General features: G+C 47.9%; 1 protein-coding gene across 1 annotated transcript; it reads right to left on the reverse strand.

Moving 5' to 3' along the window:
- Positions 1-17,332: 17,332 nt before the first annotated feature.
- LOC129359840 (ras guanyl-releasing protein 3-like) lies at positions 17,333-29,628 on the reverse strand. The gene is made up of 5 exons (XM_055029761.1): positions 29,617-29,628; positions 26,702-26,849; positions 25,915-25,951; positions 25,579-25,728; positions 17,333-17,388 (listed from the first exon to the last, which is right to left on the reverse strand). The coding sequence occupies exons 2-5, from the start codon at positions 26,822-26,824 to the stop codon at positions 17,351-17,353; spliced, it is 348 nt and encodes a 115-aa protein (XP_054885736.1). The 5' UTR covers positions 26,825-26,849; positions 29,617-29,628; the 3' UTR covers positions 17,333-17,350.
- Between the last annotated feature and the right edge of the window lie 41,510 nt (positions 29,629-71,138).

The following is a 71,138-nucleotide window of genomic DNA, read 5'->3' on the forward strand; positions in this document are numbered from 1 at the left end:
GTCATATTCTATTTTTTAATTTTGTGTTTTGAAGAAAAATAAATAGTTCTTTCCTTAATATGCAAATATCCATTATATTTCCATCATTTCCTAGTATTCCTTTCAAACTCCATTCTTGATCTGGCCTTCCAACTATTCTCAATTTCTCCCTTTCACGTTCATGTTTTACAGTTCAATAATACATGCTCTACTTTTTCTTTCTCTCCACATTTTTCACATTTGTCATTATTTTTCTTCCCTATTAAATATAAAGTATCATTTAAATATGTATGTCCTACTCTTAATCTAATTATTATTTCTTCCCTTCTATTTCTCTCCTTAATATTTCTACTAAATATTGACTTCTGAATTTTATATAATTTCCTTCCTTTCTTATCTTCATTCCATCTTTTTTGCCATATTTCCATTTCTTTATTCTTAATAATTGATTTCCCTTCCCCTTTCCCAATAGGTATTTTAATCGTTATTGCCTGATCTAAAGCCCTTTTTGCTGATTTATCTGCCCTTTCATTGCCTTTTACACCTTCATGTGCTGGTACCCAACAGAACCAAATATCGATGCCACCTGTATAATCTAAATAAGCTGTGTTGAATTTCTAGTACTAGATCTTTCCTGTTGTTTCCTTCTCCCTGAATACTTTCTATTACTGCTTTGGAGTCAGTGGAAATGACTTCTCTGTCTGGACGAACCTCCTCTACCCAACTGTAAACTGATAATAACTGCCACCATTTCTGCCGTGAATACAGATAGTTGAGCAGATAATCTTTTAGAAATGTAAATTTTACACTCAGGTATATATATTCCTATTTCCACATGTCCTTTTAAATTCTTAGAACCATCTGAATATATTTTAATATAATTATAATATGAGTTTCTTAAATATATATCAGTCTTTACCCCTATTTCATTTAAATTCCAATCATTTTTCATTTTATGGAGTTTCATGTCTACATTTACTTCCGGAAAAATCCATGAAGGGCTAACGCTAATTGGGTTAAATTGAGCTATTTCTTTATCTTCTAATCCATATATTTTAATCCTTCTTTTTATGATCCATCCAAATCCATTACTCTGGAATTTTGAGTATTCCCAACAATATTTAAATATTTACATTTTCCTGCTTACTACTTTTTATTTTCATCCACTATGTCAGAGCTAATTTCATTCTTCTTATTTCCATTGGAATCTCTCCAGTCTCTATTAGAAGGGCATTAATAGGTGTCGTTTTCACTGCTCCTGTACATATACGTAAAGCCCTATTCTGTAAAGTATCTATTTTTTGTAATGTTGTTTTAGCTGCTACTCCATATATAAAACTACCATAATCTATTATTGATCTCATGAGAGCCCTATATATGTTTAGTAATGACTGTCTGTCTGCACCCCAGTTATTTCCAGCCACAGCCTTTTGTAGATTTATAACTGTCTTACATTTAGTTTCCAGATTTTCTATATGTTTTCCACGTATATGATTGATCCAACCATATTCCCAGATATTTAAATTCTGTTACCCTTTCCAATGGTTGTTCATATAATGTTATTGTCCCTATATCAATATTTTTCTTATTTGTAAAAACCATATAACAAGATTTACTTGTTGATCATTTAAAATCCCATTTATATGACCATTTTTCTACTTTATTAATTGCTTTCTTAATTTTACCTACAACATATCTTGTATTCTTTCCTCTCATCCATATAACCCCGTCATCAGCATATAATGCAGATTTTATACATTCTTCTGTTTCAGAAAAGATATAATTTATCATAATATTAAATAGTATTGGACTAATTGCACTACCTTGTGGAATTCCATTTTCAACATTAAATTCTTTTGAGTAATCATTTCCGATCTTAACTTTTATTTTTCTATCCGACAAAAAATTTGTTATCCAATTAAACAAATGTAGTGGATAAACAACAGAGGAAAGCCGTTGTGGTAGATGTAGCAATACCAAGTGATTGCAACATCAGGAAAAAGGAGCACGAGAAACTGGAGAAATACCAGGGCCTCAGGGAAGAACTGGAGAGGGCCTGGAAGGTGAAGACCACAGTGGTGCCTGTGGTCATCGGGCCCTCGGGGCAGTAACCCCCAAACTGGAGCAGTGGCTACAACAGATCCCAGGAACAACATCAGACATCTCAGTCCAGAAATGTGCAGTCCTTGGCACAGCCAGATACTGCGCAGGACCCTCAAGCTCCCAGGCCTCTGGTAGAGGACCTGAGCTCAGAGGATAAGACCACCCGCGGTGGGTGAGAAGGGAATTTTTATATATATATATATATATATATTTTTTATATATATATATTCTATATATATATATATATATATTTTTTATATATATATATTTTATATATTTTGCCATTTGCTTGTGGTATACCTAGGTACTTGTAACTGTCCTCTATGTCTGCTATTGTTCCTTGTGGGAGTGAGACTCCTTCTGTGCGGATCACCTTCCCCCTCTTTGTGATCAGCCGACCACACTTCTCTAGTCCGAATGACATCCCAATGTCAGTGCTGTAGATCCTTGTGGTGTGGATCAGTGAGTCGATGTCTCGCTCACTCTTGGCATACAGCTTGATGTCATCCATGTAGAGGAGGTGACTGATGTTGGCCCCATTTTTGAGTCGGTATCCGTAGCCAGTCTTGTTGATAATTTGGCTGAGGGGGTTCAGGCCTATGCAGAACAGTAGCGGGGACAGAGCATCTCCTTGGTATATGCCACATTTGATGGACACTTGTGCAAGTGGTTTGCAGTTGGCTTCAAGGGTGGTTTTCCACAGCTTCATCGAGTTTGCAATGAAGGCTCTCAGAATCCTGTTGATGTTATACATCTGTAGGCATTCAATGATCCAAGTATGCGGCATTGAGTCATAGGCTTTCTTGTAATCGATCCAAGCCATGCACAGGTTGGTGTGTCGGGTTTTGCAGTCTCGGGCAACTGTGCGGTCTACGAGGAGTTGGTGTTTGGCTCCTCTGGTATTTACACCGACACCCTTCTGTGCCGTGCTCATGTGTTTTTTCCATGTGTTTGCTTATCTTGGCCGCTATGATGCCTGACATGAGCTTCCAGGTTGTGGAGAGGCAGGTTATTGGTCGGTAGTTGGGTGGGACTGGACCCTTTGATGGATCCTTCTGGATATATATATATATATATATATATATATATATATATATATATATATATATATATATATATATATATATATATATAGCTGACTGGATAGCTCAATACATAAGGCATCAGTATATCACCCGAGAGGGCAGGGTTCGAATCCAGTCTGGGTCCTTAGGCAAGACCCTTCAAGTTACTGCCTACCTCATACCATGAGAGATACTAAGTTGCATAACATGCCGGCTCAGACGTCGCCCGGCCAAACAAGGTCTGCGTCAGGTGTTGGGGAACCAGAGCACCTTGATGACAAATGGGCTACTGGAACAAGACGGAAATGGGCGAGAGATGAAAATGTGGATCTGTTGGAATGCTACTACTCAAGTAACCCTAGTGAGAGAGGTTACATGCAAAGACTGGGGAAGGAATGGTTACTTCGACATCCCCAGTCAACACTAAGCGCTAAACAACTAGTAGCTCAGTGTTCCAACATCCGCAAACGGCAACTGCTATCACAACTTGAGATTGACGAGATACAACACAAATGCTACGGCAAAAGGGAGGAACCCGGATGTCAGGACTGTGGGGACTTAACTACAGTCCCCACCCAGTGAGGGGATACACGGCCCCAATGAGCGAAACAGAGCTGAACGAGACAGCTGCTGACCTGAGAGAGAGAATCATGACCCAATGACAACCAGGCCTCCCCGGCGCCAATTACAATGGCTGAGTGAAGTACCATCTGAAAGTCTCATTGAGAATGTGAATGCAGCATTGAGAACGATCCCTACCAACACCATAACAGAAACCAATGAGCTGATCTACAACTCAGCATCAGTGATCCTTGAGATACTTGGCTATAAGAGCAACCATGAGACCCAATACCCACCATGGAAAAGACGGTTAGAGGCTAAAATCAAGGTAACAAGGAGGGAAGTGAGCCAACTGTCAGAGCTCCACAAGGGTGCAATGAAAAGACCAGTACCCAGAAAGTACAGGCAGATGCCCATACCTGAAGCACTCGAGACTGCCAAACAGAGGCTCCAAGCCTTGTCCAGCCGCCTAAAGAGATACACAAGGGAGAATGAATCCAGAAGGATTAACCGGCTGTTCTCCACTCAACCAGCTAAGGTGTACTCTCAATGGCAGGGTAATAACAACAGAGCAGACCCACCAACGCTGGAGACTGAACAATACTGGAAAGGCATATGGGAAAGGGAGGCGTCCCACAACAGCAATGCACAGTGGCTGATCTCTCTACGAGAGGACCACAGCAACCTCCCTGAGCAAGCCCCGGTAACCATCACTGTGACAGATGTCCAAGAAAGAGTCTCAGGTATGAAAAACTGGACAGCACCAGGGCCTGACATGATCCATGCCTACTGGCTAAAGAAACTCACTGCTCTCCATGAGCGAATGGCAGCCCAAATGAACCAGCTGCTACAAAGTGGGACTCACCCTGAATGGTTAACTGAAGGGCGGACAATCCTAATCCAGAAGGATCCATCAAAGGGTCCAGTCCCCCCCAACTACCGACCAATAACCTGCCTCTCCACAACCTGGAAGCTCATGTCAGGCATCATAGCGGCCAAGATAAGCAAACACATGGATAAACACATGAGCACGGCACAGAAGGGTATCGGTGTAAATAGCAGAGGAGCCAAACACCAACTCCTCGTAGACCGCACAGTTGCCCGAGACTGCAAACCCGACACACCAACCTGTGCATGGCTTGGATTGATTACAAGAAGCCTATGACTCAATGCCGCATACTTGGATCATTGAATGCTTAGAGATGTATAACATCAACAGGACTCTGAGAGCCTTCATTGCAAACTCGATGAAGCTGTGGAAAACCACCCTTGAAGCCAACTGCAAACCACTTGCACAAGTGTCCATCAAATGTGGCATATACCAAGGAGATGCTCTGTCCCCGCTACTGTTTCTGCATAGGCCTGAACCCCCTCAGCCAAGTTATCAACAAGACTGGCTACGGATACAGACTCAAAAATGGGGCCAATATCAGTCACCTACTCTACATGGATGACATCAAGCTGTACGCCAAGTGTGAGCGAGACATCGACTCACTGATCCACACCACCAGGATCTACAGCACGGACATTGGGATGTCATTCGGACTAGAGAAATGTGGTCGGCTGGTCACAAAGAGGGGGAAGGTCATCCACACAGAAGGGGTCTCACTCCCAGAAGGAACAATAGCAGACATAGAGGACAGTTACAAGTACCTAGGTATACCACAAGCAAATGGCAACCTCGATGAGGTCACAAGGAAAGGAGCCACAGCTAAATACCTCCAACGAATAAGGCAAGTCCTGAGAAGCCAGCTCAATGGCAAGAACAAAATCCGTGCGATAAACAGCTATGCCTTGCCAGTAATCAGATACCCTGCTGGAATAATTAGCTGGCCAAAGGAGGAGATAAAAGCCACAGATATTAAGACCAGAAAGCTACTAACAATGCATGGAGGGTTCCATCCCAAATCCAGCACCTGAGACTGTACACGAGCCGCAAGGAAGGAGGCAGAGGACTAGTGAGTGTGAGAACCACTGTCCAGGACGAAACAACTAAGATCCATAAATACATCAGGGACAAAGCCTCAACAGACAATGTGCTCAGTGAATGTCTCAGACAACAGGGAACGGAGGTTGAGGTGCCAGAGATACCATCATGGGAGGACAAACCCCTACATGGGATGTACCACCAGCAAATAACCCAAGTGGCTGATATCAGTAAATCCTACCAATGGCTGGAAAAAGCTGGACTCAAGGACAGCACAGAGGCTCTCATCCTGGCCGCCCAGGAACAGGCCCTAAACACCAGAGCAATAGAGGCCCAGATCTACCACACCAGACAAGACCCAAGGTGTAGGTTGTGCAAGGAGGCCCCTGAGACAGTCCAGCACATCACAGCAGGGTGCAAGATACTGGCAGGGAAAGCGTACATGGAGCGACATAACCAAGTGGCAGGCATAGTGTACAGAAACATCTGTGCAGAATATGGACTGGAAACCCCAAGATCAAAGTGGGAAACACCCCCAAAGGTGGTGGAGAACACCAGAGCTAAGATCCTGTGGGACTTCCAGATCCAGACAGACAAAATGGTAATGGCGAACCAACCAGACATTGTCGTAGTGGATAAACATCAGAGGAAAGCCGTTGTGGTAGATGTAGCAATACCAAGTGATTGCAACATCAGGAAAAAGGAGCACGAGAAACTAGAGAAATACCAGGGCCTCAGGGAAGAACTGGAGAGGGCCTGGAAGGTGAAGACCACAGTGGTGCCTGTGGTCATCGGGGCCCTCGGGGCAGTAACCCCCAAACTGGAGCAGTGGCTACAACTGATCCCAGGAACAACATCAGACATCTCAGTCCAGAAATGTGCAGTCCTTGGCACAGCCAAGATACTGCGCAGAACCCTCAAGCTCCCAGGCCCTGGTAGAGGACCCGAGCTCAGAGGATAAGAACCACCCGCGGTGGGTGAGAAGGGAATTTTTTTTTTTTTTTATATATAAAGCACCGCTGTTTTGGGGGCTTGGTTTTTCTTCTGAATTTTGTCATGTTCCAACTTCTCCCCATGTATTTATAATTATGTCTGACAGCTTATCAGGATGCCTGATCTCAGAGGAAGGCTGTGCCTCTCTGGCCTAAGCTCTGACCTCCAACCCTCTCACCTGAAAGAGTTGGACCTGAGCTACAATCATCCTGGAGGCTCAGGACTGAAGCTGCTGTTAGCACAGAAGGATCCACACTGGAGACTGGAAGTTCTCAGGTATGGTGGAAGCTGGTGCTGGTGAAGAGAAGCTCTGATAGAGGAGAAATGCTTTCTCTGTCCTGTAGTCAGCCTGACAGAATCCAGTACTTCCTCCCACTGAGCTTCTTGATTGGATTTAGATAATGTTAATAATGATGGTGGCAGTTTATTCCAGTCAAATTGTTGGAGAAATTGTGATATTATTAATCAATTATTTGTTATTCTCATTGATCTTTATAATGTATCTTTATTTTATGCTTTCCTTTAAGTTAATCTCATTATAGAATTAAGAATGTTTCTTGTACTGTTCATTTACTCTGATTCCTTTCTCAGAAGGCCTCACTGACAGAGAGCAGAAACAAAATCTTCCTGCAGGTTTACCTCTTGGTGAAGAGCTCTGCTTCGGTTGAGTTGCTGGCCTCCAATAAAGCCATTTCTGCCCCACAGGATCAAATGTCTCCTGATGATTTGCATGTCACACTTTGGTTCAAAACAGTTCCTGGGCCTGATAGGAACTATGAAGCCAGACTCAACAAGGTCACCCCAGCCAAGATAACTGTGACCTATCTGTACACAGACACAAAACATGTGCCTGATCCACACACATTGTTGAATTCTCTTAGATCAGATGCAAAAGTATTCATGGTTGTTGACATCAGTAATGCCTTTTTCTCAATACCAATTGAAAAAGAGAGCGATTTTTGGTTTGCTTTTACTTTTGAAGGGAAAAGATACACATACACCAGACTACCTCAGGGCTACTGTGAAAGCCCTACAATTTTCTTTCAAGTAATGAGTGCAAGTATGTCAACTTTTCAACCCCCAGGAGGGAGCCAAGTTTTGTTGTACATAGTTGATGTTTATTGGCTTCTCCAAACAGGGAAACCTGTAAGCAAAACACTTTAGTGTTTCTGTAACATTTAGCTAAAGAAGGTCATAAGGTTAACAAAATAAACTTTAACTGTGTAAACCACAAGTGAAATTTTGGGTGATAACTTGAGTGAAGGAGGCCAAACCATAGTGGAGGATAGAAAAACAACAATTCTCCAAGCTCCCAAACCATAAAAAAAACAAAAAACAGATGATATCCTTTTTGAGGTTGACTAACTATTGTCGAAACTGGGTGCCTAATTATGCAGAAATTGTGGCAGCTCTGAATAAATTAATGTATAAAATTTTTTTTAAAATGTCTTCTTTGTTGTGGGCAGATGAAGCAGAAGAAGCACTTTGCAAACTAAAACAGACCCTCCTGTCAAGCGCTGCGTTAGCGTTACCAGATTATCAATACGAAACCTTTTGTTCAGATGGTGGATTGTAAAGATCATGTCATAACCTCGGTGCTAGTCCAACAGCATGGTTATAAAATGAGACCAATAGCATATTTTTCTTCAAAACTTGATAGTGTAGCATGTGCTTTACCACATTGTGTGAGAGCTGTAGTTGCTGCTTCTATGGCAGTAGAAGTTAGTGCTCCTATAGTTCTTTTTCACCCATTAACATTAAAAGTAACACATGCAATTATTAAAAGAATTATTATAAGTCATGCACCTACCAAAACAGCTAGCAATCTATAAATGTGCGGCACACACTGCAGGGACAGATAAGGTGTCCCTAGGGAATGCTTTCGAAGACAAAATAATTTTTAAAAAGCAGCTGAGGGAGAGATAAATGTATTACATGTGGATGAAAAATAACATTTATGAAAGAAACTTTAAGAGACATGCAACAATTAAGTCCTCAAAATGAAAAGGATTTATGGATAAAAAAATGGAGCAAAATTGGAAAATTATATGAAACTAAACCTATTTTACCAAGAAAAAAAATCTGTATAAATGGGCTGCAATATTGAGCCATGGCGTTTGCATGTCTCAACAGGGGGGATGGTAGGATACATCGACATTACACTACTTATGGATTTATTTCTTATTTTAAAAATTTCTGTAGGGCCTGTTTGATATGTGCTACACATAACTCTCAGGGCAATCTAAGATCACTTAGAGGAAAATTTCCTACTCTGCAATGTCCATTTCAAGTAATGCACATGGACTTCATAGAATTGAATAAAAGTGAAGGACAAAAGTATTGTTTAGTAATAATTGATGCTTTTCTAAATGGATTGAACTTTTCACTAAAAACCCAGATGCAGCGGAAAAGCCAACTTGGATACATTTAACACACTGCAAAAAGTAATTTAATTTCAAAAGTAATTGGGAAGCAAGCTCAGGACGCTCACCGACCTACAGGGGAAAGTCCAGGTTACAAAGGGGGTTAAACCAAATAGTTTTTCCGTCTCAAAACTGGTGAAGTTTGTCCACAACCCTGTAGTGTCTTTAGGAGCAGAAGGACTTGCACATTAATGAAAATAACAAGCGAATATATCTTTTTGTTTTTTTTTTGTGTTGTCATCTGGGAAATTCATGTCATAAATGAAAATGTATTCTTATAGCACTGTTTACAGAATGAGGATGGGTATTCAGGTGTGTTTTCCACCTAGTTCTATTATCATTTTTTTAGTCTCCTGGGCAAGTATGACATCAGTAAACTACAGAGATTAAAGTTTCCAATTGAAACAAAGAAATCCCTGTTCTTTATGTAGGATTCAAACCAGTCGAGCACCGAACCAGAGAGTCCAGCCCAACTTTCAAGTCGATTCAGTAATATGTCATGGTCGACAGTGTCAAAAGCTGCACTGAGATCCAACAGAACCAGCACCGTGGTTCTCCCACAGTCCGTATTTATATGGATATCGTTGAATACTTTTACGAGGGCAGTCTCCGTGCTGTGGTGAGCACGAAACCAGACTGGAAAGTGTCAAAGCAGTTGGTCATCATGAGGAAACTATTTAATTGTTTACACACAGTTTTTTCAATAACTTTGCTGATGAATGGGAGGTTTGAGATCGGCCTGTAATTCTGCAATAGTGATTTGTCCAGGTTCTTTTTTAACAGTGGTTTGATGACTGCTGTTTTCAAAGCCTGGGGGAAAACACCTGATGTAAGCGATGAGTTTACGATTTGGATCAGATCAGTAGCAATAACAGGCAGGACTTTCTTAAAGAAATGTGTGGGAAGGACATCCAGACAGCAGGAGCTTGAACTTAATTGACTTATAATTTCTTCTAGAGTTTTATAATTAAGTAGTTGAAAATGGGTAATTTTTTCTGTATTTGTTTTGTTTTGGTACAGCAATGGTTCTGGCTTTGAAGTTGATGTGCAGATTAATCCTCTGATTCTTTGAATTTTCTCTGAAAAGAAATCAGAAAACGTATTACAGGCAGCATTAGATTGGAATTCAGGTGGTAACGTCACAGGAGGGTTTGTGAGCCTGTCAACTGTTGCAAATAAAGTTCGAGCATTATTGATGTTTTTGTTTATGACATCTGCAAAGAAAGCCTCCCTTGCATGTTTTAGTGTTAAGTGATAGTTACGTAGTTTTTCTTTGTAGATGTCGTGATGAACGTGAAGTTGAGTTTTACGCCATTGTCGTTCTGCCCTGCGACAGACTTGTCTTGCAGATCGAACTATTTGTGCATTTCTCCATGGAGATTTCTTTCTACAGTCAAAACCTTTACTTTAATTGGGGCAATGGAATCAATGATATATGAAACTTTAGACTGAAAATCATCTAACAACTGATCTACATCATTACAGCTTAAGGGTGAGGAAGAAGAGTAGATTTGATTAAATGTTTCTGCTGTGTTTTCTGTGAAAGAACGTTTTGTGACAGCAGCTGTTTGTCCAAGTGGGTCAAAGAATAAAGAACCTTCAAAGATAACAGCAAAGTGATCCGACAGGGCGACATCAATTACAGAGACATTGGAAATAGTCACGCCCTTACTGATAACCAGGTCCAGTGTGTGTCCTTGAGTGTGTGTTGCCTGTTTAACTGTTGTGTTAAACCAAAATTTTCTAAAATATCAGAGAGCTTTTTTGCTCCTCTGTTTTCGAGTTTGTCCACATGAATGTTAAAATCACCAACAATTATTAAACAATCATAATCAATGCATATGAGAGAAAGAAGATCATTCAAGTCAGTAAAGAAATTTTCCACATATGCTGGAGTTTTGTATAAAGTTAGTGTCAAAGTTCGTTTGAAGCCTTTAACCTGAATTCCAAGATACTCAAAAGATGTGAAATGACCGAAAGAGATTTTACTACAGTTTATGGTATTTTTAAATATAGAAGCCACGCCTCCTCCTTTTTTATGTTTTCTATTCTCACTTAAAAAATTGTAGTCAGGAGGCGCTGATTCAATGAGTACAATTTGACAGCTACAGCGTCAAATGTTATTCACTAACTAACACACAATCATTCTGTACTAGATAATCTCCTTCCAGGCACAAAGATTAATAAAATATGTAGTGATCTTAGCAATGATGGTTTTATTCAACCGAAGCAGAGCTCTTCACCAAGAGGTAAACCTGCAGGAAGATTTTGGAATCAGAGTAAATGAACAATACAAGAAACATTCTTAATTCTATAATGAGATTAACTTAAAGGAAAGCATAAAATAAAGATACATTATAAAGATCAATGAGAATAACAAATAATTGATTAATAATATCACAATTTCTCCAACATTTCCCACCTGTTTATCAAATATTTGTTCTAATTCTCATATCCCTCCTAAACAGCCACTTCAAACAATTTTCAACTAGGAGTTCATTTTTAAGAAAGCAAACATGTTTACACTCAAGGTTTATACTCAGTCCAAAACTTAGAATCAGGATACACATCAAAAGAGTCCTCATCAGAGCTTTCTCTGTTAGACTCAGGTTCTCTCGCCAATAAGGGATACATCGGCATCATCTGGTTCCCCATGGGCTAAATTGTTGTAGTGATGAGACGATTAAACAAAGAATGCAGGCAAGGAATACAACAGCATCCACACAAGGTTAGAATGGCAGCAAAGACAGCCATCGACACTAAAGCAGAGGACACAAGGGTTCGGTTCTTTCCAAAAACATTCATCCAGTCGTCCCACCTGGAAGTATTCACTCCAGAGAACTCCTTCAGCTTACCATTAAGGGTACGGAGCCCCTCAATGGCCTTTGTCAGGCTGCCATCAGCCGCTGTGTTGTTGGGTAGAAAAGTGCAGCATCTTTCACCAAAGATTGCACACACTCCCCCTCGTTCAGCCAGCACCATGTCAAGTGCAATACGGTTCTGGAAAGCCATCAGTGATGTAGCGGCCAGCTGCTCGTGCACCGCCTCGAAGCCTGCTTGTGTCCAGTTGCCCAGTTTTTGTACATTGTAATGGATGTAATTGATTCTGTCAACGTTTTTGTTTAATGTGCACCACCAACAAATTGTGGACTCAAATTCTGCTGCAGTTTGGTCGGCCAATTTATACTCATCTGGTACACCACGGGGGACACCAATGGCATCGATGTATGTAGGATCATTATTCCACCAGGTCAGGTCTCGCTTCTGCAACTGACGCCACTGCTGAGGTACATTAGTTAAAGCATGAATTAAATGATCAGCAGTCACAGGATAAACGCAAACAGGCAATAACAAAGAAATTAATGCACACATCCCTGTTACCTTCCTAGGTAATCTATTAAAAGTTTTGTCACCACTGCACCACCACCAGACATCTGCACGAAAAGACAAGGTTAAATTCATTGTTCACAGAGAGAACAGTCCGATGTTAAAACATCATTTGTCATATATCAAGTTTAATCTCTGTAGTTTACTGATGTCATACTTGCCCAGGAGACTAAAAAAATGATAATAGAACTAGGTGGAAAACACACCTGAATACCCATCCTCATTCTGTAAACAGTGCTACAAGAAATACATTTTCATTTATGACATGAATTGTTCCCAGATGACAACACAAAATTAAAACAAAAAGATATTCGCTTGTTATTTTCATTAATGTGCAAGTCCGTCTGCTCCTAAAGACACTACAGGGTTGTGGACAAACTTCACCAGTTTTGAGACGGAAAAACTATTTGGTTTAACCCCCTTTGTAACCTGGACTTTCCCCTGTAGGTCGGTGAGCGTCCCAAGCTTCCCAATTACTTTTGAAATTAAATTACTTTTTGCAGTGTGTTAAATGTATCCAAGTTGGCTTTTCCGCTGCATCTGGGTTTTTAGTGAAAAGTTCAATCCATTTAGAAAAGCATCAATTATTACTAAACAATACTTTTGTCCTTCACTTTTATTCAATTCTATGAAGTCCATGTGCATTACTTGAAATGGATATTGCAGAGTAGGAAATTTTCCTCTACGTGGTCTTAGATTGCCCTGAGAGTTATGTGTAGCACATATCAAACAGGCCCTACATGTCTCTATAATAGTGTTGTATGATAACTTCTAAATGTACTGATTTCCTGAGCAATCTAGCTACCTTATCCTTTTGCAGTCGTTGTGACTTCCTCTGAAACATCCTGTGACTTTAAAAAGTCATATCTCATCCATCCTGTGACTATTACACCACAATAACTAATGAATAATGTCTAATAAAACATAACATTGCAAAAAATCTATTATGAACATGAGAATAGGTTGAATGATATTACTGAAAAACATTTCTCGATACAAGCATATTTTATTTGTATTTTATATCTGAAATACTGCCAAACTGGTGATGTGACCTTTCCCATTTTATCCACCGCTTTCACACCATAATGTTTTTTATAAACATTTATGAGGCACAGTGGTGAAACATTAAAGTTACTCAACAGCTTGTTGCTAGTTCACCAGTGAGTTAAATGGTGCCATCAACCTAGATGAGCCAGCCTGAAGAGGTTGAGAATAGGCCTGTCACGATAACAAATTTTGCTGGGCGATATATTGTCTCAAAAATTATTGCGATGAACAATATTGTTTGAAGACTTTTTTACAGTGATTTAATGGAAATGATGTAATAATGCATGTGACTCCCTGCCAAAGATAAATACTTTATTTTCAAAAGAACACTTAACACTGGAAATGGTTAACAAAATAAAACCATAAATAGAAATAAATGGACTTTCAGTCTCTGTTAACAAAAAAAGCACTTGAATAAAAACTAAAGAGAAGATAAAACCACAGTGGAAATAAAAACTACAAAAGAGTACAGATTATGAAGTCTGTGTATTATTAGATTTAAATAAAGATGGGCAAAACTGCCATTTTATAAACAAAAAGTGCAAAGGAACAAAAGCACATTCTTAAATAAGACCGATGCCTGAACAATCTTTAAGTAGATCTGTAGCTACTTTAGTCAGACAGATTCCGAGCAAGAAATACTAACATGTTGAGTTTGTGTGGCTTAAGGCAGGATCTCTCAGGAGTAGCAATGTTTCCAGCTGTGCTAAACATTTTCTCTGAACTGGTGCTTGTTGCACAAATACACATGTATTTCTTAGCCAAGTTTGCCATCAAAGGATATCTTCTTTGATTGTCACACCACCACATCAAAGGGATCACAAGAGGCATCAATAGCATCTTCTTGAAGGAACTTTGTCAGTTCTGCATCAGCCTGCTCTCTTTTTGAGTACATAGCCTGTGTCTGAACTGTGAGTTGAGCTCTTCTGTTTTGAAGAAGGTCACTTAGCCTCTTCTTTTTGGTGGGTGGGGCAGCTGTAGATTCATCTTTGTTTCCTCCAGCAGCTTGGCTGGAACCCTCACCACTTACACCTTTTTCACTTACTTCTGGTCCTTTTAAGTCCAGTAGCTCTTGCACCAGCTGATGTTTGATGTCAACCAATGACCCTGCCTGTTCCATGCTGCCACGGTACCTTGGATCCAAGATGGTGGCCTTTGTCAGGAGGTTTTGGATGGCAGGTGAGGTGTATTTTCCAGTCAGTATCGTGGATATGTTTTTTTTAATACTGGCAGTCAGTGTGCTGTCATCAGGGCCTGGAGAGAGAAGGTCGCCTTTAATCAGTTCTAGCACAGGCTTAACAGAGGACACTGTGACGTATCTTTCTCCTGAAAGGACATCTGTAAAGTCAGCCAGTGGTTTAATAGCTGCGTTGATGGACTCTAACACCGAAACATCCTGCCAGGTTGGGTTGAGATGGCAGTGCTTTCTGTCTTGAACCAGGACTCGTCTAATGGCTGGGAGTTGCTCCAACACCCTCTCCATCATCTTCTGTTTAGTGCCCCATCGTGTGACAACATCCTGTGGAATATTGAAAATGTTTTTAGTAGAAAAATACATATAATTATTATGTCACTCATTTAGGGCCAAACTTCACCAGTGACAAGTAAAATATTATTCCCCTTATGATGAAAAGTAGAAATAACACCAAAATGGCTCTAGCAAAAAATATTATTACTATATGAGAACTATTTTTTATTAGTTAATGAATTTCAACTTCTTTAAAGAAATGCTACCAATTCTCCTTAATAATTTGTGTTGCTGTATGTAAAATTATTGCCAGACAACTGTCTTAATTAGATTCTACAGGTCTACATGCTACAAAGAAAAATAAACATGGCTCTGAATATTTTGAGTTACAAATGAATAAATAAATGACTTTAAAAAACCACTCACCAGAATGAGATTGTGCTGATGGAGATTAGCTTCATTCTGTGCCTTCCTCAGGTCTCTCTTTTTAAGGAAGCTCAGGTTGAAAGTGTTGACCAAGCTTTTACAGAGTCCTATGGCACGTGCTGTCCGTTCTTTGTCACTGTCTAGACCATGGGAAACAGCAAGGTGGAGGTTGTGGCCAAAGCAGTTGAGCCATGGCCAGCCAAGATTTCTTATTGCAGTGACAATGTTAGCACCATTGTCTGTTGTAATGCAGACCAGTTTGTCTTCATCCAGTCCCCAGTCTGCTAAAGCAGATTTCAGGTTTTCTTCCAGGATGTCAACAGTATGGTTATCTGGGACATATCTGGTGTCTAAACATTTAGAGTGCAGGTCCAGTCAGCAGCTATATAGTGAATGGTCAAGCTCATATAAGGGGTCATATTTGAACTTGACCACATATCTGACGTAGCAGAGTAAAATGAAATGTCTTTTATCTCCTTCAGTACGTCGTCTTTAATACTGTTGTACAGTTGTGGAATTGCCGTTTGTGATATGTATGTTTTTCTGGGGATTTCGTAATGTCTATCAAATGTTTGCAACATTTTTCGAAATGTTGGCTTTTCAACTATATTAAATGGGAGCATCTCTTTAGCAATTAATCGAACTATGCTGTCTGTGAGCTCGTTCCACTTTGCGCCGTCCTTTTTGTACGCTATTTCTCGATTAATTGCTTCAAAGACGGTGGACTGTCGTGAACTTAAAGACGGACACGGGCCACCGGTTGTATTTTTTGTCCTGTTAAGAATTAAAAAGAGGAATAACTTGATTTAGCTCGTTAATTAATTCTTTGTCCCGAATTCCTGTGTCTGTGTAAGTGTGCAGAGAGAAAAGAGCAATCATACGACGTCAGACTTCAGATATTCAGAGTTTTATCCAGAGAAATTCAATGCAGTTCAGAATGTTACAACAAGCATCTCACCCTAGATTATCCAAAAGTCCAAGACATGACAAAACCGAGACAAAGAACTGAGTAAAAAGACAAAACAGAAGATGCATCCCCCGGGAAACTCTCACTCAGCACAAAGAGATTCCAACTTCTGCTGTGAAACAAACCATTTTTTATAGAATGCGTATTCTCCTCATTTAAATATATGCATTAGGAGGTGTGTTCTTTCCTTTGTGTGGGCTGTCTTAATGTTAATTTTATTACCTCCTGCTAAAGAGCCCCAAAAGCAGATATACGGAAAACCCTTCTCGTACCAGCCGCTGTCCAGTTTGATATATGATTGCAGCTGCAGTGTTATCTCTGCCTCAAAATGTTTCCACAAGAAAGTAGTTTGTATTTTTAACCAAGTTTGCACAAAATGTAATGCTAAATAATGACTATAAGTTTGGATCTAATAAGTAACTAATTAAAAACATGCTTAAAGAAATATAGTTAATTCTAATATAGATAAAATTATTTATAAAAAGTTTTAAGATCCTAGTGAACTTTTGAACCATGCTCAGGAATTTGTTAATTGCCTGGCAGACAGGCTCCCTATCTAAAGAGATCCAAGGTGTCTAGGCCTGTTTTCTGTCTACTCCTCTGCGTTCAGAGAGTCACCAGCTGTCCCAGTTTGGATCTGTATCTAAGTTTAACTTATGTACTATTGTGCTACTTTAAAATTCTTATTCCAACAGTCCCCAGCCTTAAAAACTTTGCTGGATGGTTGTGCTTTAGGTGCACGTGCAAGTTGGTTGTATTGTTGCTCTTAGCTCTAAATGGTAAAGTGTAGAGCTTAGGTCTGAAAGTTCTGATTAAATTTTTCCCCTAAAATATTTCAATGGTTGAACAATTCTTAAAATGAAATTCCCATCTTTATAAAAGAGTCAAGTGCATGAACATCATCAGAATGATATTAGTTTTGATCTCAATTATTTTCATTTAAACAGATAATATAATAATTGGATTTTCACAAGAGTTGCAACTTACCTCTGTTTAGGTTTAGGTTCAGGTGAAAGGAACCTCCTCTGTCTCTTGTAGGTATCCTGAAAGTTGAGTAAAGTTGAGGAGTTAAAATTTTCAACAGGGCCTGCCCATTTTGGGGGATTTTTAAGTTTCTTGTTTTTCAATTTTTCTTATTTTAAATTGCTTTTGTAAATATTGTCAATGTAAAGCTGCAGATGTCCAGCATTAGCATAAGTGTACATGAAAATGCTACGAAAACAGTTTGAAAACTGATGCATATTGTACTTCCATATTTTACTCTTGTCTGTGTATCGACAAAAACAATTTAATGGGAAAGATAGTGAATCACATTATGCATATGTAACGGGTAATAGATACAGATGAAATTCTTGCTAAAATATGTTTTGTAATTACTATGTGATGAATGGTTTTTGGCGCCCCTACTGGTTGCCTATAAATAGAAAGCTAAACCGTAAATTAGACGCAGTCTGTTCAGCGCTCTACTGTGTATGCGGAGAGCTGGTGAACCAGTAGTGGAGCTCACTGTGCTAATTTGTGTTGACCATTTATTACAGAAAATTCAACCAACTGGCCTCCTTTGTGTGTATGACGGGACGGGCATAAGGGGAAGCCGTTACACATAACAAAACGTACATACAACAAGCTGTGGAGCTTGTTTTAACCTACTAGCTATTGCTTGGATTAATGCCACAAAATAATTATACATATTAACTTATTGAATTTTTGGAGTACAAACTTCTTATCGCACTCTGACATAAAAACAATCTAATTAACGGATTACTTTTAAAAAACCTGTTAATTATTGTTAAGAATTAAAAAGAGGAATAACTTGATTTAGCTCGTTAATTAATTCTTAGTCCCGAATTCCTGTGTCTGTGTAAGTGTGCAGAGAGAAAAGAGCAATCGTACGACGTCAGACTTCAGATATTCAGAGTTTTATCCAGAGAAAATCAATGCAAGAAGAATGTTACAATAATCATCTCACCTAGAACATCAAAAGTCCAAGACATTACAGAACAGAGACAAAGAACTGAGTAAAAAAGACAGAAGATGCATCCTCCGGGAAACTCTACTCAGCACAAAGAGATTCCAACTTCTGCTGTAAACCAAATCATTTTATAGAATGCGTAATCTCATCATTTAAATATATGCATTAGGAGGTGTGTTCTTTTCCTTTGTGTGGGCTGTCTTAATGTTAATTTTATTACCTCCTGCTCAAGAGCCCCAAAGGCAGATATATGGCCCGGCTCTTTTCGTACCTGCCGCTGTCCAGTTTGATATAGAGTGCAGCTGCAGCGCTATCTTCCCAAGCTGTTTTTCACAAAAAAATCGTTTGTATTTAACCAAGCTTGCACACAATGTAATGCTAAATAATGACTATAAGTTTGGATCTAATAAGTAACTATTTAAAAACATGCTTAAAGAAATATAGTTAATTCTAATATAAATAAAATTATTTATAAAAAGTTTTAAGATCCTAGTGAACTTTTGAACCATGCTCAGGAATTTGTTAATTGCCTGGCATATAGGCTCCTTATCTCAAGAGATCCAAGGAGTCTAGGCCTATGTTTCTGTTTCTTCTGTCTGATCTCCTTTTAAGAATTTATCTGCGTTTCAGAGATTGAGCCGTTGTTTTTAGTTTCATCTAAATTTATATGAACCTAGAGTGTACTTTAACTTTCTATGTTATATTTTATATGTGTCAAAGCTATCCTGTGCAGTATTGTGCTAACTTAAAATTCTATGTCAACAATATGCTATAACAAGGTTAGCACGATTTGACGGTTAACCTGCAGCTAGCTCATGTTGCTAAAACAACGAACTATGTACATAACACCACAAGATCAAAAAGCATTCAAAACGAAGGAGTCTAAACAAAATCAAAAAGGCGAACCTACCTTTTACTGACTCTTAACGCAGTAGCAAAGGTTGGACCTTGGATTTAAGATCATATTTAACTGGGAGTTGGAGCACGCTGTTATTCTAAGGAGAATTGTATCCAACTGCTCCGGTATCTCATAATTATGACTTTGAAAGTCGAAATTATGACTTTGAATCTCATAATTATGACTTTAAATCTCAAAATTATGACTTTGAAAGTTGATTATGACTTTGAATCTCATAATTATGACTTTGAATCTCAAAATTATGACTTAGAAAGTCGAAATTATGACTTTGAATCTCATAATTATGACTTTGAATCTCAAAATTATGACTTAGAAAGTCGAAATTATGACTTTGAATCTCATAATTATGACTTTGAATCTCAAAATTATGACTTTGAAAGTCGAAATTATGACTTTGAATCTCATAATTATGACTTTAAATCTCAAAATTATGACTTTGAAAGTTGATATTATGACTTTGAATCTCATAATTATGACTTTGAATCTCAAAATTATGACTTAGAAAGTCGAAATTATGACTTTGAATCTCATAATTATGACTTTGAATCTCAAAATTATGACTTTGAAAGTCGATATTATGACTTTGAATCTCATAATTATGACTTTGAAAGTCGAAATTATGACTTTGAATCTCATAATTATGACTTTGAATCTAATAATTATGACTTTGAAAGTCGAAATTATGACTTTGAATCTCATAATTATGACTTCGAATCTCATAATTATGACTCTTAATCTCATAATTATGACTTTGAATCTCATAATTATGACTCTGAATCTCATAATTATGACTTTGAATCTCATAATTATGACTGAATCTCATAATTATGACTCTGAATCTCATAATTATGACTCTGAATCTCATAATTATGACTTTGAATCTCATGATTATGACTTTGAATCTCATAATTATGACTTTGAATGTCATAATTATGACTCTGAATCTCATAATTATGACTCTGAATCTCATAATTATGACTGAATCTCATGATTATGACTTTGAATTTCATAATTGACTTTGAAAGTCAAAATTATGACTTTGAATCTCATAATTATGACTTTGAAAGTCGAAATTATGACTTTGAATCTCATAATTATGACTTTGAATCTCATAATTATGACTTTGAAAGTCGAAATTATGACTTTGAATCTAATAATTATGACTTTGAAAGTCGAAATTATGACTTTGAATCTCATAATTATGACTCTTAATCTCATAATTATGACTCTTAATCTCCCAAACCATAAAAAAAACAAAAAACAGATGATATCCTTTTTGGGGTTGACTAACTATTGTCGAAACTGGGTGCCTAATTATGCAGAAATTGTGGCAGCTCTGAATAAATTAATGTATAAAATTTTTTTAAAATGTCTTCTTTGTTGTGGGCAGATGAAGCAGAAGAAGCACTTTGCAAACTAAAACAGACCCTCCTGTCAAGCGCTGCGTTAGCGTTACCAGATTATCAATACGAAACCTTTTGTTCAGATGGTGGATTGTAAAGGTCATGTCATAACCTCGGTGCTAGTCCAACAGCATATTTTTCTTCAAAACTTGATAGTGTAGCATGTGCCTTACCACATTGTGTGAGAGCTGTAGTTGCTGCTTCTATGGCAGTAGAAGTTAGTGCTCCTATAGTTCTTTTTCACCCATTAACATTAAAAGTAACGCATGCAGAATTATTAAAAGAATTATTATAAGTCATGCACCTACTAAAACAGCTAGCAATCTGTAAATGTGCGGCGCACACTGCAGGGACAGATAAGGTGTCCCTAGGGAATGCTTTCGAAGACAAAATAATTTTTAAAAAGCAGCTGAGGGAGAGATAAATGTATTACATGTGGATGAAAAAATAAAATTTTTGAAAGAAACTTTAAGAGACATGCAACAATTAAGTCCTCAAAATGAAAAGGATTTATGGATAAAAAAATGGAGCAAAATTGGAAAATTATATGAAACTAAACCTATTTTACCAAGAAAAAAAAAATCTGTATAAATGGGCTGCAATATTGAGCCATGGCGTTTTGCATGTCTCAACAGGGGGGATGGTAGGATACATCGACATTACACTACTTATGGATTTATTTCTTATTTTAAAAATTTCTGTAGGGCCTGTTTGATATGTGCTACACATAACTCTCAGGGCAATCTAAGACCACGTAGAGGAAAATTTCCTACTCTGCAATATCCATTTCAAGTAATGCACATGGACTTCATAGAATTGAATAAAAGTGAAGGACAAAAGTATTGTTTAGTAATAATTGATGCTTTTCTAAATGGATTGAACTTTTCACTAAAAACCCAGATGCAGCGGAAAAGCCAACTTGGATACATTTAACACACTGCAAAAAGTAATTTAATTTCAAAAGTAATTGGGAAGCAAGCTCAGGACGCTCACCGACCTACAGGGGAAAGTCCAGGTTACAAAGGGGGTTAAACCAAATAGTTTTTCCGTCTCAAAACTGGTGAAGTTTGTCCACACCCTGTAGTGTCTTTAGGAGCAGACAGACTTGCACATTAATGAAAATAACAAGCGAATATATCTTTTTGTTTTAATTTTGTGTTGTCATCTGGGAACAATTCATGTCATAAATGAAAATGTATTTCTTGTAGCACTGTTTACAGAATGAGGATGGGTATTCAGGTATGTTTTCCACCTAGTTCTATTATCATTTTTTTAGTCTCCTGGGCAAGTATGACATCAGTAAACTACAGAGATTAAACTTGATATATGACAAATGATGTTTTAACATCGGACTGTTCTCTCTGTGAACAATGAATTTAACCTTGTCTTTCGTGCAGATGTCTGGTGGTGGTGCAGTGGTGACAAAACTTTTAATAGATTACCTAGGAAGGTAACAGGGATGTGTGCATTAATTTCTTTGTTATTGCCTGTTTGCGTTTATCCTGTGACTGCTGATCATTTAATTCATGCTTTAACTAATGTTGTACCTCAGCAGTGGCGTCAGTTGCAGAAGCGAGACCTGACCTGGTGGAATAATGATCCTACATACATCGATGCCATTGGTGTCCCCCGTGGTGTACCAGATGAGTATAAATTGGCCGACCAAACTGCAGCAGAATTTGAGTCCACAATTTGTTGGTGGTGCACATTAAACAAAAACGTTGACAGAATCAATTACATCCATTACAATGTACAAAAACTGGGCAACTGGACACAAGCAGGCTTCGAGGCGGTGCACGAGCAGCTGGCCGCTACATCACTGATGGCTTTCCAGAACCGTATTGCACTTGACATGGTGCTGGCTGAACGAGGGGGAGTGTGTGCAATCTTTGGTGAAAGATGCTGCACTTTTCTACCCAACAACACAGCGGCTGATGGCAGCCTGACGAAGGCCATTGAGGGGCTCCGTACCCTTAATGGTAAGCTGAAGGAGTTCTCTGGAGTGAATACTTCCAGGTGGGACGACTGGATGAATGTTTTTGGAAAGAGCCAAACCCTTGTGTCCTCTGCTTTAGTGTCGATGGCTGTCTTTGCTGCCATTCTAACCTTGTGTGGATGCTGTTGTATTCCTTGCCTGCATTCTTTGTTTAATCGTCTCATCACTACAACAATTTAGCCCATGGGGAACCAGATGATGCCGATGTATCCCTTATTGGCGAGAGAACCTGAGTCTAACAGAGAAAGCTCTGATGAGGACTCTTTTGATGTGTATCCTGATTCTAAGTTTTGGACTGAGTATAAACTTTGAGTGTAAACATGTTTGCTTTCTTAAAAATGAACTCCTAGTTGAAAATCGTTTGGAGTGGCTGTTTAGGAGGGATATGAGAATTAGAACAAATATTTGATAAACAGGGGGAAATGTTGGAGAAATTGTGATATTATTAATCAATTATTTGTTATTCTCATTGATCTTTATAATGTATCTTTATTTTATGCTTTCCTTTAAGTTAATCTCATTATAGAATTAAGAATGTTTCTTGTACTGTTCATTTACTCTGATTCCTTTCTCAGAAGGCCTCACTGACAGAGAGCAGAAACAAAATCTTCCTGCAGGTTTACCTCTTGGTGAAGAGCTCTGCTTCGGTTGAATAAAACCATCATTGCTAAGATCACTACATATTTTATTAATCTTTGTGCCTGGAAGGAGATTATCTAGTACAGAATGATTGTGTGTTAGTTAGTGAATAACATTTGACGCTGTAGCTGTTTGCCCCTCCCTTTAGAGCTACAGCGTCCTTGTGATTAGGGATCCTAGAAACAATAAATTAGAGGAGCAGACAAAATATGCTGTAGGAGATTGTAAGTGAAGCACATCTCTGTCCGTTCTCCTCGCGAGTGAAAAAGAATCTAACTCTTTTGTCTTTTCTGCCTTTGTTAATGTATGTTTAACAGGTGTTAACCCTAACACAAATGAACTAAACAGTATAAAAATCATCACTATGTATACCACAATCTCACACAACAGTACTTTCTTAAGGACACAGAAGACTGTAGTTCCAATTCAGCTTTAAACAAAATTTTCCACAAATTGCTCAAAAGAAAGTGCACAAAGACAGAGTTACATGTGACTATTACAATATATCTTTACTCAAGAGGAAGTGAAAAGCCATCCCAAAACTTACTTAATAAAAAAAAATAGTTAAAATGCCTCCTAGGTACATAACCCAAGTGTCATAAATAAATTCTGGTTAAAGTAAAACAAAAACTCAACAGCAACTTTGAGGCCTGGCTCCACTTTTATCAAGAGATTGGTGAAAAGTTATCAATCTCTTGATAACTTTTCATCCTCTATGCCTCTAATCCATATTGACTTAATATGAAACTGATAGCTCTGTGTCCCATGAAAAAGTTTGTTAAAGTTCATGGAGAACTCTAACAAAAAGTCACAAATGCTCAAAAATGACCCTTTGATCTAAAGTGGCCGACTTCCTTATGGGTTTAGAGAATACCTCCAAAGACATTATGTTCTAGTTTTAACTACGTCCAACATTTTAGCTCTTTACGTTTCACTAGTTGGCCTATTTCAAGTATGGAGGTTGCTGTAGAGCCATTAGGTTATGCCCTTTTCCGATTCCATTAAAATAAATTTCAGGTGGAGGAATATTTTGGGTAGTATTAGTATATTTTTCAGATCTCGGCGCGGTCTCGCACATTAATTGGGGCAAACTAATAAATAAACGTTCTGTTCAAAAACAACATACAGCTACAGCGTGCCACACAGCTTTCAAATCGGTAATGAACAGTGACTCTGTCCAAACCTGCACAGCTTAAGATGTGAGTCCACTTCATTTAAATGAATGGAACTGTGATCTGTTGGATATGTCTAACTTTAGCAACACTTTAAATGTAATGTTCTGTGTTACATTTCATTCTTTGCACGTTGTTTTCTTTCCTAGTATCTCTGGCAACAATATTCATCATGTTTGGTATTGTTGCAATTATAATAAAATAATTTTGAATGAAATAAGCATATTATACACAGCAATGCTAAGAATATCATAAACATAAAAAAACATTTTGCTGAGGTACATTATTTGTTTTGAAATGATCTCAAATTGGCAGGTTACTGATGAATCCTGTTTCAATATTTTAATTGATTGTCAGCCATATTTAAAACATCAAACAAATATTGATGGGTTTTTGAAAGGCAATAAATAACTATTTGAAATGCTCCACATGTAAAAGAAAATGTACTTTTATCATGCAAATGATAACAAGTAGATAATATTTCAGATTTACAAAGAGAAATAGATTTTCCAGTTGCACATTAAATTTGAACACAAACTGAACAAAAATAACTCTGAGTAACAGAGAGATGGTTTTGCCACACTGTTAATATTTCTACTGAACTAAAGTCCAGCACCTCAGTATTCAGGAACTTAACACTGAATACAATAAGCTGTTTCTAAGGACGAGGAGTGACCCATTGCAGTTTTCACGCTGACTGCTGATTACGATATTTAAAATCCTGACCTGCCAATTCTGATACTGATTTATTTATTTATTTTTTAATTTTATCTGAAATGTTAATGAATATAGTGAGAAAGTTGTTGAGTCGGCAGCAAAGTGGGTGTGGGGCTGATTATTGGTGAACGCAAAAATGCAGACGTGACCTGGTGGGCGGGGCTGACAGTCAAACCTCTCATGGCAGAGCAAAAGAGGACAGTGGCTGATTTTTAGACCTTCATTGATCAGATCGGTAGATAATATTGGCTTCATATGTAAATATCGGCCGATCTGGCAAAATGAAGAACAATGGACTACACCACTACAGACTTACATTTATTTACTCTTATGAAAAGGCGAACTCATGACAACATTCAGTCCAATCTTGATAACACCAGAATATTGCTTATGAGTAACAGTATCTGAAAACAACCTTTACAGGTGGGCAGCGTTGGGCTGTTGGGCAGAGAGCTGTGGGTCAGCCTGGCTGGAGAGCCGCTGCTTACAGAGCCTGAGCCAATCAGCTTCCTGCAGGCCAGAACCAGCAGTTCCCGACATTGTTTATGACAGTTAACACCACAGTCTGCAAGGCAAAACATTTCCTGGCTCAAATCATCCCTGCAGTATTCAAGCAGCATCAATAAAAAATAATATATAGAGAATAATTATAGCTACTGCTAATAAATTTGGTGTCAAAAAAAGAGAGGAAATGTAAAAAAGTGAATTCATATCCATGACAGTCACTCTTAGAATAAAGCAGCAGACGCACCTTTGCACTTGTATCCCTGCTTGATGATTCCCCAGAGCTGCACACACGGAAGGAGAAAAAGATGGAAATGTTACATAATGGAGAGAAAACAGACACAATCACAGCAGTCTACTGGGCTTCATGCCAACCTCTGGGAGTCCAGAACAGGTGTCAGAAAACACAAGTGGACTGGCAAGCTGCTTAGGACCAACAGGCCACCAGGGGGCCCAGAAGAACATCTAATTTCTTACACAAAGTGTAGTACTCCCAAATTCCAACCTGCAGCTACATTTCTTATTTGACTTTAACATTTCTCTTGGTCATTTATGGAGAAAATGAAAAACTCTCTAATGTAGGATCCAGAGAACTCACAAATATGTCAAACTTTTGTCATAATGTGACGGATTCCATCCATCCATCCTCAGACCCTGTTAATAAGATGATCAGCTTTCATCTCCACAGTTTTTGCCCTTTTTACAGAATCACTGATGAGCAGAACTGCAGTGATTATTGTGTGCATGTGATTCAGTCTGCCACCTGCTGGACGCCAGAGGTCCTGCTTCTGCCTTCTGGTGGTTCACACTTCCCTTCAAGCAACATGTGTGAACAAACACAGCTAGAATCTGGACTTAGAAGAGAACCTACCTGTCATCACCTGCTCCACCTTTCTTACATTTTTACAAGCTGTTCATTTTTAACCCGGTTTTCTGTAATTTAGTCATTCCAAAGTAAAAGATGACATTATGTTTGAACACATTCAGCATGTTTGGTTTCAATAAACATAATTCACTTGTGTTGAAATACATACAAATCCAGCACAATGTTCACAGAAGGTTGGCTTCAGATAGGTCATCTCCTGAAAGTTGTGAATGAATCCTGGTCCCATCTTACACTGGAGCAGAGGGTTGGCCCGGAGGAAATACGCCACCATCTCATCCTTGCTGATCAATCCGTCTCTGAGGAAGACATGCAGAGGAAGATGAGGAGGAGGAAACAGGAGCATCAGCTCAGCTGGAAATCTTTTAGTCATGGACAAAGTTTATGGCAGTGATGCAAATGTGTTTGGCTTTTAAATTGATAAATATTCATTGTTTTGGGGACAGGGAGTATTTTTTTCTGCTTGCTTCTTTTTGATGGTTTTAATGCTGATTGGCACACAAATAACTCTAAAAGTCCAGGTTGCTGTGGCAACTGGTGAACCTCAAAAACAACACACAGACTGGACGGAGGAAAGGACCCGACTAGACGTGACCAGACGGGGACCTGACCAGAAACAAGGGACACAGGTGGGTTAAATGTGTTTGGCTTTTAAATTGATAAATATTCATTGTTTTGGGGACAGGGAGTCTTTTTTTCTGCTTGCTTCCTTTTGCTTCTTTAGATCAATGCAGAGTTGTATGATTTTTGTTTCACACTGAAAGAAAATGCAGGAATCAATACAATCTAAGCAGCATAAAAATAGAGGCAACACATCCCACAATCTAGCAGCCAAGCAATTGCATAAAATAACCTTATGACCTTTCAAATGCTCCTCTCTGGTGATTTTTTTGATGTTTTTAATGTTGCTCCAGTGTAAGGGGAAACTCTATTTATGACATAGTGATATAAATAAATTGGTGTGAATTCAGGACAAATCAATAATTTGATGAACACATCAGGATGGAGGAAGTATGGGTCGGTTTGGAAGCTAGCAATTTCCAACTTTTGTAAATATCACCGTCTATGATCCCCAATCAGGTTTGTTACGTTCACAGACAAGTTATCTCCACTCCAACAAGAAGAAGCCACCAAGAAACTGGTAAAAACAACTTGGATAAATAACTGAAGTCACTCTGTTCAGTTCTCCCATCCTTCACTGCCGACGTCCGTCATGGCGCCTCCAATGATGAAGTCAAGCAGTTGCAAAGGGTTAATAGTTTCAATCATGCAGAACTGATCTGACTGTTGCTATAGCAACGATCAGAAGCAAGACATTGTCCAGAACTACAGTGAGCTCATTGTAGCTATGACCTCATCAATGACTTAGATCTATGACATAGTTCTATGTCATAGATCTAAGAACCTCTGAGGCTATAAAAACTTGCATCTCAAAACCTCAGCTTTCAGTTGCAATTCTGTTTAGCCATGTCTTTGGATCTGAAAGCGATTGGAACGACATTTTTCTTTCCTGTGTCTTTTGGGCTTGGTTATTTGGCCAGCACAGCCATCAGGAAAACATTGAATGTTATCCTGCCAAACCTACAATTTGGAATGCCATCTAAGGATGAGGACCTGGATGTCTTTGATTCCTTCCTCTTCAATCCTTCTCCGGCTGGAGAAGAGAGTGACGGATAGACTTCCCTACCAGGAAGAGTGGCCGGATGATTTTAACGCTTTTCTCTTCAATCCTTCTCCGGCTGGAGAGGATTGCTCAGAGGATAATCTTCCCTCTGCACAATGGATGGATGATTATGATGTGATAGATGCCTATCTTTTCAGCCTTCACCACCTGCGACGCAAACTTCTCGGCTGGAGAAGTTTGCGTCGCTTCAACCAAAGATGAAGCAAAATCAACAGTGTGGAAGAGACTCCTCAGCTAGGAGTCTCTGAACTAAAAACAAGGAAAAGCCGGAAGAGCCGACGTCTGCAACAAAAGAGGACGTAAAAGACATCGGCGTGGAAGAGACTCCTCAGCCAGGAGTCTCTGAACTAAACAAGGAAAAGCCGGAAGAGCGACGTCTGTAACAAAAGAGGACGTAAAAGACATCGGCGTGGAAGAGACTCCTCAGCCAGGAGTCTCTGAACTAAACAAAGAAAAGCCGGAAGAGCCGACATCAACAAAGGAGGACGTAAAAGACATCGATGTGGAAGATGTAAACAAAGAGAAGCCTAAAGAGCAGAAAGCTTCTCCTCCATCAAAAAGAGCCCTAGAAGATTGGACTCCAAAAGATTCTTTTAGTTTTCTTCCAAAACAAACTTCCCCGGCTGGGGAAGCTTTGAAGATTAGGAGGTTTTCACCTCTACTCCCCCACCCACCTGTGGAAATTTGGGATGATAAGAAGGCAGTGAAGAGAAGTAAGAAGGCATGTTGTCGATTATCTTGACTGCCTGATTTTAAGTATGTAGCATCTTGTTTTTTTCACTTTTCATTTTGATGAAAAGTGAAAAAACTTGCGAAACAGAGGTCTTGGGTTTGAATCCTGGCCTGGGTTCAAACCCAAGACCTCTTGATCTCCATGAGCATGAGTGGGTTCTCTCCGGGTACTCCGGCTTCCTCCCACAGTACAAAAAGATTTTTTAGATAAAAAGTGCGTACATTGGGTTATGCCTTTGTGATTTCTAGGCTGTTTCTCATTCTGTCTAGTTTCTAGTTTGAAGTGTCACTTTGTGTCTGATGAATAAAACTTCAATCCAGCTGAGTTTACCAGTTAGTAAATGATTGCAAACACACATCAAATTTGCCATTTCTCAAAGAAGAATGTCTCAGACAAATTGTTTAATCCCACAAAATCAACATTACTTTGAGTTTGGTGATGAGGAAATGCAAACTGAGGGGATGAAATCCCAATCATCAATTCATTTTTAAAAAGCAAACCTTCCATCTTCCTTGAGCATTACTGCAGACTGTAAGTAAAGCATAGACCAATCGCCACACGTTTTCCACAATCCACCAAATGGTTCATAAATTAGTTAAATTGATTTGCTATGACAGCAAACAGATGCGTCAGTTTTTTTCACACTCACTGATCTTTATCCAAAACACAAAATGAGTCCAGAAATGGGAAATTAGCTGCAATACTCTCAAAGTCTTCTTGTGATATATAGCCATCCTGGTCATAGTCATAATTTCTGAAAACGTAGCTCTGATAGTCGTGAACTGCAGACGAATGGGAATTATTGCCAAGACTCATTTGTATGAATCATTTTCAAAGAGGCTATGCAATGTAGTTTAGCTCTATTTGGATTTTAATGTTACAATCAGTTAAATGAAAGACACAACCAGCTGCTTACTGTAAAATTTTATGCAGGAAGGTTAAAAAAAATAAAAAAACTGGATTCAGCTGAAAATTTAGGAAGCAAAAAACAAAGATATGGGTAAAAAAAAGTAATTTATATGGAAGCCCATTTCCGCCAAGGAAAAATAAGACCAACAGGAAGTCATAATTTCGACTTTCAAAGTCATAATTATGAGATTCAAAGTCATAATTATGAGATTTGAAGTCATAATTATGAGATTCAGAGTCATAATTATAAGATTCAAAGTTATAATTTCGACTTTCAAAGTCATAATTATGAGATTCAAAGTCATAATTATGAGATTTGAAGTCATAATTATGAGATTCAAAGTCATAATTATAAGATTCAGAGTCATAATTATGAGATTCAAAGTCATAATTATGAGATTCAAAGTCATAATCATGAGATTCAGAGTCATAATTATAAGATTCAAAGTTATAATTTCGACTTTCAAAGTCATAATTATGAGATTCAAAGTCATAATTATGAGATTTGAAGTCATAATTATGAGATTCAAAGTCATAATTATAAGATTCAGAGTCATAATTATGAGATTCAAAGTCATAATTATGAGATTCAAAGTCATAATCATGAGATTCAGAGTCATAATTATAAGATTCAAAGTTATATTTTCGACTTTCAAAGTCATAATTATGAGATTCAAAGTCATAATTATGAGATTTGAAGTCATAATTATGAGATTCAAAGTCATAATTATAGATTCAGAGTCATAATTATGAGATTCAAAGTCATAATTATGAGATTCAAAGTCATAATCATGAGATTCAGAGTCATAATTATGAGATCCAGAGTCATAATTATGAGATTCAGTCATAATTATGAGATTCAGTCATAATTATGAGATTCAGAGTCATAATTATGAGATTCAAGTCATAATTATGAGATTCAGTCATAATTATGAGATTCAAGTCAGAATTATGAGATTCAAAGTCATAATTTTGACTTTCAAAGTCAATTATGAATTCAAGTCATAATCATGAGATTCAGTCATAATTATGAGATTCAGAGTCATAATTATGAGATTCAGAGTCATAATTATGAGATTCAAAGTCATAATCATGAGATTCAAGTCATAATTATGAGATTCAGAGTCATAATTATGAGATTCAGAGTCATAATTATGAGATTCAAAGTCATAATCATGAGATTCAAAGTCATAATTATGAGATTCAGAGTCATAATTATGAGATTCAAAGTCATATTTATGAGATTCAAAGTCTTAATTATGAGATTCAGTCATAATTATGAGATTAAGAGTCATAATTATGAGATTCAAAGTCATAATTCGACTTTCAAAGTCATAATTATGAGATTCAAAGTCATAATTATGAGATTCAGAGTCATAATTATGAGATTCAAGTCATAATTATGAGATTCAAAGTCTTAATTATGAGATTCAGTCATAATTATGAGATTAAGAGTCATAATTATGAGATTCAAAGTCATAATTCGACTTTCAAAGTCATAATTATGAGATTCAGAGTCATAATTATGAGATTCAAAGTCATAATTATGAGATTAAGAGTCATAATTATGAGATTAAGAGTCATAATTATGAGATTCAAAGTCATAATTTCAACTTTCAAAGTCATAATTATTAGATTCAAAGTCATAATTATGAGATTCAAAGTCATAATTTCGAATTTCAAAGTCATAATTATGAGATTCAAAGTCATAATTTTGACTTTCAAAGTCAATTATGAAATTCAAAGTCATAATCATGAGATTCAGTCATAATTATGAGATTCAGAGTCATAATTATGAGATTCAGAGTCATAATTATGACATTCAAAGTCATAATTATGAGATTCAAAGTCATAATCATGAGATTCAAAGTCATATTATGAGATTAAGAGTCATAATTTATTAGATTCAAAGTCATAATTATGAGATTCAAAGTCATTTTCGACTTTCAAAGTCATATATTAGATTCAAAGTCATAATTATGAGATTCAAAGTCATAATTTCGACTTTCAAAGTCATAATTTTGAGATTCAAAGTCATAATTATGAGATTAAGAGTCATAATTATGAGATTCAAAGTCATAATTATGAGATTCAAGTCATAATATCAACTTTCAAAGTCATAATTTTGAGATTTAAAGTCATAATTATGAGATTCAAAGTCATAATTTCGACTTTCAAAGTCATAATTTTGAGATTCAAAGTCATAATTATGAGATTCAAAAGTCATAATTTCGACTTTCTAAGTCATAATTTTGAGATTCAAAGTCATAATTATGAGATTCAAAGTCATAATTTCGACTTTCTAAGTCATAATTTTGAGATTCAAAGTCATAATTATGAGATTCAAAGTCATAATATCAACTTTCAAAGTCATAATTTTGAGATTTAAAGTCATAATTATGAGATTCAAAGTCATAATTTCGACTTTCAAAGTCATAATTATGGATACCGGAGCAGTTGGATACAATTCTCCTTAGAATAACAGCGTGCTCCAACTCCCAGTTAAATATGATCTTAAATCCAAGGTCCAACCTTTGCTACTGCGTTAAGAGTCAGTAAAAGGTAGGTTCGCCTTTTGATTTTGTTTAGATTCCTTCGTTTTGAATGCTTTTTGATCGTGTGGTGTTATGTACATCGTTCGTTGTTTTAGCAACATGAGCTAGCTGCAGGTTAACCGTCAAATCGTGCTAACCTTGTTATAGCATATTTAACAGGGTTTTTTAAAAGTAGTCCGTTAATTAGATTGTTTTTATGTCAGAGTGCGATAAGAAGTTTGTACTCCAAAAATTCATAGTTAATATGTATATTATTTTGTGGCATTAATCCAAGCAATAGCTAGTAGGTTAAAACAAGCTCCACAGCTTGTTGTATGTACGTTTTGTTATGTGTAACAGCTTCCCCTTATGCCCGTCCCGTCATACACACAAAGGAGGCCAGTTGGTTGAATTTTCTGTAATAATGGTCAACACAAATTAGCACAGTGAGCTCCACTACTGGTCCACCAGCTCTCCGCATACACAGTAGACGCTGAACAGACTGCGTCTAATTTACGGTTTAGCTTTCTATTTATAGGCAACCAGTAGGGGGCGCCAAAAACCATTCATCACATGGTAATTACAAACATATTTTAGCAAGAATTTCATCTGTATCTATTACCCGTTACATATGCATAATGTGATTCACTATCTTTCCCATTAAATTGTTTTTGTCGATACACAGACAAGTAAAATATGGAAGTACAATATGAATCAGTTTTCAACTGTTTTCGTAGCATTTTCATGTACACTTATGCTAATGCTGGACATCTGCAGCTTTACATTGACAATATTTACAAAAGCAATTTAAAATAAGAAAATTGAAAAACAAAAACTTAAAAATCCCCCAAAATGGGCAGGTCCTGTTGAAAATTTTAACTCCTCAACTTTACTCAACTTTCAGGATACTACAAGAGACAGAGGAGGTTCCTTTCACCTGAACCTAAACCTAACAGAGGTAAGTTGCAACTCTTGTGAAATCCAATTTATTATATTATCTGTTTAAATGAAAATAATTGAGATCAAAACTAATATTCTGATGATGTTCATGCACTTGACTCTTTTATAAAGATGGAAATTTCATTTTAACAATGTTCAACCATTGAAATATTTTAGGGGAAAATGTAATCAGAACTTTCAGACCTAAGCTCTACACTTTACCATTTAGTTGTGGAGACACTGGTAGATTTTTCTTTATTACTTTTATGTAGTTTCTTTATGTATTGGTTTTATTTTTGCAGATCTGTACAGCTGTTTTGTTGTCTATTGTCTTTATTTTAGCAGGAGCTTGAGTCTGAAATACAGTTTCTATCTGTCTTGTAGAGTTGGACAATAAATCAGTTATATGTATCACGATACACACGTGATCGATATCAATAGATAGTAAGTCTGACAGAATATTCAATAGAATATTCTCTGAACTCTGATCCAGAACCACATACCATTCTGGAGGATGCAGGCACAGTCAAGGCTTCTCAACTAGGCCTGTCGCGATAAACGGTAAGTCAAGAAATTGAACGATAAATGAAAACTATCGACGTCATTTCATTTATCGGCTATCGTCTCTGCCTGTATTTTCTCTTTCTATTGATGACGCTGGATGAGAAGCCTCAACTCTGGTGCTATCCACTGACCCCTCCCTTCCTAAAAATGAGGAGGAGGGATTAGTGGACTATTGCATCAGTAGTAAGTGCTCGGATCGCTTTGTATTTCTATTGCTTTAGAGCCCCGTGAGGAGTTAGCAAAGCAAAGAAACAATATCTCAAAGCTCGAAATGGAACCGGTTTCAAAGCCGAATGCAACTGCAGCAGTGTGGGACTATTTCGGATTCAAACCAAATGACCGAGGCGAACCGCTGAACCTTTGCGAGCCGGTATGTCGCATTTGTCATAAAACAGTAGCAACTAAGAGCAACATACACCAACTTGCACGTGCACCTGAAGCACAACCATCCAGCAAAGATTTTAAGGCCGGGGACAAAAAATACAACCGGTGGCCCGTGTCCGTCTTTTTAAGTTCACGACAGTCCACTGTCTTTGAAGCAATTAATCGAGAAATAGCGTACAAAAGGACGGCGCAAAGTGGAACGAGCTCACAGACAGCATAGTTCGTTAATTGCTAAAGAGATGCTCCCATTTAATATAGTTTGAAAAGCCAACATTTCGAAAAATGTTGCAAACATTTGATAGACATTACGAAATCCCCAGAAAACATACATATCACAAACGGCAATTCCACAACTGTACAACAGTATTAAAGACGACGTACTGAAGGAGATAAAAGACATTTCATTTTACTCTGCTACGTCAGATATGTGGTCAAGTTCAAATATGACCCCTTATATGAGCTTGACCATTCACTATATAGCTGCTGACTGGACCCTGCACTCTAAATGTTTAGACACCAGATATGTCCCAGATAACCATACTGTTGACATCCTGGAAGAAAACCTGAAATCTGCTTTAGCAGACTGGGGACTGGATGAAGACAAACTGGTCTGCATTACAACAGACAATGGTGCTAACATTGTCACTGCAATAAGAATCTTGGCTGGCCATGGCTCAACTGCTTTGGCCACAACCTCCACCTTGCTGTTTCCCATGGTCTAGACAGTGACAAAGAACGGACAGAACGTGCCATAGGACTCTGTAAAGCTTGGTCAACACTTTCAACCTGAGCTTCCTTAAAAAGAGAGACCTGAGGAAGGCACAGAATGAAGCTAATCTCCATCAGCACAATCTCATTCTGGTGAGTGGTTTTTTAAAGTCATTTATTTATTCATTTGTAACTCAAAATATTCAGAGCCATGTTTATTTTTTCTTTGTAGCATGTAGACCTGTAGAATCTAATTAAGACAGTTGTCTGGCAATAATTTTACATACAGCAACACAAATTATTAAGGAGAATTGGTAGCATTTCTTTAAAGAAGTTGAAATTCATTAACTATAAAAAATAGTTCTCATATAGTAATAATATTTTTTGCTAGAGCCATTTTGGTGTTATTTCTACTTTTCATCATAAGGGGAATAATATTTTACTTGTCACTGGTGAAGTTTGGCCCTAAATGAGTGACATAATAATTATATGTATTTTTCTACTAAAAACATTTTCAATATTCCACAGGATGTTGTCACACGATGGGGCACTAAACAGAAGATGATGGAGAGGGTGTTGGAGCAACTCCCAGCCCATTAGACGAGTCCTGGTTCAAGACAGAAAGCACTGCCATCTCAACCCAACCTGGCAGGATGTTTCGGTGTTAGAGTCCATCAACGCAGCTATTAAACCACTGGCTGACTTTACAGATGTCCTTTCAGGAGAAAGATACGTCACAGTGTCCTCTGTTAAGCCTGTGCTAGAACTGATTAAAGGCGACCTTCTCTCTCCAGGCCCTGATGACAGCACACTGACTGCCAGTATTAAAAAAAACATATCCACGATACTGACTGGAAAATACACCTCACCTGCCATCCAAAACCTCCTGACAAAGGCCACCATCTTGGATCCAAGGTACCGTGGCAGCATGGAACAGGCAGGGTCATTGGTTGACATCAAACATCAGCTGGTGCAAGAGCTACTGGACTTAAAGGACCAGAAGTAAGTGAAAAAGGTGTAAGTGGTGAGGGTTCCAGCCAAGCTGCTGGAGGAAACAAAGATGAATCTACAGCTGCCCCACCCACCAAAAAGAAGAGGCTAAGTGACCTTCTTCAAAACAGAAGAGCTCAACTCACAGTTCAGACACAGGCTATGTACTCAAAAAGAGAGCAGGCTGATGCAGACTGACAAAGTTCCTTCAAGAAGATGCTATTGATGCTCTTGTGATCCCTTGATGTGGTGGTGTGACAATCAAAGATATCCTTTGATGGCAAACTTGGCTAAGAAATACATGTGTATTTGTGCAACAAGCACCAGTTCGGAGAAAATGTTTAGCACAGCTGGAAACATTGCTACTCCTGAGAGATCCTGCCTTAAGCCACACAAACTCAACATGTTAGTATTTCTTGCTCGGAATCTGTCTGACTAAAGTAGCTACAGATCTACTTAAAGATTGTTCAGGCATCGTCTTATTTAAGAATGTGCTTTTGTTCCTTTGCACTTTTTGTTTATAAAATGGCAGTTTTGCCCATCTTTATTTAAATCTAATAATACACAGACTTCATAATCTGTACTCTTTTGTAGTTTTTATTTCCACTGTGGTTTTATCTTCTCTTTAGTTTTTTATTCAAGTGCTTTTTTGTTAACAGAGACTGAAAGTCCATTTATTCTATTTATGGTTTTATTTTGTTAACCATTTCCAGTGTTAAGTGTTCTTTTGAAAATAAAGTATTTATCTTTGGCAGGGAGTCACATGCATTATTACATCATTTCCATAAATCACTGTAAAAAAGTCTTCAAACAATATTGTTCATCGCAATAATTTTCGAGACAATATATCGCCCAGCAAAATTTGTTATCGTGACAGGCCTATTCTCAACCTCTTCAGGCTGGCTCATCTAGGTTGATGGCACCATTTAACTCACTGGTGAACTAGCAACAAGCTGTTGAGTAACTTTAATGTTTCACCACTGTGCCTCATAAATGTTTATAAAAAACATTATGGTGTGAAAGCGGTGGATAAAATGGGAAAGGTCACATCACCAGTTTGGCAGTATTTCAGATATAAATACAAATAAATATGCTTGTATCGTGAAATGTTTTTCAGTAATATCATTCAACCCTATTCTCATGTTCATAATAAATTTTTTGCAATGTTATGTTTTATTAGACATTATTCATTAGTTATTGTGTGTAATAGTCACAGGATGGATGAGATATGACTTTTTAAAGTCACAGGATGTTTCAGAGGAAGTCATACAACGACTGCAAAAGGACAAGGTAGCTAGATTGCTCAGGAAATCAGTACATTTAGAAGTTATCATACAACACTGTTATAGAGACATGGTGAAGACAGATCAGTTTTATCATGTGACTGTTTTTACTGGGTTTCGCCCCCATTTTTATAGGTTAAATAACTGTTTTAACTTTTGTTTTCTAGATTGACTCCAGTGTCCTTCTGCTCATGACAGATGAGCAGCTTAAGGAGTATCTCCCATCTTACGGTGACCGACTGGCACTTCTCGGATGTTGCAGACGAAGGGAAAATCAAAACTTTTTGACCGATTGAGAGCCAAGATTTCAAGGAACAAAGGCAACGATCAATAGCAGATCTCAGAAAATGTTAGCATCAGAAATGCTAAAAAAAAAAACTGTTCGAAAAGTTGAGATAGGATGGATGAATTCTTGAGATGGGAAGCTTTTCAAGTTCGGACAAAGAAAGGTGGTGGATCAAGAAAATTGATGTGTCAAAGGACTGTAGAAAAAAATGACTTCATTGAAAAGGCAGTGGGTTTGTTTTTCCCGTCTCAAAAAATTCACATGGAAGAATTACAGATTTTGAGGTTGACATGACAGATTTCCAGGAACATTTACTTGATGAACATATTATAGTTGGAGAACTTTATGAGCAGACAAAACTACCTGTTTTGCGTTTTTACCTAACAACCAAAAAGAAGGACACTGGCAGCGACTCAGAACCAGACAACCCCAGTGGAAATGACCAAGACACTTTAAGGTTTTCTACTCACTCTCAAGTTTGCACACCACTGACTCAATCCAAAGCACCAGACAGCATTGATGCCATCCATGTTGGAACCAGCAGTGTCCTGACAAACAGCAGCAGTGATAATGTTCACCTAGTTTACTCTACTGGTGACGTGGGTGATTTGTCCAATGTCCAAGAGCTAGATGCAGGAATCAATGGGGACATTTTAGAAGACAGTGGCACTGTTACCTTTTTCACAGGACACATTTCTGACACAGATAGTGTCAGTCTTGATGACACCCTTCCTCTGTCTCCACAGCTTTCTTCTTCACAATTTGATTCTTTGAACGAGCCAATTGTTCAGAGAGAAGGGATTAAGAAAATCCTTGTTCTTCACCGTGACCAGATCCTGAAAGAACTAATTTCACATTTTTGTGATCCAGGTGTCACTCAGGAGGACATATGTATTCAAAACACCACTTTTTTTCACCTCAAACTTCTACGGGTGGGTAAGGTAGTGGTGAAATCCTCCTGATCTTCAAAGCTTCTCCAGCCGGAGAAGTTTACGTCACAGGTGGGGAAGGGCGGAAAAGATATTCATCGATATCATCATATTCGCCAATCCTTTGTTCAGAGAAAATACTTTCCTCTGAGCTATCCTCTCCAGCCAGAGAAGGTTGAAAAGGAAAGAGTCAAATTCGTCCAGGTCCTCATCCTTCGTTGGTATTTCAAATTTGATGTGCGGAAGGAAATGGTTTACAGTTTTCCTGATGGCTGTGGTGGCCAAATAACCAATCCCGAAAGACACGGGGGAAAAAATGTGGCTCCAATCGCATTCAGATCAAAAGCCATGGCTAAACAGAACTGCAACTGAAAGCTGAGGTTTTGAGATGCAAGTTTTTATAGCCTCAGAGGTTCTTATGTCATTGATGAGGTCATACCTACTGTTGTTCTGGGCAATGTCTTGCTTCTGATTGTTGCTATAGAAACAGTCAGATCAGTTTTGCATCATTCAAACTATTAACCGTTTGCAACTGCTTCACTTCATGCCCAGTTCACACTACACGATTTTTTTGCTTCCGACAATCGTAACCGATCATCCTGTAGTGTGTGGTGTGTTACGACTGATCGGGTCCAGTCGGTGGAACGTCGGGACCATTTTGATCTGAAATCAGGGATGTTGAATGTGTTTAATCATCTTGGCTCATTCATCGCAATGTCTGTGGTGTTCCCCCGACTAGTTTTGTTTTAAATGAAAGATAATTATAAAATTATTGCACAGATTACATCTGGTTTAGAAGTGCATTCCAATCTTTGGTTAAAATGGCGCATTTGATTTTATTCTGCAGTCATGATACAATTTTAAACAATACAATAAGTTTCAATTAAAGGAGCTGGAATACGTTAAGTTTTCGTGGTCAGTTGGGGAAAAAGGATAACTGCCGTCTGATTTTCTAAAAACGAATATGCAGGAAATACTTTCTTCTACTTTAAGCTACTCTGATGTTTCAGTCATTTTGTTTTCTGAAACAAAGCACAGTATATGCATATATTCTACAACAATATAAACACAGCGAAAAATTATACGTAAACGGTAACGGTTAATTAAACGACAAAACGAAAACATGAAAAACAGTATTTTTTATGAAAAAAAAATTTTTTTATCTTTCTCTATTTTCATTTCTTTATTTGAAAAATTAAAAACAATTACATTAAATAATTGAAAGAAAGGAGTGGACGTGATACTGAAAAAGAAAAGAAAGAAAAACAGACGAAGAGGAACGTAGGGGGAGGAGCCTCGCAGGGGAGGTTATAAATGGGAGTGAGCCCTCTCCCCCCTCATTCCTTTTCAGCAGTGAGAACCAGTAGCAGCAACTGGATTTTATGCCAAAACGCCTGAGGAAGACGGAAAATCGTCGAAACGTTGTGCTGTGGGCACGTTTATTTAGCGTTTTTTCAATAAAAAAAACTTCACTTTCTTCTTCTCACCCCAAACTTCCACAGGTGGTGGGGGAGGTAGTGGTGAAAACTTCCTGATTTTCAAAGTTTCCGCAGCCGGGGAAGTTTGTTTTGTAAGAACATTAGAAGAATCCTTTAGAGTCCATTCTTTCAGGGCTCTTTTTGATGGAGGAGAAGCTTTCTGCTCTTTAGGCTTCTCTTTGTTTACATCTTCCACATCGATGTCTTTTACGTCCTCCTTTGTTGAAGATGTCGGCTCTTCCGGCTTTTCCTTGTTTAGTTCAGAGACTCCTAGCTGAGGAGTCTCTTCCACACTGATGATTTTCGCTTCATCTTTGGCTGAAGCAACGCAAACTTCTCCAGCTGGAGAAGTTTGCGTCGCAGGTGGAGGAGGCCTGAAAAGATAGGCATCTATCACATCATAATCATCCATCCATTGTGCAGAGGGAAGATTATCCTCTGAGCAATCCTCTCCAGCCGGAGAAGGACTGAAGAGAAAAGAGTTGAAATCATCCAGCCACTCTTCCTGGTAGGGAAGTCTATCCTCGTCACTCTCTTCTCCAGCCGGAGAAGGATTGAAGAGGAAGGAATCAAATTCGTCCAGGTCCTCATCCTTGGGCTTCTCGTGCCGCTGCTCCGGCAGCCTCTGCTCCTCGTGCCGCTGCTCCGGCAGCCTCTTCTTCTCGTGCCGCTGCTCCGGCAGCCTCTTCTCCTCGTACCGCTGCTCCGGCGGCCTCTGCTCCTCGTGCTGCTGCTCAGGCAGCCTTTTCTCCTTGTGCTGCTGCTCCGGCAGCATCTTCTCCTCGTTCTCGTCGTGCCGCTGCTCCGGCAGCCTCTGCTCCTCGCGCCACTGTTCCGGCAGTCTCTGCTCCTCGTGCCGCTGCTCCGGCAGCCTCGTACCGCTGCTCCGGCAGCCTCTTCTACTCCTACCGCTGCTCCGGCAGCCTCTGCTCCTCGTGCCAATGTTCCGGCATGCTCCGGCAGCCTCATACCGCTGCTCCGGCAGCCTCTGCCCCTCGTGCCGATGTTCCGACATACTCCGGCAGCCTCATACCGCTGCTCCGGCAGCCTCTGCTCCTCGTGCCGCTGCTCCGGCAGCCTCTGCTTCTCGTGCCGCTGCTCCGGCAGCCTCTTCTCCTCGTACCGCTGCTCCGGCAGCCTCTGCTACTAGTGCCGCTGTTCCGGCAGCCTCTGCTCCTAGTGCCGCTGCTCGGCAGCCTCTGCCCCTCGTGCCGATGTTCCGGCATGCTCCGGCAGCCTCATACCGCTGCTCCAGCAGCCTCTTCTCCTCGTGCCGCTGCTCCGGCAGCCTCTTCTCCTCGTGCCTCTGTTCCGGCAACCTCTGCTCCTAGTGCCGCTGCTCGGCAGCCTCTGCCCCTCGTGCCGATGTTCCGGCATGCTCCGCCAGCCTCATACCGCTGCTCCGGCAGCCTCTGCTCCTCGTGCCGCTGCTCCGGCAACCTCTGCTCCTCGTGCTGCTGCTCCAGCATCCTCTGCTTCTCGTGTTGCTGCTCCGGCAGCCTCTTCTTCTCGTGCCGCTGCTCCGGCAGCCTCTGCTCCTCGTGCTGCTGCTCCGGCAGCCTCTGCTTCTCGTGTTGCTGCTCCGGCAGCCTCTTCTCCTCGTACCGCTGCTCCGGCAGCCTCTGCTCCTCGTGCCGCTGCTCCGGCAGCCTCTGCTCCTTCTGCTCCTCGTGCCGCTTCTCCAGCAGCAACTTCTCCTCTTTCTCATTATGCCGCTGCTCCGACAGCCTCTGCTCCTCGTGCCGCTGCTCCGGCAGCCTCTGCTTCTCGTGCCGCTGCTGCGGCAGCCTCTTCTCCTCGTACCGCTGCTCCGGCAGCCTCTGCTCCTCGTGCCTCTGTTCCGGCAGCCTCTGCTCCTAGTGCCGCTGCTCGGCAGCCTCTGCCCCTCGTGCCGATGTTCCGGCATGCTCCGGCAGCCTCATACCGCTGCTCCGGCAGCCTCTGCTCCTCGTGCCGCTGCTCCGGCAAACTCTGCTCCTCGTGCTGCTGCTCCAGCATCCTCTGCTTCTCGTGTTGCTGCTCCGGCAGCCTCTTCTCCTCGTACCGCTGCTCCGGCAGCCTCTGCTCCTCGTGCCAATGTTCCGGCATGCTCCGGCAGCCTCATACCGCTGCTCCGGCAGCCTCTGCTCCTCGTGCCGCTGCTCCGGCAACCTCTGCTCCTCGTGCTGCTGCTCCAGCATCCTCTGCTTCTCGTGTTGCTGCTCCGGCAGCCTCTTCTCCTCGTACCGCTGCTCCGGCAGCCTCTGCTCCTCGTGCCATGTTCCGGCATGCTCCGGCAGCCTCATACCGCTGCTCCGGCAGCCTCTGCTCCTCGTGCCGCTGCTCCGGCAGCCTCTGCTCCTCGTGCCGCTGTTCCGGCAGCCTCTGCTCCTAGTGCCGCTGCTCGGCAGCCTCTGCCCCTCGTGCCGATGTTCCGACATACTCCGGCAGCCTCATACCGCTGCTCCGGCAGCCTCTTCTCCTCGTGCCGCTGCTCCGGCAGCCTCTGCTCCTCGTGCCGCTGCTCCGGCAGCCTCTGCTCCTTCTGCTCCTCGTGCCGCTTCTCCAGCAGCAACTTCTTCTCTTTCTCATTATGCCGCTGCTCCGACAGCCTCTGCTCCTCGTGCCGCTGCTCCGGCAGCCTCTGCTCCTCGTGCCGCTGCTCCGGCAGCCTCTGCTCCTTCTGCTCCTCGTGCCGCTTCTCCAGCAGCAACTTCTTCTCTTTCTCATTATGCCGCTGCTCCGACAGCCTCTGCTCCTCGTGCCGCTGCTCCGGCAGCCTCTTCTCCTCGTACCGCTGCTCCGGCAGCCTCTGCTCCTCGTGCCTTTTTCCGGCAGCCTCTGCTCCTAGTGCCGCTGCTCGGCAGCCTCTGCCCCTCGTGCCGATGTTCCGGCATGCTCCGGCAGCCTCATACCGCTGCTCCGGCAGCCTCTGCTCCTAGTGCCGCTGCTCGGCAGCCTCTGCCCCTCGTGCCGATGTTCCGGCATGCTCCGGCAGCCTCATACCGCTGCTCCGCAGCCTCTGCTCCTCGTGCCGCTGCTCCAGCATCCTCTGCTTCTCGTGTTGCTGCTCCGGCAGCCTCTTCTTCTCGTGCCGCTGCTCCGGCAGCCTCTGCTCCTCGTACCGCTGCTCCGGCAGCCTCTGCTCCTCGTGCCGCTGCTCCGGCAGCCTCTGCTCCTAGTGCCGCTGCTCGGCAGCCTCTGCCCCTCGTGCCGATGTTCCGAATACTCCGGCAGCCTCATACCGCTGCTCCGGCAGCCTCTTCTCCTCGTGCCGCTGCTCCGGCAGCCTCTGCCCCTCGTGCCGATGTTCCGACATACTCCGGCAGCCTCATACCGCTGCTCCGGCAGCCTCTTCTCCTCGTGCCGCTGCTCCGGCAGCCTCTGCTCCTCGTGCCGCTGCTCCGGCAGCCTCTGCTCCTCGTGCCTCTGTTCCGGCAGCCTCTGCTCCTATTGCCGCTGCTCGGCAGCCTCTGCCCCTCGTGCCGATGTTCCGGCATGCTCCGGCAGCCTCATACCGCTGCTCCGGCAGCCTCTGCTCCTCGTGCCGCTGCTCCGGCAACCTCTGCTCCTCGTGCTGCTGCTCCAGCAGCCTCTGCTTCTCGTGTTGCTGCTCCGGCAGCCTCTTCTCCTCGTACCGCTGCTCCGGCAGCCTCTGCTCCTCGTGCCAATGTTCCGGCATGCTCCGGCAGCCTCATACCGCTGCTCCGGCAGCCTCTGCTCCTCGTGCCGCTGCTCCGGCAGCCTCTGCTCCTCGTGCCGCTGTTCCGGCAGCCTCTGCTCCTAGTGCCGCTGCTCGGCAGCCTCTGCCCCTCGTGCCGATGTTCCGGCAGCCTCTGCCCCTCGTGCCGATGTTCCGACATACTCCGGCAGCCTCATACCGCTGCTCCGGCAGCCTCTTCTCCTCGTGCCGCTGCTCCGGCAGCCTCTGCTCCTCGTGCCGCTGCTCCGCAGCCTCTGCTCCTCGTGCCTCTGTTCCGGCAGCCTCTGCTCCTAGTGCCGCTGCTCGGCAGCCTCTGCCCCTCGTGCCGATGTTCCGGCATGCTCCGGCAGCCTCATACCGCTGCTCCGGCAGCCTCTGCTCCTCGTGCCGCTGCTCCGGCAACCTCTGCTCCTCGTGCTGCTGCTCCAGCATCCTCTGCTTCTCGTGTTGCTGCTCCGGCAGCCTCTTCTCCTCGTACCGCTGCTCCGGCAGCCTCTGCTCCTCGTGCCAATGTTCCGGCAGCCTCTGCTTCTCATGCCGCTGCTCCGGCAGCCTCTGCTCCTAGTGCCGCTGCTCGGCAGCCTCTGCCCCTCGTGCCGCTGCTCCGGCAGCCTCTGCTCCTAGTGCCGCTGCTCGGCAGCCTCTGCCCCTCGTGCCGATGTTCCGACATACTCCGGCAGCCTCATACCGCTGCTCCGGCAGCCTCTTCTCCTCGTGCCGCTGCTCCGGCAGCCTCTGCTCCTCGTGCCGCTGCTCCGGCAGCCTCTGCTCCTTCTGCTCCTCGTGCCGCTTCTCCAGCAGCAACTTCTTCTCTTTCTCATTATGCCGCTGCTCCGACAGCCTCTGCTCCTCGTGCCGCTGCTCCGGCAGCCTCTGCTCCTCGTGCCGCTGCTCCGGCAGCCTCTGCTCCTCGTGCCGATGTTCCGACATACTCCGGCAGCCTCATACCGCTGCTCCGGCAGCCTCTTCTCCTCGTGCCGCTGCTCCGGCAGCCTCTGCTCCTCGTGCCGCTGCTCCGGCAGCCTCTGCTCCTTCTGCTCCTCGTGCCGCTTCTCCAGCAGCAACTTCTTCTCTTTCTCATTATGCCGCTGCTCCGACAGCCTCTGCTCCTCGTGCCGCTGCTCCGGCAGCCTCTGCTCCTCGTGCCGCTGCTCCGGCAGCCTCTGCTCCTCGTGCCGCTTCTCCAGCAGCAACTTCTTCTCTTTCTCATTATGCCGCTGCTCCGACAGCCTCTGCTCCTCGTGCCGCTGCTCCGGCAGCCTCTTCTCCTCGTACCGCTGCTCCGGCAGCCTCTGCTCCTCGTGCCTCTGTTCCGGCAGCCTCTGCTCCTAGTGCCGCTGCTCGGCAGCCTCTGCCCCTCGTGCCGATGTTCCGCATGCTCCGGCAGCCTCATACCGCTGCTCCGGCAGCCTCTGCTCCTAGTGCCACTGCTCGGCAGCCTCTGCCCCTCGTGCCGATGTTCCGACATGCTCCGGCAGCCTCATACCGCTGCTCCGGCAGCCTCTGCTCCTCGTGCCGCTGCTCCAGCATCCTCTGCTTCTCGTGTTGCTGCTCCGCAGCCTCTTCTTCTCGTGCCGCTGCTCCGGCAGCTCCTGCTCCTCGTGCCGCTGCTCCGGCAGCTCCTGCTCCTCGTGCCGCTGCTCCGGCAGCTCCTGCTCCTCGTGCCGCTGCTCGGCAGCCTCTGCCCCTCGTGCCGATGTTCCGACATACTCCGGCAGCCTCATACCGCTGCTCCGGCAGCCTCTTCTCCTCGTGCCGCTGCTCCGGCAGCCTCTGCCCCTCGTGCCGATGTTCCGACATACTCCGGCAGCCTCATACCGCTGCTCCGGCAGCCTCTTCTCCTCGTGCCGCTGCTCCGGCAGCCTCTGCTCCTCGTGCCGCTGCTCCAGCAGCCTCTGCTCCTCGTGCCTCTGTTCCGGCAGCCTCTGCTCCTAGTGCCGTTGCTCGGCAGCCTCTGCCCCTCGTGCCGATGTTCCGGCATGCTCCGGCAGCCTCATACCGCTGCTCCGGCAGCCTCTGCTCCTCGTGCCGCTGCTCCGGCAACCTCTGCTCCTCGTGCTGCTGCTCCAGCAGCCTCTGCTTCTCGTGTTGCTGCTCCGGCAGCCTCTTCTCCTCGTACCGCTGCTCCGGCAGCCTCTGCTCCTCGTGCCAATGTTCCGGCATGCTCCGGCAGCCTCATACCGCTGCTCCGGCAGCCTCTTCTCCTCGTGCCGCTGCTCCGGCAGCCTCTGCTCCTCGTGCCGCTGCTCCGGCAGCCTCTGCTCCTCGTGCCTCTGTTCCGGCAGCCTCTGCTCCTAGTGCCGCTGCTCGGCAGCCTCTGCCCCTCGTGCCGATGTTCCGGCATGCTCCGGCAGCCTCATACCGCTGCTCCGGCAGCCTCTGCTCCTCGTGCCGCTGCTCCGGCAACCTCTGCTCCTCGTGCTGCTGCTCCAGCAGCCTCTGCTTCTCGTGTTGCTGCTCCGGCAGCCTCTTCTCCTCGTACCGCTGCTCCGGCAGCCTCTGCTCCTCGTGCCAATGTTCCGGCATGCTCCGGCAGCCTCATACCGCTGCTCCGGCAGCCTCTGCTCCTCGTGCCGCTGCTCCGGCAGCCTCTGCTCCTCGTGCCGCTGCTCCGGCAGCCTCTGCTCCTCGTGCCTCTGTTCCGGCAGCCTCTGCTCCTAGTGCCGCTGCTCGGCAGCCTCTGCCCCTCGTGCCGATGTTCCGGCATGCTCCGGCAGCATCTGCTCCTCGTGCCGCTGCTCCGGCAACCTCTGCTCCTCGTGCTGCTGCTCCAGCAGCCTCTGCTTCTCGTGTTGCTGCTCCGGCAGCCTCTTCTCCTCGTACCGCTGCTCCGGCAGCCTCTGCTCCTCGTGCCAATGTTCCGGCATGCTCCGGCAGCCTCATACCGCTGCTCCGGCAGCCTCTGCTCCTCGTGCCGCTGCTCCGGCAGCCTCTGCTCCTCGTGCCTCTGTTCCGGCAGCCTCTGCTCCTAGTGCCGCTGCTCGGCAGCCTCTGCCCCTCGTGCCGATGTTCCGGCATGCTCCGGCAGCATCTGCTCCTCGTGCCGCTGCTCCGGCAGCCTCTTCTCCTCGTGCTGCTGCTCCAGCATCCTCTGCTTCTCGTGTTGCTGCTCCGGCAGCCTCTGCCCCTCGTGCCGATGTTCCGGCATGCTCCGGCAGCCTCATACCGCTGCTCCGGCAGCCTCTGCTCCTCGTGCCGCTGCTCCGGCAGCCTCTGCTCCTCGTGCCGCTGTTCCGGCAGCCTCTGCTCCTAGTGCCGCTGCTCGGCAGCCTCTGCCCCTCGTGCCGATGTTCCGACATACTCCGGCAGCCTCATACCGCTGCTCCGGCAGCCTCTTCTCCTCGTGCCGCTGCTCCGACAGCCTCTGCTCCTCGTGCCGCTGCTCCCGCAGCCTCTGCTCCTTCTGCTCCTCGTGCCGCTTCTCCGGCAGCATCTTCTCCTCGTTCTCATTATGCCGCTGCTCCGACAGCCTCTGTTCCTCGTGCCGCTGCTCCGGCAGCCTCTGCTTCTCGTGCCGCTGCTCCGGCAGCCTCTTCTCCTCGTACCGCTGCTCCGGCAGCCTCTGCTCCTCGTGCCGCTGTTCCGGCAGCCTCTGCTCCTAGTGCCGCTGCTCGGCAGCCTCTGCCCCTCGTGCCGATGTTCCGGCATGCTCCGGCAGCCTCATACTGCTGCTCCGGCAGCCTCTTCTCCTCGTGCCGCTGCTCCGGCAGCCTCTGCTCTCAAGCCCTGCTCCAGCAGCCTCTGCTCTTCGTGCGGCTGCTCCTCGTGCCGCTGCTCCGGCAGCCTCTGCTCCTTCTGCTGCTCGTGCCGCTGCTCCGGCAGCATCTTCTCCTCGTTCTCATTATGCCGCTGCTCCGGCAGCCTCTGCTCCTCGTGCCGATGTTCCGGCATGCTCCGGCAGCCTCATACCGCTGCTCCGGCAGCCTCTGCTCTTCGTGCCGCTGCTCCGGCAGCCTCTGCTCCTTCTGCTCCTCGTGCCGCTTCTCCGGCAGCATCTTCTCCTCGTTCTCATTATGCCGCTGCTCCGACAGCCTCTGCTCCTCGTGCCGCTGCTCCGGCAGCCTCTGCTTCTCGTGCCGCTGCTCCGGCAGCCTCTGCTCCTCGTGCCGCTGCTCCGGCAGCATCTTCTCCTCGTTCTCATTATGCCGCTGCTCTGACAGCCTCTGCTCCTCGTGCCGGTGTTCGGCAGCCTCTGCCCCTCTTGCCGATGTTCCGGCATGCTCCGGCAGCCTCATACGCTGCTCCGGCAGCCTTTTCTCCTCGTGCCGCTGCTCCGGCAGCATCTTCTCCTCGTTCTCGTCGTGCCGCTGCTCCGGCAGCCTCTGCTCCTCGTGCCGCTGCTCCGGCAGCATCTTCTCCTCGTTCTCATTATACCGCTGGTCTGGCAGCCTAGCTCCTCGTGCCGCTGCTCCGGCAGCCTCTGCTTCTCATGCCGCTGCTCCGGCAGCCTCTTCTCCTCGAACCGCTGCTCCGGCAGCCTCTGCTTCTCGTTGCTGCTCCGGCAGCCTCTTCTCCTCGTACCGCTGCTCCGGCAGCCTCTCTCCTCGTGCCGCTGCTCCGGCAGCCTCTGCTTCTCATGCCGCTGCTCCGGCAGCCTCTTCTCCTCGTACCGCTGCTCCGGCAGCCTCTGCTCCTTCTGATCCTCGTGCCGCTTCTCCGGCAGCATCTTCTCCTCTTTCTCATTATGCCGCTGCTCCGACAGCCTCTGCTCCTCGTGCCGCTGCTCCGGCAGCCTCTGCTTCTTGTGCCGCTGCTCCGGCAGCCTCTTCTCTTCGTGCCGCTGCTCCGACAGCCTCTGCTCCTCGTGCCGCTGCTCGGCAGCCTCTGCCCCTCGTGCCGATGTTCCGGCATGCTCCGGCAGCCTCATACTGCTGCTCCGGCAGCCTCTTCTCTCGTGCCGCTTCTCCGGCAGCATCTTCTCCTCGTTCTCATTATGCCGCTGCTCCGACAGCCTCTGCTCCTCGTGCCGCTGCTCGGCAGCCTCTGCCCGTCGTGCCGATGTTCCGGCATGCTCCGGCAGCCTCATACCGCTGCTCCGGCAGCCTCTCTCCTCGTGCCGCTGCTCCGGCAGCATCTTCTCCTCGTTCTCGTCGTGCCGCTGCTCCGGCAGCCTCTGCTCCTCACGCCACTGTTCCGGCAGCCTCTGCTCCTCGTGCCGCTGCTCCGGCAGCCTCGTACCCCTGCTCCGGCAGCCTCTTCTCGTACCTCTGCTCCGGCAGCCTCTTCTCGTGCCGCTGTTCCGGCAGCCTCAGCTCCTCGTGCCGCTGCTCCAGCCTCTGCTCCTTCTGCTCCTCGTGTCGCTGCTCCGGCAGCATCTTCGCCTCGTTCTCATTATGCCGCTGCTCCGACAGCCTCTGCTCCTCGTGCCGCTGCTCGGCAGCCTCTGCCCCTCGTGCCGATGTTCCGGCATGCTCCGGCAGCCTCATACCGCTGCTCCGGCAGCCTCTTCTCCTCGTGCCGCTGCTCCGGCAGCATCTTCTCCTCGTTCTCGTCGTGCCGCTGCTCCGGCAGCCTCTGCTCCTCACGCCACTGTCCGGCAGCCTCTGCTCCTCGTGCCGCTGCTCCGGCAGCCTCTACCCTGCTCCGGCAGCCTCTTCTCGTACCTCTGCTCCGGTAGCCTCTGCTTCTCGTGCTGCTGCTCAGGCAGCCGCTGCTCCGGCAGCCTTCTTCTCGTGGCGCTGTTCCGGCAGCCTCTGCTCCTCGTGCCGCTGCTCGGCAGCTCTGCCCCTCGTGCCATGTTCCGGCATGCTCCGGCAGCCTCATACCGCTGCTCCGGCAGCCTCTTCTCCTCGTGCCGCTGCTCGGCAGCCTGTGCTCCTCATGCCCCTGCTCCGGCAGCCTCTTCTCCTCGTGCCGCTGCTCCGGCAGCCTTTTCTCCTCGTGCTGCTGCTGTCCGGCAGCCTCTGCTCCTCGTGCCGCTGCTCGGCAGCCTCTGCCCCTCGTGCCAATGTTCCGGCATGCTCCGGCAGCCTCATACCGCTGCTCCGGCAGCCTCTTCTCCTCGTGCCGCTGCTCGGCAGCCTGTGCTCCTCATGCCCTGCTCCGGCAGCCTCTTCTCCTCTGTGCCGCTGCTCCGGCAGCCTTTTCTCCTCGTGCCGCTTCTCGGCAGCCTCTTCTCCTCGTGCCGCTGCTCCGAGCCTCTGCTCCTCGTGCCGCTGCTCCGGCAGCCTCTTCTCCTCGTGCCGCTGCTCCGGCAGCCTGTGCTCCTCATGCCCTGCTCCGGCAGCCTCTTCTCCTCTGTGCCGCTGCTTCGGCAGCCTGTGCTCCTCATGCCCTGCTCCGGCAGCCTCTTCTCCTCGTGCCGCTGCTCCGGCAGCCTTTTCTCCTCGTGCCGTTGCTCCGGCAGCCTCTACTCCGGCAGCCTCTTCTCCTCGTGCCGCTGCTCCGGCAGCCTCTTCTCCTTGTGCCGCTGCTCCGCAGCCTCTTCTCCTCTGTGCCGCTGCTCCGGCAGCCTTTCTCCTCGTGCTGCTGCTCCGGCAGCCTCTTCTCCTCGTACCGCTGCTCCGGCAGCCTCTGCTCCTCGTGCCGCTGTTCAGGTAGTCTCTGCTCCTCGTGCCGCTGCTCCGGCAGCTCCTGCTCCTCGTGCCGCTGCTCCGGCAGCTCCTGCTCCTCGTGCCGCTGCTCCGGCAGCCTCTGCTCCTCGTGCCGCTGCTCCGGCAGCCTCTGCTCCTCGTGCCGCTGCTCCGGCAGCCTTTTCTTCTCGTACCGCTGCTCGGCAGCCTCTGCCCTCGTGCCGATGTTCCGGCATGCTCCGGCAGCCTCATACCGCTGCTCCGACAGCCTCTGCTCCTCGTGCCGCTGCTCCGGCAACCTCTGCTCCTCGTGCTGCTGCTCCAGCATCCTCTGCTTCCGTGCTGCTCCGGCAGCCTCTTCTCCTCGTACCGCTGCTCCGGCAGCCTCTGCTCCTCGTGCCAATGTTCCGGCATGCTCCGGCAGCCTCATACCGCTGCTCCGGCAGCCTCTGCTCCTCGTGCCGCTGCTCCGGCAGCCTCTGCTCTCGTGCCTCTGTTCCGGCAGCCTCTGCTCCTAGTGCCGCTGCTCGGCAGCCTCTGCCCTCGTGCCGATGTTCCGGCATGCTCCGGCAGCATCTGCTCCTCGTGCCGCTGCTCCGGCAACCTCTGCTCCTCGTGCTGCTGCTCCAGCAGCCTCTGCTTCTCGTGTTGCTGCTCCGGCAGCCTCTTCTCCTCGTACCGCTGCTCCGGCAGCCTCTGCTCCTCGTGCCAATGTTCCGGCATGCTCCGGCAGCCTCATACCGCTGCTCCGGCAGCCTCTGCTCCTCGTGCCGCTGCTCCGGCAGCCTCTGCTCCTCGTGCCGCTGTTCCGGCAGCCTCTGCTCCTAGTGCCGCTGCTCGGCAGCCTCTGCCCCTCGCCGATGTTCCGACATACTCCGGCAGCCTCATACCGCTGCTCCGGCAGCCTCTTCTCCTCGTGCCGCTGCTCCGGCAGCCTCTGCTTCTCGTGTTGCTGCTCCGGCAGCCTCTTCTCCTCGTACCGCTGCTCCGGCAGCCTCTGCTCCTCGTGCCGCTGTTCAGGTAGTCTCTGCTCTCGTGCCGCTGCTCCGGCAGCCTCTGCTCCTTCTGCTCCTCGTGCCGCTTCTCCGGCAGCATCTTCTCCTCGTTCTCATTATGCCGCTGCTCCGACAGCCTCTGCTCCTCGTGCCGCTGCTCCGGCAGCCTCTGCTTCTCGTGCCGCTGCTCCGGCAGCCTCTTCTCCTCGTACCGCTGCTCCGGCAGCCTCTGCTCCTCGTGCCGCTTTTCCGGCAGCCTCTGCTCCTAGTGCCGCTGCTCGGCAGCCTCTGCCCCTCGTGCCGATGTTCCGGCATGCTCCGGCAACCTCATACCGCTGCTCCGGTAGCCTCTTCTCCTCGTGCCGCTGCTCCGGCAGCCTCTGCTCCTCATGCCCCTGCTCCAGCAGCCTCTGCTTCGTGCGGCTGCTCCTCGTGCCGCTGCTCCGGCAGCCTCTGCTCCTTCTGCTGCTCGTGCCGCTGCTCCGGCAGCATCTTCTCCTCGTTCTCATTATGCCGCTGCTCCGGCAGCCTCGCTTCTCGTGCCGCTGCTCCGGCAGCCTCTGCTCCTCGTGCCGCTGCTCCGGCAACATCTTCTCCTCGTTCTCATTATGCCGCTGCTCTGACAGCCTCTGCTCCTCGTGCCGGTGCTCGGCAGCCTCTGCCCCGTGCCGATGTTCCGGCATGCTCCGGCAGCCTCATACCGCTGCTCCGGCAGCCTCTTCTCCTCGTGCCTGCTCCGGCAGCATCTTCTCTCGTTCTCGTCGCCGCTGCTCCGGCAGCCTCTGCTCCTCGTGCCGCTGCTCCGGCAGCATCTTCTCCTCGTTCTCATTATACCGCTGGTCTGGCAGCCTCAGCTCCTCGTGCCGCTGCTCCGGCAGCCTCTGCTTCTCATGCCGCTGCTCCGGCAGCCTCTTCTCCTCGTACCGCTGCTCCGGCAGCCTCTTCTCCTCGTGCCGCTGCTCCGGCAGCCTCTGCTCCTCGTGCCGCTGCTCCGGCAGCCTCTGCTCCTTCTGCTCCTCGTGCCGCTTCTCCAGCAGCTTCTCCTCTTTCTCATTATGCCGCTGCTCCGACAGCCTCTGCTCCTCGTGCCGCTGCTCCGGCAGCCTCTGCTTCTCGTGCCGCTGCTGCGGCAGCCTCTTCTCCTCGTACCGCTGCACCGGCAGCCTCTGCTCCTCGTGCCTCTGTTCCGGCAGCCTCTGCTCCTTGCCGCTGCTCGGCAGCCTCACCGCTGCTCTGACAGCCTCTGCTCCTCGTGCCGGTGCTCGGCAGCCTCTGCCCCTCGTGCCGATGTTCCGGCATGCTCCGGCAGCCTCATGCTCCGGCAGCCTCTTCTCCTCGTGCCGCTGCTCCGGCAGCCTTCTCTCGTTCTCGTCGTGCCGCTGCTCCGGCAGCCTCTGCTCCTCGTGCCGCTGCTCCGGCAGCATCTTCTCCTCGTTCTCATTATACCGCTGGTCTGGCAGCCTCAGCTCCTCGTGCCGCTGCTCCGGCAGCCTCTGCTTCTCATGCCGCTGCTCCGGCAGCCTCTTCTCCTCGTACCGCTGCTCCGGCAGCCTCTTCTCCTCGTGCCGCTGCTCCGGCAGCCTCTGCTCCTCGTGCCGCTGCTCCGGCAGCCTCTGCTCCTTCTGCTCCTCGTGCCGCTTCTCCAGCAGCAACTTCTCCTCTTCTCATTATGCCGCTGCTCCGACAGCCTCTGCTCCTCGTGCCGCTGCTCCGGCAGCCTCTGCTTCTCGTGCCGCTGCTGCGGCAGCCTCTTCTCCTCGTACCGCTGCACCGGCAGCCTCTGCTCCTCGTGCCTCTGTTCCGGCAGCCTCTGCTCCTAGTGCCGCTGCTCGGCAGCCTCATACCGCTGCTCCGGCAGCCTCTGCTCCTCGTGCCGCTGCTCTGGCAGCCTCTGCTCCTCGTGCCGCTGTTCCGGCAGCCTCTGCTCCTAGTGCCGCTGCTCGGCAGCCTCTGCCCCTCGTGCCGATCCGATACTCCGGCAGCCTCATACCGCTGCTCCGGCAGCCTCTTCTCCTCGTGCCGCTGCTCCGGCAGCCTCTGCTTCTCGTGTTGCTGCTCCGGCAGCCTCTTCTCCTCGTACCGCTGCTCCGGCAGCCTCTGCTCCTCGTGCCGCTGTTCAGGTAGTCTCTGCTCCTCGTGCCGCTGCTCCGGCAGCCTCTGCTCCTTCTGCTCCTCGTGCCGCTTCTCCGGCAGCATCTTCTCCTCGTTCTCATTATGCCGCTGCTCCGACAGCCTCTGCTCCTCGTGCCGCTGCTCCGGCAGCCTCTGCTTCTCGTGCCGCTGCTCCGGCAGCCTCTTCTCCTCGTACCGCTGCTCCGGCAGCCTCTGCTCCTCGTGCCGCTTTTCCGGCAGCCTCTGCTCCTAGTGCCGCTGCTCGGCAGCCTCTGCCCCTCGTGCCGATGCCGGCATGCTCCGGCAGCTCATACCGCTGCTCCGGTAGCCTTCTCCTCGTGCCGCTGCTCCGGCAGCCTCTGCTCCTCATGCCCTGCTCCAGCAGCCTCTGCTCTCGTGCGGCTGCTCCTCGTGCCGCTGCTCCGGCAGCCTCTGCTCCTTCTGCTGCCGTGCCGCTGCTCCGGCAGCATCTTCTCCTCGTTCTCATTATGCCGCTGCTCCGGCAGCCTCTGCTTCTCGTGCCGCTGCTCCGGCAGCCTCTGCTCCTCGTGCCGCTGCTCCGGCAGCATCTTCTCCTCGTTCTCATTATGCCGCTGCTCTGACAGCCTCTGCTCCTCGTGCCGGTGCTCGGCAGCCTCTGCCCCTCGTGCCGATGTTTCCGGCATGCTCCGGCAGCCTCATACCGCTGCTCCGGCAGCCTCTTCTCCTCGTGCCGCTGCTCCGGCACATCTTCTCCTCGTTCTCGTCGTGCCGCTGCTCCGGCAGCCTCTGCTCCTCGTGCCGCTGCTCCGGCAGCATCTTCTCCTCGTTCTCATTATACCGCTGGTCTGGCAGCCTCAGCTCCTCGTGCCGCTGCTCCGGCAGCCTCTGCTTCCCGCTGCTCCGGCAGCCTCTTCTCCTCGAACCGCTGCTCCGGCAGCCTCTGCTTCTCATGCCGCTGCTCCGGCAGCCTCTTCTCCTCGAACCGCTGCTCCGGCAGCCTCTGCTCCTCGTGCCGCTGCTCCGGCAGCATCTCTCCTCGTTCTCATATACCGCTGGTCTGGCAGCCTCAGCTCCTCGTGCCGCTGCTCCGGCAGCCTCTGCTTCTCATGCCGCTGCTCCGGCAGCCTCTTCTCCTCGAACCGCTGCTCCGGCAGCCTCTGCTTCTCGTGTTGCTGCTCCGGCAGCCTCTTCTCCTCGTACCGCTGCTCCGGCAGCCTCAGCTCCTCGTGCCGCTGCTCCGGCAGCCTCTGCTTCTCATGCCGCTGCTCCGGCAGCCTCTTCTCCTCGTACCGCTGCTCCGGCAGCCTCTGCTCCTTCTGATCCTCGTGCCGCTTCTCCGGCAGCATCTTCTCCTCTTTCTCATTATGCCGCTGCTCCGACCCTCTGCTCCTCGAGCCGCTGCTCCGGCAGCCTCTGCTTCTTGTGCCGCTGCTCCGGCAGCCTCTTCTCTTCATGCCGCTGCTCCGACAGCCTCTGCTCCTCGTGCCGCTGCTCGGCAGCCTCTGCCCCTCGTGCCGATGTTCCGGCAGCATCTTCTCCTCGTTCTCATTATACCGCTGGTCTGGCAGCCTCAGCTCCTCGTGCCGCTGCTCCGGCAGCCTCTGCTTCTCATGCCGCTGCTCCGGCAGCCTCTTCTCCTCGAACCGCTGCTCCGGCAGCCTCTGCTTCTCATGCCGCTGCTCCGGCAGCCTCTTCTCCTCGAACCGCTGCTCCGGCAGCCTCTGCTCCTCGTGCCGCTGCTCCGGCAGCATCTTCTCCTCGTTCTCATTATACCGCTGGTCTGGCAGCCTCAGCTCCTCGTGCCGCTGCTCCGGCAGCCTCTGCTTCTCATGCCGCTGCTCCGGCAGCCTCTTCTCCTCGACCGCTGCTCCGGCAGCCTCTGCTTCTCGTGTTGCTGCTCCGGCAGCCTCTTCTCCTCGTACCGCTGCTCCGGCAGCCTCAGCTCCTCGTGCCGCTGCTCGGCAGCCTCTGCTTCTCATGCCGCTGCTCCGGCAGCCTCTTCTCCTCGTACCGCTGCTCCGGCAGCCTCTGCTCCTTCTGATCCTCGTGCCGCTTCTCCGGCAGCATCTTCTCCTCTTTCTCATTATGCCGCTGCTCCGACAGCCTCTGCTCCTCGTGCCGCTGCTCCGGCAGCCTCTGCTTCTTGTGCCGCTGCTCCGGCAGCCTCTTCTCTTCATGCCGCTGCTCCGACAGCCTCTGCTCCTCGTGCCGCTGCTCGGCAGCCTCTGCCCCTCGTGCCGATGTTCCGGCATGCTCCGGCAGCCTCATACTGCTGCTCCGGCAGCCTCTTCTCCTCGTGCCGCTGCTCCGGCAGCATCTTCTCCTCGTTCATTATGCCGCTGCTCCGACAGCCTCTGCTCCTCGTGCCGCTGCTCGGCAGCCTCTGCCCCTCGTGCCGATGTTCCGGCATGCTCCGGCAGCCTCATACCGCTGCTCCGGCAGCCTCTTCTCCTCGTGCCGCTGCTCCGGCAGCATCTTCTCCTCGTTCTCGTCGTGCCGCTGCTCCGGCAGCCTCTGCTCCTCACGCCACTGTTCCGGCAGCCTCTGCTCCTCGTGCCGCTGCTCCGGCAGCCTCACCCTGCTCCGGCAGCCTCTTCTCGTACCTCTGATCCGGCAGCCTTTTCTTCTCGCCGCTGTTCCGGCAGCCGCTCTCGTGCCGCTGCTCCGGCAGCCTCTGCTCCTTCTGCTCCTCGTCGCTGCTCCGGCAGCATCTTCGCTCGTTCTCATTATGCCGCTGCTCCGACAGCCTCTGCTCCTCGTGCCGCTGCTCGGCAGCCTCTGCCCCTCGTGCCGATGTTCCGGCATGCTCCGGCAGCCTCATACCGCTGCTCCGGCAGCCTCTTCTCCTCGTGCCGCTGCTCCGGCAGCATCTTCTCCTCGTTCTCTCGTGCCGCTGCTCCGGCAGCCTCTGCTCCTCACGCCACTGTTCCGGCAGCCTCTGCTCCTCGTGCCGCTGCTCCGGCAGCCTCGTACCCCTGCTCCGGCAGCCTCTTCTCGTACCTCTGCTCCGGTAGCCTCTGCTTCTCGTGCTGCTGCTCAGGCAGCCGCTGCTCCGGCAGCCTTTTCTTCTCGTGGCGCTGTTCCGGCAGCCTCAGCTCCTCGTGCCGCTTCTCCGGCAGCCTCTTCTCCTCGTGCCAATGTTCCGGCATGCTCCGGCAGCCTCATACCGCTGCTCCGGCAGCCTCTTCTCCTCGTGCCGCTGCTCGGCAGCCTGTGCTCCTCATGCCCTGCTCCGGCAGCCTCTTCTCCTCTGTGCTGCTGCTCCGGCAGCCTTTTCTCTCTCGTGCTGCTGCTCCGGCAGCCTCTGCTCCTCGTGCCGCTGCTCGGCAGCTCTGCCCTCGTGCCAATGTTCCGGCATGCTCCGGCAGCCTCATACCGCTGCTCCGGCAGCCTCTTCTCCTCGTGCCGCTGCTCCGGCAGCCTGTGCTCCTCATGCCCTGCTCCGGCAGCCTCTTCTCCTCTGTGCCGCTGCTCCGGCAGCCTTTTCTCCTCGTGCCGCTTCTCCGGCAGCCTCTTCTCCTCGTGCCGCTGCTCCGACAGCCTCTGCTCCTCGTGCCGCTGCTCCGGCAGCCTCTTCTCCTCGTGCCGCTGCTCCGGCAGCCTGTGCTCCTCATGCCCTGCTCCGGCAGCCTCTTCTCCTCTGTGCCGCTGCTCGGCAGCCTGTGCTCCTCATGCCCCTGCTCCGGCAGCCTCTTCTCCTCTGTGCCGCTGCTCCGGCAGCCTTTTCTCCTCGTGCCGTTGCTCCGGCAGCCTCTACTCCGGCAGCCTCTTCTCCTCGTGCCGCTGCTCCGGCAGCCTCTTCTCCTTGCCGCTGCTCCAGCAGCCTCTTCTCCTCTGTGCCGCTGCTCCGGCAGCCTTTTCTCCTCGTGCTGCTGCTCCGGCAGCCTCTTCTCCTCGTACCGCTGCTCCGGCAGCCTCTGCTCCTCGTGCCGCTGTTCAGGTAGTCTCTGCTCCTCGTGCCGCTGCTCCGGCAGCCACTGCTACTTCTGCTCCTCGTGCCGCTGCTCCGGCAGCATCTTCTCCTCATTCTCATTATGCCGCTGCTCCGACAGCCTCTGCTCCTCGTGCCGCTGTTCCGACAGCCTCTGCTCCTCGTGCCGCTGCTCCGGCAGCGTCTTCTCCTCGTACCGCTGCTACGGCAGCCTCTGCCCCTCGTGCCGATGTTCCGGCATGCTCCGGCAGCCTCATACCGCTGCTCCGACAGCCTCTGCCCTCGTGCCGCTGCTCCGGCAACCTCTGCTCCTCGTGCTGCTGCTCCAGCATCCTCTGCTTCTCGTGTGCTGCTCCGGCAGCCTCTTCTCCTCGTACCGCTGCTCCGGCAGCCTCTGCTCCTCGTGCCAATGTTCCGGCATGCTCCGGCAGCCTCATACCGCTGCTCCGGCAGCCTCTGCTCCTCGTGCCGCTGCTCCGGCAGCCTCTGCTCCTCGTGCTCTGTTCCGGCAGCCTCTGCTCCTAGTGCCGCTGCTCGGCAGCCTCTGCCCTCGTGCCGATGTTCCGGCATGCTCCGGCAGCATCTGCTCCTCGTGCCGCTGCTCCGGCAACCTCTGCTCCTCGTGCTGCTCCGCAGCCTCTGCTTCTCGTGTTGCTGCTCCGGCAGCCTCTTCTCCTCGTACCGCTGCTCCGGCAGCCTCTGCTCCTCGTGCCAATGTTCCGGCATGCTCCGGCAGCCTCATACCGCTGCTCCGGCAGCCTCTTCTCCTCGTGCCGCTGCTCCGGCAGCCTCTGCTTCTCGTGTTGCTGCTCCGGCAGCCTCTTCTCCTCGTACCGCTGCTCCGGCAGCCTCTGCTCCTCGTGCCGCTGTTCCGGCAGCTCTGCTCCTCGTGCCGCTGCTCCGGCAGCCTCTGCTCCTTCTGCTCCTCGTGCCGCTTCTCCGGCAGCATCTTCTCCTCGTTCTCATTATGCCGCTGCTCCGACAGCCTCTGCTCCTCGTGCCGCTGCTCCGGCAGCCTCTGCTTCTCGTGCCGCTGCTCCGGCAGCCTCTTCTCTCGTACCGCTGCTCCGGCAGCCTCTGCTCCTCGTGCCGCTTTTCCGGCAGCCTCTGCTCCTAGTGCCGCTGCTCGGCAGCCTCTGCCCCTCGTGCCGATGTGCCGGCATGCTCCGGCAGCCTCATACCGCTGCTCCGGCAGCCTCTTCTCCTCGTGCCGCTGCTCCGGCAGCCTCTGCTCCTCATGCCCCTGCTCCAGCAGCCTCTGCTCTTCGTGCGCTGCTCCTCGTGCCGCTGCTCCGGCTGCCTCTGCTCCTTCTGCTGCTCGTGCCGCTGCTCCGGCAGCCTCTCTCGTTCTCATTATGCTGCTCCCAGCTGCTCCGCAGCCTCTGCTCTCGTGCCGCTGCTCCGGCAGCCTCTGCTCCTCGTGCCGCTGCTCCGGCAGCATCTTCTCCTCGTTCTCATTATGCCGCTGCTCTGACAGCCTCTGCTCCTCGTGCCGGTGTTCGGCAGCCTCTGCCCCTCTTGCCGATGTTCCGGCATGCTCCGGCAGCCTCATACCGCTGCTCCGGCAGCCTCAGCTCCTCGTGTCGCTGCTCCGGCAGCCTTCTCCTCGTTCTCGTCGTGCCGCTGCTCCGGCAGCCTCTGCTCCTCGTGCCGCTGCTCCGGCAGCATCTTCTCCTCGTTCTCATTATACCGCTGGTCTGGCAGCCTCAGCTCCTCGTGCCGCTGCTCCGGCAGCCTCTGCTTCTCATGCCGCTGCTCCGGCAGCCTCTTCTCCTCGAACCGCTGCTCCGGCAGCCTCTGCTTCTCATGCCGCTGCTCCGGCAGCCTCTTCTCCTCGAACCGCTGCTCTCCGGCAGCCTCTGCTCCTCGTGCCGCTGCTCCGGCAGCATCTTCTCCTCGTTCTCATTACCGCTGCTCCGGCAGCCTCAGCTCCTCGTGTCGCTGCTCCGGCAGCCTCTGCTTCTCATGCCGCTGCTCCGGCAGCCTCTTCTCCTCGTATCGCTGCTCCGGCAGCCTCTGCTTCTCGTGTTGCTGCTCCGGCAGCCTCTTCTCCTCGTACCGCTGCTCCGGCAGCCTCTGCTCCTCGTGCCGCTGCTCCGGCAGCCTCTGCTTCTCATGCCGCTGCTCCGGCAGCCTCTTCTCCTCGTACCGCTGCTCCGGCAGCCTCTGCTCTTCTGATCCTCGTGCCGCTTCTCCGGCAGCATCTTCTCCTCTTCTCATTATGCCGCTGCTCCGACAGCCTCTGCTCCTCGTGCCGCTGCTCCGGCAGCCTCTGCTTCTCGTGCCGCTGCTCCGGCAGCCTCTTCTCCTCGTACCGCTGCTCCGGCAGCCTCTGCTCCTCGTGCCGATGTTCCGGCATGCTCCGGCAGCCTCATACCGCTGCTCCGGCAGCCTCTGCTCCTCGTGCCGCTGCTCCGGCAGCCTCTGCTCCTCGTGCTGCTGCTCCAGCATCCTCTGCTTCTCGTGCTGCTCCGGCAGCCTCTTCTCCTCGTACCGCTGCTCCGGCAGCCTCTGCTCCTCGTGCCAATGTTCCGGCATGCTCCGGCAGCCTCATACCGCTGCTCCGGCAGCCTCTGCTCCTCGTGCCGCTGCTCCGGCAGCCTCTGCTCCTCGTGCCTCTGTTCCGGCAGCCTCTGCTCCTAGTGCCGCTCTCGGCAGCCTCCCCTCGTGCCGATGTTCCGGCATGCTCCGGCAGCATCTGCTCCTCGTGCCGCTGCTCCGGCAACCTCTGCTCCTCGTGCTGCTGCTCCAGCAGCCTCTGCTTCTCGTGTTGCTGCTCCGGCAGCCTCTTCTCCTCGTACCGCTGCTCCGGCAGCCTCTGCTCCTCGTCCAATGTTCCGGCATGCTCCGGCAGCCTCATACCGCTGCTCCGGCAGCCTCTGCTCCTCGTGCCGCTGCTCCGGCAGCCTCTGCTCCTCGTGCCGCTGTTCCGGCAGCCTCTGCTCCTAGTGCCGCTGCTCGGCAGCCTCTGCCCCTCGTGCCGATGTTCCGACATACTCCGGCAGCCTCATACCGCTGCTCCGGCAGCCTCTTCTCCTCGTGCCGCTGCTCCGGCAGCCTCTGCTTCTCGTGTTGCTGCTCCGGCAGCCTCTTCTCCTCGTACCGCTGCTCCGGCAGCCTCTGCTCCTCGTGCCGCTGTTCCGGTAGCTCTGCTCCTCGTGCCGCTGCTCCGGCAGCCTCTTCTCCTCGTGCCGCTGCTCCGGCAGCCTGCTTCTCGTGTTGCCGCTGCTCCGGCAGCCTCTCCTCGTACCGCTGCTCCGGCAGCCTCTGCTCCTCGTGCCGCTGTCAGGTAGTCTCTGCTCCTCGTGCCGCTGCTCCGGCAGCCTCTGCTCCTTCTGCTCCTCGTGCCGCTTCTCCGGCAGCATCTTCTCCTCGTTCTCATTATGCCGCTGCTCCGACAGCCTCTGCCCTCGTGCCGCTGCTCCGGCAGCCTCTGCTTCTCGTGCCGCTGCTCCGGCAGCCTCTGCTCCTCGTGCCGCTTTTCCGGCAGCCTCTGCTCCTAGTGCCGCTGCTCGGCAGCCTCTGCCCCTCGTGCCGATGTGCCGGCATGCTCCGGCAGCCTCATACCGCTGCTCCGGTAGCCTCTTCTCCTCGTGCCGCTGCTCCGGCAGCCTCTGCTCCTCATGCCCCTGCTCCAGCAGCCTCTGCTCTTCGTGCGGCTGCTCCTCGTGCCGCTGCTCCGGCAGCCTCTGCTCCTTCGCTGCTCGTGCCGCTGCTCCGGCAGCATCTTCTCCTCGTTCTCATTATGCCGCTGCTCCGGCAGCCTCTGCTCCTCGTGCCGCTGCTCCGGCAGCATCTTCTCCTCGTTCTCATTATGCCGCTGCTCCAGCCTCTGCTCCTCGTGCCGGTGCTCGGCAGCCTCTGCCCCTCGTGCCGATGTTCCGGCATGCTCCGGCAGCCTCATACCGCTGCTCCGGCAGCCTCTTCTCCTCGTGCCGCTGCTCCGGCAGCATCTTCTCCTCGTTCTCGTCGTGCCGCTGCTCCGGCAGCCTCTGCTCCTCGTGCCGCTGCTCCGGCAGCATCTTCTCCTCGTTCTCATTATACCGCTGGTCTGGCAGCCTCAGCTCCTCGTGCCGCTGCTCCGGCAGCCTCTGCTTCTCATGCCGCTGCTCCGGCAGCCTCTTCTCCTCGAACCGCTGCTCCGGCAGCCTCTGCTTCTCATGCCGCTGCTCCGGCAGCCTCTTCTCCTCGAACCGCTGCTCCGGCAGCCTCTGCTCCTCGTGCCGCTGCTCCGGCAGCATCTTCTCCTCGTTCTCATTATACCGCTGGTCTGGCAGCCTCAGCTCCTCGTGCCGCTGCTCCGGCAGCCTCTGCTTCTCATGCCGCTGCTCCGGCAGCCTCTTCTCCTCGAACCGCTGCTCCGGCAGCCTCTGCTTCTCGTGTTGCTGCTCCGGCAGCCTCTTCTCCTCGTACCGCTGCTCCGGCAGCCTCAGCTCCTCGTGCCGCTGCCGGCAGCCTCTGCTTCTCATGCCGCTGCTCCGGCAGCCTCTTCTCCTCGTACCGCTGCTCCGGCAGCCTCTGCTCCTTCTGATCCTCGTGCCGCTTCTCCGCAGCATCTTCTCCTCTTTCTCATTATGCCGCTGCTCCGACAGCCTCTGCTCCTCGTGCCGCTGCTCCGGCAGCCTCTGCTTCTTGTGCCGCTGCTCCGGCAGCCTCTTCTCTTCGTGCCGCTGCTCGGCAGCCTCTGCTCCTCGTGCCGCTGCTCCGGCAGCCTCTGCTTCTTGTGCCGCTGCTCCGACAGCCTCTGCTCCTCGTGCCGCTGCTCGGCAGCCTCTGCCCCTCGTGCCTGTTCCGGCATGCTCCGGCAGCCTCATACGCTGCTCCGGCAGCCTCTTCTCCTCGTGCCGCTGCTCCGGCAGCATCTTCTCCTCGTTCTTATTATGCCGCTGCTCCGACAGCCTCTGCTCCTCGTGCCGCTGCTCGGCAGCCTCTGCCCCTCGTGCCGATGTTCCGGCATGCTCCGGCAGCCTCATACCGCTGCTCCGGCAGCCTCTTCTCCTCGTGCCGCTGCTCCGGCAGCATCTTCTCCTCGTTCTCGTCGTGCCGCTGCTCCGGCAGCCTCTGCTCCTCACGCCATGTTCCGGCAGCCTCTGCCCCTCGTGCCGATGTTCCGGCAGCCTCGTACCCCTGCTCCGGCAGCCTCTTCTCGTACCTCTGCTCCGGTAGCCTCTGCTTCTCGTGCTGCTGCTCAGGCAGCCGCTGCTCCGGCAGCCTTTTCTTCTCGTGCCGCTGTTCCGGCAGCCTCAGCTCCTCGTGCCGCTGCTCCGGCAGCCTCTGCTCCTTCTGCTCCTCGTGTCGCTGCTCCGGCAGCATCTTCGCCTCGTTCTCATTATGCCGCTGCTCCGACAGCCTCTGCTCCTCGTGCCGCTGCTCGGCAGCCTCTGCCCCTCGTGCCGATGTTCCGGCATGCTCCGGCAGCCTCATACCGCTGCTCCGGCAGCCTCTTCTCCTCGTGCCGCTGCTCCGGCAGCATCTTCTCGTTCTCGTCGTGCCGCTGCTCCGGCAGCCTCTGCTCCTCACGCCACTGTTCCGGCAGCCTCTGCTCCTCGTGCCGCTGCTCCGGCAGCCTCGTACCCCTGCTCCGGCAGCCTCTTCTCGTACCTCTGCTCCGGTAGCCTCTGCTTCTCGTGCTGCTGCTCAGGCAGCCGCTGCTCCGGCAGCCTTTTCTTCTCGTGGCGCTGTTCCGGCAGCCTCTGCTCCTCGTGCCGCTGCTCGGCAGCTCTGCCCCTCGTGCCAATGTTCCGGCATGCTCCGGCAGCCTCATACGCTGCTCCGGCAGCCTCTTCTCCTCGTGCCGCTGCTTCGGCAGCCTGTGCTCCTCATGCCCCTGCTCCGGCAGCCTCTTCTCCTCTGTGCTGCTGCTCCGGCAGCCTTTTCTCCTCGTGCTGCTGCTCCGGCAGCCTCTGCTCCTCGTGCCGCTGCTCGGCAGGCTCTGCCCTCGTGCCAATGTTCCGGCATGCTCCGGCAGCCTCATACCGCTGCTCCGGCAGCCTCTTCTCCTCGTGCCGCTGCTCCGGCAGCCTGTGCTCCTCATGCCCTGCTCCGGCAGCCTCTTCTCCTCTGTGCCGCTGCTCCGGCAGCCTTTTCTCCTCGTGCCGCTTCTCCGGCAGCCTCTTCTCCTCGTGCCGCTGCTCCGACAGCCTCTGCTCCTCGTGCCGCTGCTCCGGCAGCCTCTTCTCCTCGTGCCGCTGCTCCGGCAGCCTTTGCTCCTCATGCCCCTGCTCCGGCAGCCTCTTCTCCTCTGTGCCGCTGCTCGGCAGCCTGTGCTCCTCATGCCCCTGCTCCGGCAGCCTCTGCTCCTCGTGCCGCTGCTCCGGCAGCCTTTTCTCCTCGTGCCGCTGCTCCGGCAGCCTCTACTCCGGCAGCCTCTTCTCCTCGTGCCGCTGCTCCGGCAGCCTCTTCTCCTCGTGCCGCTGCTCCGGCAGCCTCTTCTCCTCTGTGCCGCTGCTCCGGCAGCCTTTTCTCCTCGTGCTGCTGCTCCGGCAGCCTCTGCTCCTCGTGCCGCTGCTCGGCAGGCTCTGCCCCTCGTGCCAATGTTCCGGCATGCTCCGGCAGCCTCATACCACTGCTCCGGCAGCCTCTTCTCCTCGTGCCGCTGCTCCGGCAGCCTGTGCTCCTCATGCCCCTGCTCCGGCAGCCTTCTCCTCTGTGCCGCTGCTCCGGCAGCCTTTTCTCCTCGTGCTGCTGCTCCGGCAGCCTCTGCTCCTCGTGCCGCTGCTCCGGCAGCCTCTACTCCGGCAGCCTCTTCTCCTCGTGCCGCTGCTCCGGCAGCCTCTGCTCCTCGTGCGCTGCTCCTGCAGCCTCTGCTCTCGTATCGCTGCTCCAGCAGCCTCTTCTCCTCGTACCGCTGTTCCGGCAGCCTCTTCTCCTCGTACCGCTGCTCCGGCAGCCTCTGCTCCTCGTGCCGCTGCTCGGCAGCCTCTCTCTCATGCCCCTGCTCCGGCAGCCTCTGCTCCTCGTGCAGCTGTTCCTCGTGCCGCTGCTCCGGCAGCCTCTGCTCCTCATGCCCCTGCTCCGGCAGCCTCTGCTCCTCATGCCGCTGCTCCGGCAGCCTCTTCTCTCCTCGTGCCGCTTCTCCGGCAGCCTCTTCTCCTCGTGCCGCTGCTCCGACAGCCTCTGCTCCTCGTGCCGCTGCTCCGGCAGCCTCTTCTCCTCGTGCCGCTGCTCCGGCAGCCTTTTCTCCTCGTGCCGCTGCTCCGGCAGCCTCTGCTCCTCGTGCTGCTGCTCCGGCAGCCTCTGCTCCTCGTGCTGCTGCTCCGGCAGCCTCTGCTCCTCTTGCCGCTGCTCCGGCAGCCTCTGCTACTCATGCCGCTGCTCCGGCAGCCTCTTCTCCTCATGCCGCTGCTGCGGCAGCCTCTTCTCCTCGTGCCGCTGCTCCAGCAGCCTCTGCTCCTTGTGCTCCTCGTTCTGCTGCTCCGGCAGCCTCTGCTCCTCGTGCCGCTGCTCCGGCAGCCTCTGCTCCTCGTGCCGCTTCTCCGGCAGCCTTTTGGAGTTGAGTGGTGTCAGCAAATTCCACACCTCACCCTACCACCCAATGGGTAACGGGACTGCAGAGAGATTCAATCGCACCCTGGGCAACATGTTGAGATCTCTTCCTCCACGTTCGAAGCATAAATGGCCTCAAACGATCCAGTCTCTGACTTTTGTTTACAACTGCACAGTCCATGAGACCACTGGCTTTGCACCGTTCTATCTGATGTTTGGGAGGACTCCTAGGCTGCCTGTTGACCTCGTTTTTCGAAATATTCTTCATGATGATACTATTTGTGACTATCACACTTATGTCAAATCACTTGTTAAAGATCTGCGCTCTGCCTTGCTAATAGCAGAGAAGAGCACCAGTGCAGAGCAGAGACATCAACGTGACCAGTACAACAAGAGAGCCAAGGGTCACCCTCTGTCAGTTGGAGATCAGGTCTTGGTGGCGAACAAGGGAGCCAGAGGGAAGCGGAAGCTTTCTGATAAATGGGAGCCTGTGATCTACACAGTGGTTGCATCTAATCCTGGTCTCCATATCTACCATATTAGGGACCGTCAAGGCAATGAGCACGTGGTGCATCGCAACCTCCTTCTTGATGTGACCTTTTTACCTGTGGGGATGACATTGGATGGAAATGTGAACCCCCATACTGACTGTGGTTAGAGTCCCCCCAGTTCCTGATTTATATGGAACAGAATGTTCCAGTGAGGCGCCTGATGCTGGTCCTGCTGAGTCTTCCCTACCTGAATCTCTACCCTGCAGTGATGCGGATGACCGTACTGCTGCTTGGGTTCAGGATGTGTACTTGGCTCCATCAGTTGGAAATAGTGACCTGCCTCATGACCCTGAGAACTCCTCTATGGAAACTGGAGTACTAGCAACCGCTGGTTCCTTACCTCATCATCCTGATGATGCTGGTCCTGTTCATCCTCCAGACAGTGTGGAAGGGGATGTTGTTCGCCGCCTGACTTCACGCTTTGGGAGGGTTATTAAACCAGTTTGTCGACTGATAGAGTCCATGGCTATTATTGAGGTGCTTTATGATGAAAGTAATGTTCAAAATGTTATTGATGTGTGAAATTTTTGCTGAATGATTCCTGCCATTGGCTAGGATTGTTCTTTTCTTGGGTTGTATAAGCTTCAATACCATCTATATGTTTACTCCGTATCGGGGGGTTGTAAAAGGCACCTCTTGTTGTTCATAGGATATTGTGAGATTTCGCTAGGCGTCAAGCGATCTCTAGTATCCTGACCCTACTGTAGGGTAGCTGTTTTGCTGATGTGTTACATTGTTGGAAAAAAGTATTTTGTCCTGGTATTAAGTTTTTTTTTTCCACTGCTTCCTTCATTTTGTGTAATTCTAGGGGGGTGAATGTAACCTGGTTGAATTTATATGTTGTTATAATTGCTCAAAATGTTTTTCTTTGGTTATTTGTATGGGTTTCTACCTGACTGAAAATCTCTATTGTTTTAACTGTGTTACTTTAAGAACGGAAGCCCCTCCCCTTTTGTTTCTTCCTCTGTGGTATTGCCTTTAAAATGTTTGCGTCCCTTAGACCCTTCCCTTTTGTCATGTTGTCCTGTGGGAGAGGTGTGTATTATTTATTTTGTATCTAAATACATTCAGTTTATTTATAGATTTATTTAGTTAATTTCTGTTATGTACTTTTGTTTATTTAGGGTTTGGAGCGGGCAGCCTGTAACACGGCTATTTCCTAATTGTTATTCTTGTCAGGTATGTTGTATAGAAAGGCTTATTTTGCATATTTACCATGTTGTGAGCTAAGACCGCGCCTTTTTGTCATGTTGTCCTGTGGGAGAGGGTTTGGAGCGGGCAGCCTGTAACACGGCTATTTCCTATTTGTTATTCTTGTCAGAATAAACCCTTTTAAAGGTGAACCACGGCCTGATCATTTAAAACCAGCACAACGCAGATCGGATCCGGTTACACCTACCTTGATTCATTCCAACTACAACCGAACAATGTACACATAGTGATATTTCTCGTGAAATACGTGTAAGTTCAGAAATGACACCACATTTAACCCGGCGAAAAAAGAAAGCGTTTACTGGGATACCCATCTTTAGGCGGGACCTTCAGCTTGCTAACCAGGTGACATTAACTCAGTTTTTTGCATTAATACAATTGTGGGCTTGTTAAGACATCAGCTTAGGTTAGTACTTACTGCAGGTTTATTCTTCGATTAAATGCTAGGACGTTAATCATTCTTCTTCCCATGCCGAAACGGACGATGCTCTCCAAGCACTTATCCACAACTTCTTCTCACGTGACTCAGATTCACATTATTACATCATTTCCCGTCAGTATGTTTTGAGAGGAATCAAAATATTTGCTGTCTTTCCTTCAGAAGTGTGAGTAATTCAATCTGAATCAAAATTGACACCTCAGAATGCCATCAAGTCAATTATTTTACAATGTATTCAATGGTAGTTATTAGCTTGAATGAACAGCTTCGTGCATCACTTTTTCCAGTGTGTATAGACTGTAAATGAGCCAGATTATAGCGTAATTGCTAATTTCAATCTGTAGTCCTAGACAAGGAGACCCAAACAATAAAAAGACATTATAAACATACAATCAAGAATTAACAGACATTTAACAAACATTCACAAAAAACATAGTAAAAAGTTAGTTAAAATGATGACATGTCTGGGAAGTTTTAATAAACAGTTTCAGGTGTTTTTTTAAAAACGCTATAGGTGGAATACTCTCTGATTCTAGCTGGCACACCCTGGTGCCAAGACCTCGCTCGGCTCTTTGTTTGAAGTAGATAGCAAGTGGAGGTGGAGTGAGTTCATGAAGAACTTTGTAGATAAGTCAACTGTTTTTAAAATTAATAAAGTTTTCAAAGTTAAGCATATTATATTTTTCCAAAATATGACACTGGTGATAAGACAGAGGCTTTTGATCAAGAATTTTTATCAATTTTTTGAAAAACATTTCTATAGGTTTTAATGATGTATCTCCAGTGAGTGACCAAGTTGTGATGCAGTTATCTATGTGTGAAAATACCATTGAGTGCAGGAAAATTTTTGCGGAGTTAATTGTCATTGATGGTCTGATTTGTTTAAAGTTATTCAAATTAAATTTGATTTTATTTGCTGTGAGTTTAATGTGTTTTTTAAAGGACAGTGTTGGATCCAGTGTGACCCTGAGGTACTTGAACTCCTGCACAAGGTCAAGCTCTGTTCCCCCCAGGAACACATTAGACCGCTCTAGTTTTATGGGGTTTTTTGTGAACATCATTGAGACAGTTTTCTTTTTGTTCAATAATAAAGACGACTATAAAAGCCAATGCTGTATATTCTCCAAAGCTGATGTCAGGGTAGATGAAGCTTCCTGGGTGCTTTTAGCAGATGTAAAGATAACTGCATCATCAGCATACATTTGGAAATGGACATGTGAACACACATTTGGCAAGTCATTTATATACATGGAAAACAATATTGGTCCTAAAATAGAGCCCTGGGGGACCCCTGCTGGACATTGAAGATATGACGAGATTGTGCCCCCTACACTCACAGATTGTCTCCTGTTAGACAAATAAGACTGAAACCAGATGAGTGCATCTTCTGCAAAATTAAAGTAAGTTAATTTTGAGAGAAGGGCCTGATGGTTAACTGTATCAAAACATTCTTTAAGTCCAAGAAGACTGCACCAACGCAGGTGGTTTTATCAAGCAGAGATTTCACTGTTTCTACGAAGACACAATTTGCCGTCTCTGTAGAATGGTACTGACGGAACCCAAACTGCATGGGGTGCAGAAGAGAGTGGTAGCTGAGATGTTTATTTAGCAGCATGAAAATCCATTTTTGTGCTACCTTGGAGACAACAGGAAGAATGCTGAACGGACGATAGTTAGAGATATTTGTTTTGTCTCCTGATTTAAAAATTGGTGAGACTGTAGCCACCTTCCAACCTGATGGAACTGTTGCCATTCTAATGGATGCATTTATCAGATATGTTATTGGGCACACTAATGTGTCTATATATGTTTTTAAAAATTGTGTATCAAGCCCATATACATCTTTGGCTTTCAAGGCCCTCATTGATTTAATTATTCTAGCAACTTCAAACTCTGTGATTTGCTCTAAGTTAAACCTAGGTTGCCTGAGATCAGTAGACTGGCAAGATATATCTGACTGAGTGAACATCTGTGTTATTTCATTAACAGAATTAATAAAAAAGTTATTGAATTCAGTTGCTATTTCTTTTGGATTAGTCAGTAACTTAATATTCACTTTTATTTCCAGACTGTTATTGACCGTGTTATGTTCCTTACGGATCAGTTTGTTTATATTTTGCCATATGATTTTGCCATTTCCATTTGCACTTTAACATCCAAAAAGAAATTTGCTTTGGCTTTACGCAATGCGTTAGTTGTTTTATTCCTCATGAAGGTAAATCTTTGCCCGTCAATAGTCAATCCAGATTTTAAAGAGGTTTTAAGCAAAATGTCTCTTTCTTTCATAAGTTTTTTACAGTTATTATTTAGCCAAGGCAGAAGATATTTCCTTTTATTTCCTTGACTTATTTTAAGGAAGGGTTCCATAACTTCTGTAATTTTTGAGTTAAATATTTGAGAGTTGAGTTCAATATCATCTTCTGAGAACAATTCGAGCCATTTTACTTCTTTTATAATATTTTGAAGATTTTGATGCAGGTATTGTGGAATAAATTTATGATGTTTATGGGTATTAACATTAACAGTATTAAATTGTTTTTTACTTAATTTGCGAGAGAAAAATACAATATTATGATCAGAAAGACCTGTAATGAGATTGTATATTTTAATAATCCTCTCAGCACGATTTGTAAATAAGAGATCTATGAGAGTTTAATAGCATATCTGATTTGTTATTCTGGTTGGTTTATGAGATTCAAAGTCATAATTTTGACTTTCAAAGTCATAATTATGAGATTCAAAGTCATAATTTCAACTTTCAAAGTCATAATTTCGATTTTTCCAAAGAAGCAGACATGCTGTCTTGTGTGACATTTACACAGTATTGATCTGTCTAACCAGGAAAACAGATTTTTCTCCTATTAATGGATTATAAACAAATTGAGGAGTATTTCAGATGTGGTTTAACCAATGATGAAATTCTTGCTTTGCTGTTTGAGGTTCATGGGGTTATTCTTAGCAAGAGGACACTAGAAAGGATTCTCAATAAGAAGAAACTTTGGCGCCGAAACAAAACTGATGTTAGTGTAGTGGCATCTTTCATTTGTCAGCAACTTGAAACCTCTTGACAATGTCACGGATATCGATGGATGCACCAAAAATGCTGGATGAATGGTATTGTTACAGACAGGGAAACAGTTCCGAGTCCTTTTACGCTTACTAGATGGTGAAGGAGTAGACCTAAGGTCAAGAAATCGACTAAGGAGACGGATTTACTATAGTCGTGGTTCAAACTATGTTTGGCATATGGACGGTTACGATAAGCTCAAACCATTTGGAATTGGGATCAATGGTTGCATTGACGGTTTTTCCAGAAGGCTAATATGGCTTGAGGCATACAAAACAAATAACAATCCCAGAGTCATTGCTGGATACTTCATGGATGCAGTGATTAAAGCTGAGGGTTGTCCTGAAAGACTTAGAGTGGATTTAGGGACAGAAAATGTTAATGCAGCTGACATGCAAAGATATTTGCATCTTACAGAAGATCAAGCTCAAAGTGATAATGTAATATTTGGTCCAAGCACTGGAAATCAGCGGATTGAAAGATGGTGGTTGACCCTGCGAAGTGAATGTATGCAGTTCTGGATGGACCTCTTTGACAAACTGAAAGCAGATGGACACTTCTCGGATAACTTCTTGGACAAAGCCTTGATCCAGTTCTGTTTTCTCCACATAATACAGGTGAGCTTGATTTGAGCTGCTCTGTCTTCTCACCTATTGAAAATATCTATGATTGCTATAAAGTGGTTATAATGTGCAAAGATTTATTTTCTGAGTATGATACTAAATTAATAGCATATCTTAAATATTGCACAGATTGCATGTTTGGGTAGTTGCTTGATTTAAACTTCCCTGTTTTTGGATAAATAACAGTCATGCTAGATTTACACTTCCGTTTTACTTTTGAATGTTTATTTCAAAGCTATGAGTTTAGTCTGGTTTTTGTTTTCTTCTAGAAAGAACTAAATGAAGTTGTTTCAGCTTCATTTAGGATACGTCCAACACACAATTCACGAAGTCCTCATGGGCGACCATTCATGATGTACACAGTACCTCAGGTGTATGGACCAGAGACTATCTACACAGCATTGATCTGAACAGGGTTGAAGTCTGCTTGGAAAAATTTGTTTTCAAAGACTTTCCATGTGATGAAGATGTCTTCAGTATCTGAGTGGACCTGATTTCAGAGCATAACCTGAATGTCACAGATGATGTGTTTGCAACAACTGATCTATACATAAGACTCAGACAGCTGATTACCAG

The sequence above is a fragment of the Poeciliopsis prolifica genome, unplaced genomic scaffold, assembly GCF_027474105.1.
Source record: "Poeciliopsis prolifica strain line A6 unplaced genomic scaffold, Auburn_PproV2 SCAFFOLD005, whole genome shotgun sequence".
Classification (NCBI taxonomy): domain Eukaryota; kingdom Metazoa; phylum Chordata; class Actinopteri; order Cyprinodontiformes; family Poeciliidae; genus Poeciliopsis; species Poeciliopsis prolifica.

What these genes read in the sequence shown, in the direction of transcription:
- LOC129359840 (XM_055029761.1), bottom strand. Translation starts at nt 26,824, where the DNA reads ATGGTGGCGTATTTCCTCCGGGCCAACCCTCTGCTCCAGTGTAAGATG. An exon ending in GTGAACATTGTGCTGGATTT is followed by an intron (nt 25,952 to 26,701) that starts GTATGTATTTCA and finishes CCGTGTGTGCAG; the next exon opens with CTCTGGGGAATCATCAAGCA. An exon ending in AACGCTGCCCACCTGTAAAG is followed by an intron (nt 17,389 to 25,578) that starts GTTGTTTTCAGA and finishes CTCAACTTTCAG; the next exon opens with GATACCTACAAGAGACAGAG.